Source organism: Lucilia cuprina, chromosome 6 (assembly GCF_022045245.1).
Source record: "Lucilia cuprina isolate Lc7/37 chromosome 6, ASM2204524v1, whole genome shotgun sequence".
NCBI classification, from domain to species: domain Eukaryota; kingdom Metazoa; phylum Arthropoda; class Insecta; order Diptera; family Calliphoridae; genus Lucilia; species Lucilia cuprina.
The window spans coordinates 59,534,204-59,606,292 of NC_060954.1; the positions used below are offsets into that span (position 1 = coordinate 59,534,204).

A 72,089-nucleotide genomic window follows, 5' to 3' on the forward strand; every position below is an offset into this window, starting at 1 on the left:
CTGACTCACTAAACGGCTGAAGTTAAAAAAAAAAATATTTTTAAATTCAAAAATTTAGGGATATAAAAAGGGTGAAACGGATAAATGGCATAATATTTTAAATAGTCTAGTCCATAGTTTAGCCTAGTCTAGTCTACCGTCTAGTCTATAGTCTAGTCAATAGTATGGTCTATATTCTAGTCCATAGTATCATCTAGTATAGTCTATAGTATAGTCTATGGTATAGTCTATAGTATAGTCTATGGTATAGTCTATAGTATAGTCTATGGTATAGTCTATAGTATAGTTTATAGTATAGTCTATAGTATAGTCTATAGTATAGTCTATAGTATAGTCTATAGTATAGTCTATAGTATAGTCTATAGTCTAGTCTATAGTATAGTCTATAGTATAGTCTATAGTCTAGTCTATAGTCTAGTCTATAGTCTAGTCTATAGTCTAGTCTATAGTCTAGTCTATAGTCTAGTCTATAGTCTAGTCTATAGTCTAGTCTATAGTCTAGTCTATAGTCTAGTTAGATTAGACTAGACAGTCTACAGTCTAGTCTATAGTCTAGTCTATAATCTAGTCTATAGTTTAGTATATAGTCTAGTCTATAGTCTAGCATATAATCAAGTCTATAGTCTACATTATATAATGTGCGTGGACATTTCACACTTTTTTCACATTTGACTTTATAACTTTTGGCAATATGAAGCTATTTTATATACGCTTTAGTAAGTAGCCCCTATCAAGGAACCTCGTTTATAGAATATCTCATAGGCGAATATAATTTTATATTTGTTAAAATCAAATTTATCAATGAATTTCTTTCATTAAAGACCTTTTTGCAACCCTCATATGTATGTTAATTAACAAAATTTCCAAATGAACTATCAAGGTCTACAAATAAATACATATGTCTGAAATAAAGAATTGACAGACAATTCTAGTGTAACCTCTTACGAAAAAAAATAGTCATAAAAACAAAAAGATATCATTTAGATAAAGATCATGTGCCATAAAATTAACCGAATTTTCTTCAAAAAATACCAATGATTCATATTAATGTTTCTGCTTTAAGAGCTGTAGATGCTGATGATCTTTAATGACCGTGATTTTATATAGATAAGTATATCATACGTAAACATATACAATGGGGTTTTTTTTTCAATATTTATACTTAAAACTAGAGACTCATAATATATTGGTCTACAAACGTTAATTACAATAACAATCTTTGACAATGAAGTTTTGTGGGTTGTGGTGGTAAATACGTTAAGTTTTTTTTTTCTTTTTTTCTAAACAAAAGAAGATTATTTTTTTTGCTGTTGGTTACTTAATGAACTCGGACAAAAATTGTATGGTTGTAAAAGACATAATTTCAAAGACCTACAATTTTATTTATTTTTTTTTCGAAAATATAAATAAATTTAGTAATTTATTTTTGAATCGGAAATCTTTGATAATTTAATAATAATTTGTTGGTATTATTTTAATATGCCTTCACCAAAAACGTAAGAAAAACGTTATAAAGAAACAGCTACTGGAAAGAAATGTAACTGGTAAATGTAAAAAAAAACAAAAGTAATAAAAACAAACAAGTTGAGATTGCAAATGTTACAAACGATAGTTGGTTTAAAACTATTGATCATTGAATTGTTTCTCGGTTGAATGAGTTGTTGTCGATCAAAAATATTCATCGTCATCCACTTTGTCATTGTACGCAAGTGTTGGTAGCAAAAAGAGCTCTTTGAGATGGTCTGATCGTGATGGTGGTAGTGGTGGTGGTCGATCGATTGAAGCTTGGTTTGTTTTTAGTAAAATATTGGCAGCAAAAATCTTAATTACAACATTTGACCAGAGTGCTGACCGTGGCGACATTATATTCATTTATTATTGTAATTATGTCTTTTAGGGATATTAGGCAACAGATTTTTGTTTTTTGAATTTTGTTTGCGTATATGTGTGTTAGTGTATAGTGTGATTGAGTGAATGATGGTTTATTGGGCTCACTCAACCAATGATATTAAAAAAAATCCAAAAATAATATTTTTATTTTTTATGTCTTTTTTAGTATGTAGTAACAGCAAAAAAATCATAATAACAATAATGTTGCTGATTTTAAAGATAAACAATAATTTTTGCATTTATTTACTTTTTTATTTAGTGTTATTTTCGTTGTAGAGAACTGGAGTGACGGGGTATTGAGCAGCGTTGAGGCTAAACGTTTACTGATGTTGCTGATAATTTAAACTCCCACTATTTGCATTACTTAAACGACGTTTATTAGTTTTACTTTTTTCAATTATATTGAGAAAGAAGCCTTAAAGCTTTACATACAGTGGTGTAGAAGGATTTCTATTTATTTTTTGAGACAAAAAAACAAATCACAAAATTTAACTGTAGTGAATCGCAACAAACGGAAATCGGATTGGCAGTTGAGTCAAATTTGCAAAGTACTTTCTTCAAAAAATTTTGGGTACTTTTCGGTCAGTGATCGTCTCAATCATTTGCGAACGGTTCACCTGTGATGGTAAATTAATTGATTTCGTTACCACTGTGTAGCTGACATTACCTTGTTACCATTGATATTTGACTGTGGTGACACCGATTCAGATATTTGGCTGGGCTTTACAAAAATACTTCATCGCAAGTAGTGATTCCGTACAAAAATCTTCTATACATCCTTCCAGGGGCATTTTATCTTTATGATCTTCAATCGTCGTAATGTTATTGGAAACCCGGGAAAAGAGGTGCTACAAATACCTCTAGTCTGCCAGCTTGGAATGTTTTGGTATCTGGTCAAACCAGAGAGCTACATAATTTGGTACCGAGGGAACCGTTAGATCACAGGTTAGTATTTTGGACTCCCGGGTGTTGAAGAGGTAAATTCTGGGTTTATTTGGTGGTAGTGATTTAAACTAATAATCGCGAGAACAGAGTGTTGTTTAAAATACTGATTCGAGGTAAAATTTATTATTCGGGATAAGTTCGATGTTGTTGCTAAGAACACAGACGAGTGACTGTATAGGGGTTTAATAATAATGGATGTACGATACCTTATACTAGCGATGACATTTCCTTTATGTTCAGCGTTTTCTCCGTTCATGTCAGCTTTGTTATTACGAACAAGTCCTCGAGGCATTCGTGATTCGTTATACCAATTACGCCCCTAGGTGCTGTTGCCGACTTAACATCCCATCTGTGTGGATTCAATTGGTGATAAAGTTTTATGCATCTCGGAAATTAAGCAACGGAGTAGCAACTGTTAAAATGCATGTGCATAGATCCACAGAACTACATACAACTTAACTTGTGGTTTTAAATGTACCAACGTGAAAAAAGTCAAGTTCTTCTATTTATTTCTTCTATAGTGTTTTAGCGCGATTTCAAGATTCTCTACCGGATGTTCTAAATCGTCTTTTAATGTCTGTGGGCTTCAGCTCAATTCGTTCATACAAAGAGACGGTGTTGAATCATCTACTCAGCTTAACTTGTGGTAGTAAAAGTACCGCAGTGAAAAAAATAAAGCTTTTCTACTTATTTCTTCTAAAGCGTTTTAGCGCCAATTCAAAATCCTCTACCGGAAGCTCTTAATCGTCTTTTCAATTCAATTTGTTCTTGCATACTTGGTGGACAGACGCTGTTGCTCGCATACGTTTTAAAATTGCTGCTCAACAAGCTTCTAATGATTTTGAAAGCTCTGATTGATTTTGATACCAAATTTACCCATAATTCTTGATCTTTTAACTTTATTGCTTGGACTGGGAGATATTAAAATATGAATTCTTTTTTAGTGACCGTGTATTATCATTTTTGTTGCAGTTCCATAGAACTATAGAAAGGTTCTCATACCGAAGAGCAATGCGTGGATCAACTAAATCTAATGGAGAAAAATTGCTGATCTGGACCTGTACAATAGGTGTTTATAAACTTTTCGGGTTCAAATTAACTTCAATGAATTGCTAAGACACAAGAAAAATAGACTTAAAGCTTAATTATAATGGACAGATCTCCTAGTCAATTGGAACCCTCAGTTTTATTCTTAGTCCAGATTGTTATCGATAAATGGCGCCGATCATGGAATGGTAGTGTTGTCTTGGGTAGGACAAGACAAGTCTAAATGGTTTGAATAATGAATCCTAGGTCTCATGGGAAAAGGTGTCATGGTTGTGTCTAACTACCCTCTAACTATATAAACTATATATGTAAATTGAGACTACAGACTAAATTTTCAAACTCAATCTGTTATGGCAAACCAAAGGGCTGCGTAAGAGATCCAAATAGGGTCATATTGCTTAGTGATCAGTTAATAAAATCTACTTGTTTTCATTAAATTTCCATATCAAATATATAAGACAAAATGTAACTAATTTTCAAAACAATTAATATAAAATTTTCAAAAGAAAACCTAAATTTAGATAATACTTTCCTAATTAGGTCTAGTATTATTTTAAAATAATATAAAATGTAAATATATTACAAATCTCAGACCACTGTGCACTGTGCTATCAGTATTTTTGTATTTATTTCGTTGTTTTTTTATTTCACTGAAGTCGCTGCCGTTGTTATTGTGATGATATTGCCTCATCATTGTTACGACGATGCCACACAGCTGTTTTTGAACTGTTATGAATACATTACATTTTTGGTAGCATCTACGTTTTGCCCCCTTCTTTCTTCCTTTTTTAATAGCTTTTGTTATGTTTTTGTTGTTTTTAATGAAAATTGTAAAAACACAATAAGCAACCACTAACAAATGATTGTGCTAAAATAAAAATTAACAGACAAACAAACAAAAAACTATAACTATAAACCCGAAAATTAAAACTTACAAATATAAAAAAAGAGCTTTTTTAATATTTTTTTTTTTTTGCAGCAAAACCACAAAGTTGGCAAAGCAGCTGTTGGCCTAAAAATGCTGCAGCAGCGATGAGAGCTTAACCACCACACACTTCACTAACACAATGTATACGACGGTCGACAGCTGTTAAGCGTTAAGCCAAGCAGCCAGCCAGCCAGCCAAACACTCAAACACACAAACTTGCAGCGAGCCAAAAACAGCCAGCAACGGCACAGAGCGTTATGCTCATGCGTTTAGACTTCTTTGAGACTCGACTCAAGAAGGTCGTTTGAATTATTTGAACGGTTGTCATTTGAACGTGCAAAGAAATACAACAAAATAAAAAACCCAACAAAAGCGGTTAAATTTTAAACGTAAATTTATGAAAAACACACACAGAAAAATAATCATAAGTGCGATTAAATTAATAAATAAATTGAAACGTTAGTTTTAAAACAAACTTTAAACACGACTAAACGGTAACGCAAACTACACGTCAATAACGTTAATAACAACAATACAAAAAAGTTTTTTTTTTTTTTTTAACTAACGTGGACATTTTTTTAAAATTATTAAAAATATAAAATAGTGTAAGTGTTATAAATAAAAATAAATAAAATTATTTAAAAAATTAAAAAAAAAACAAACAAAAAATTATTAATAATTATTAGAGAAAATTAAAAACAAAAGTTTTTTTTTTTCTTTTGAATAAAACATAAATAAAAATACGAGTATTTATTTAAAACAAAAACAACAAATTGCAAGAAAAAAACATAAAATGCAATATTTTTTTTGTTGTTAATTTTGTTGTCATTAGTGTTGTTGCATGCATGTTACAAGTTGTTGTTGTTGTTGTCCTCATCGTTGTCTTTAAAAATCCGTTAAACTTTAGAAATTTGAAATTAAACAAAAGCAACAACATTTAAGTGGTTGTTGCTTGATTTTGCTGTAACTTTTTAAGTTGTTGGCGTATGTATAGTATTTAGTTGTTTATATATATGTATATAAAGTTGTTATTATTGCAATTGTTGTAGCTGTTAGATGTTGACAACAATTGCAACATATTAAAATCGAGCGATTATTTGTCTTAAACCACAAAAAAATTAAAAAAAAAAAAACAAAAGAGCATTTGTAAAACAAAGCGAAACAATGCAATTGCAATTGTAGCATTCACTATTTTACTTTTTTTCATCTTAAAGACATTTTCTTTAAGACATTTTTTTTTTAAATCACATTACCATCATCAAATCAACATCATCATCTGCATACATGTTATTTTTTTTTTCTATAAAATTGACCAAATAATTTGCATTATTATCTACTTAAATAATTTTACATCTCAAACTTATTAAACGGCCTTGTATATATGTGTGGGAAACTATAAACAGGATTTAATGGTCATAAGTTTTTATGTATAATTATGTTTAATGTGTGTGTGTTTTTTTTATTAAATTGTAATAACTTACTTTATTACCATGTTGCTTTTATAACAAACATATTAAACAACATTAAATAAAACAAATTAGTTTATTACCTTATGTTTAATAAAGCAATTTGTGTTTTTATTGTATATACTGAAAAGCAAAAGTGACTAAGTCCATTTTTAATAAAAGTTCCGAATTATACTACTGGAATGTGTATATATGTATTTATACTGTTGATGTGTAAAAGGAAACATTTTTTTATAGAAATTCTTTTAACAATTCTTAGTTATTTTTCCATTTTTAAAAAGTGAACTTAGCACTTTTACATTCTAAGTTGCCTTAATGAAGGATATCAAATTTTTGTCTAAAATGACTACGTTTCATTCGAAACGAAAAAGCTTAAATTTCGTGTCTTAATTTATGGCCGATTTTAGTAAAATATGTGAAATATCAAGGGCACTTTTTTAAAAGAATCAAAAATGTAACATACACTAAATTTAGGAGCAATTTTTTTCGGCATAAATAATTCTCTTTCCTAAATTCTTAACAAATTCTCTAATATATTTCTGTTTTTAAATTGTCGCAATGTCCATGGTCATTAGGTAACCCCAAGCCATCTACTATTTAGGTGACTAGCTGCTTTTATATCTGCTTGTCCTACTGGAAGTCAATTCGCACCCCATTGAGGCTTGAGTTTGCTTTTCAAATATCCACTCTCTTATATACGAAGGGGACACTACAGTTACGATTATCTTCATCCTCTATTACAAAGAAATTTTTTAAATTTTCACAATGTCCATGGACATTATGACACTTTTAATAATTGTCATAACATCCATGCATACGATGACACTTTATAATTTGTCATAATGTCCATGAACATTATGTCACTGTACATTCGCAATTTTTGCTTAACCTACCACTAAAGGAAACACCTAACACCGGGTATTTAGGTGACTAGCTGTTTGTCCTATGAGGAACTCAATCGGTACCCCATAAGCCCATGGACAGTGTCACTTATATCACTGTCCATGGACATTATAACACTTTTAAGAATTGTCATAACTATGACACTTTTTGGTTTGTCATAATGCCCATGGACATTATGTCACTGTACATTATAACACCTCACCGTTTTTGCTTACCCAGCAATTCGGTTGGACAGTCCCGAACTACTTATTAAACCTACCATTAAAGGTAACCCCCTAGCCACCGACTCTTTAGGTGACTAGCTGTTTTATCATGAGGAACTCAATCGGCAATTCAAGCGTTAAATCAAAAATAATTAAGAGGTTTCAAATCGGCCAACTAAACATTTTAAAAAATTTTTATTACAAAAAATTTATGGGTGTGGTGCAAAGGGACATCCTGTTTTAACTATATCTGGATCGGATCAATGAGTACCAAATTCTTACACAAAAAAATTGATCGTGGTATTATATGATCTACATTGCTGTAATGAGAGTTTAGGCTATTATTTTAATGGAATTAAGATCTATAAACCTCTCCATATGAACATTTTTTCGAAATGTACTCGAGTCTATAGGAATTGTTTTCAATTTCGTTTATTAACAAAGACATTAAACTAAAACAGAGCCTCATCAGTGAAATATCTACATTGAACTCAATGCGTTCAGAACGGTTAATCGCACCAAATGGTAAATTAGTCTAGATAAAGTGAAATCTCTAGAAATTATTCCAAATTTTGTTAATCATAAAAATACGCCAAAAAAGTGCCTTTTCGATGCACGCAATTTTGTGAAAACACATCAATTCAGATCCAAAGTAAATTTCTTTAAAATAAATTTTTGAAAAATTCTGTGGTGCTCAATGTGTTTTTTTTATTAATTGCCAGAGTATACAGATCATAAGTGTCAAAAAGTGAGAGCATTGTGGCAAATCGTTTGACAGTAATTTGTTATTCTTAATCAGGCTTTAAAACTCAACCTACTGAAGGCTCTTTGTCACATTCCTTCTACTGTTTATTAAGTTAATGTAAAATTTACAATTTAAAATAAAATTGACAACATTTATTTTAAAGGTTAAATTTGTCCTATTTTATAAAGAATACTGCTGTAATAGTCTAAAACTATCGAAGGAGGTAGTAGTGTACCGATTATATTTCCTTTGGATTTCGCTGCTGTGTTCAATAAACCAACATTTTTACTTAAGTTTATGTATGTACTTGCATACTATGTATAGAAATTTCTTATCACCTTGAAAAAAAATATATTTAATACACATTTATATTTACAAGAGTATACATTTACTACAGATATCTCTTGTACCTTTAGCTTACAAAAAAAATGACAAAGTTAAAGTTTAAAAATTTATGGAGCTGTTTTTTCTTTTCGGATTATTCCATTGTATGTTGCAGCAAAGTTTTTATTTTGCTGATTTTTTACGCAAATGTTTATGAACAACAAAAACAAACAAAAAAGACAATATATAACTGAAACTTTATACAACCATTTCATTTCATTCCATAACATTTATTCATTCATCCATCTATTCATTTGTCCATTTTTCCAACTACTTACTGATAAACTGGCAGTAGTAGTGGTGGTAGCGTCGGTGGTGCTGGTGGTGATAGTACCAGTAGAGTAATCTCTACTCTACTACTACCACAACTTGTACTACCATTATCTGGCTATTGCTGACTGCTGTGACTGTTTTGTCAGTTTGCTAGCTAGCTAGCCTGACTGACTGCTTGCCTGCCTAGCTGACTGGCTGCTCACTTTGACTTTGCCTTTCTGCCATCAGTGAAAGTGATTTTATTTTTGTTTCTTTAGCTTTTATTTAACTTTTTACACTACATTTTATACTCGCCATACACAGTGTGTTCAAATAATTATGTACAGCTTTAGATTTAGTTAATATATATAATGAAGAGTTTTATTATTTTTTTAAATGTACGAAGAGCATTTTTAGTGTCTGTGTATGACTGTTTTTCTTCATTACTGTTTAAGTACAATTCATTTAATTTGCTTTTTTTTAAACAATTTTTTATGATTATTATTTCTACAAGTGGTAAGCGTTTAAATGTTTACAAATGACTGTATGTGTTTGTTTTTGAAAGGGGTTTCTTAAACGTTGTTTTTCTTTTTTCTCGAAAATTTTAGATCCGCATTTCCAATTTGGACTATAGACTACAATGTAGTCTAAGTCTTAGCAAACTACAGTTTTTGCTGTAGACTAGGTAGAAGACTGGACTATAGACGTGATTACAGTATTGATTATTGATTAGACTATAGCATAGACTATGGAATGTAGTCTAGACTATGGACTAGATTATAATCCGGGCTATTGACTAGACTACAGACTAGTGTGAAATTTTGATTATAGTCTGAACTAAAGGCAAGACTATAGTCTGAACTATAGGCAAGACTATAGTCTGAACTAAAAACAAGACTATAGTCTGAACTATAGACAAGACCATAGTTTAGACTATAGTCTTGTTTATAGACGAGACTATAGTCTTGACTATAGACGAGACTATAGTCTTGACTATAGACGAAACTATAGTCTTGACTATAGACGGGACTATAGTCTTGACTATAGACGGGACTATAGTCTTGACTATAGACGGGACTATAGTCTTGACTATAGACGGGACTATAGTCTTGACTATTGACGGGACTATAGTCTTGACTATTAGACGGGACTATAGTCTTGACTATTAGACGGGACTATAGTCTTGACTATAGACGAGACCATAGTCCTGACTATAGACGAGACTATAGTCTTGACTATGGACGAGACTATAGTCTTGACTATGGACGAGACTATAGTCTTGACTATAGACGAGACTATAATGTTGACTACACACGGGACTATAGTCTTGACTATTAGACGGGACTATAGTCTTGACTATAGATGGGGCTATATTCTGGACTATAGATGTCAGTGTTCTACTATAGGCTTGATGAAAGATTTGACTAAAGTATGAACTATAGACTTCATTACAGACTGTACAAAAGACTGTCCTTAATTCTTGATTTAAATTCCTCTAAAAATGCCTAATAGTCCTAACAACGCATTACGCCTAAAATCACAACATTTTCGGAATCTCTGCTTATATAGTACACATTCTCTTATTATGTTTCTTTTTAATTTTTTTTTTTTTTTTTTTTTTTTGATATGAATGAACAAAAAAAAAACAACACAGATTTGGATTATAGTTTTTTATTTGTTTGTTACACTTATTGCGCCTCTTAAAAGAGCTAAATGTATACATATATATGTATGCAAGCAAAGCTACATATCTCATGGATATGTGTATGTTTGTATCTGGTATTTTTGTTTTTCAAATACCACAACATTTCTTTCTTGAAACTAGAGGAGATTTTATTTGTAAATGAAATAAATCCAAGAAAAAAACTAAAACTAAAATAAAATGTTACAAAAAACAAGAAAACAACAAACACAATAATACAACATTTGAAACAAGTTTACTTTCATCTATTGAAAGTTTGTTAACTGTTTGTTGTTTTAAATAACAGAAACACTCAAACACAAGCTTAGTTTGAGGATAAGTGATGGCGCTGGGGTTGGGAATGATAATGTAGATATGCCACAATCCTTCCTTCTTGTTGAACTTGGCTTTTATATTAATTGAGTTTGATTGAATAAAAATTGTACAACACACTTACATTATACATGTTTAATTTTTTTTTTTTGCAATGTTTTAAAAAAAAGTGATTCATTTTTGTAATTTTACTATTCGTGTCTGTTTATTAAAGTGTAAGAAAACATAAAATTAATTTGAAAAACGTTAACTGGTTTGATTAGTTGCTTGAATATTGTGAAAAAAACTGAAATCGTTTAACGATTTTTATATAATTAAAACATAAACATATTATAGATGCACGTAAAGCAAATGTGATTTTTGTAAAACATGAGATTTAAGTATGCGGAAATAAATGGCAAGATGAAGATAAATTGGTTAAATTTATACATTTTGGTAAAGAGATTTAAATATATTATAAGCAAAATTAATTGTTAATTGTTAATTAATTTCGACCTTAATTGGACTATAAAGTATAGCCTAAAGTCTGGTCTATAGACTAAACTACAGTGTAGACTGAAGATTAGGTTGTAGTGAGACTATAGGTGAGACTATAGTCTTCATTATAAACTTAACTACAGTCTGGACTATAGACTAGACTATAGTCTAGATTATAGACTAAAGTGTAGTCTGGATTATAGTCTAAACTAAACTAAAGCTTTAACAATACCATATTTTATACGATATAATAGACAATATATAGACTATATATTTGACTACATACTAGACTATATACGAGACTATATCCTAGAATTTATACTAGACTACAGTCTGGATTATAGTCTAAACTATATACTAGAAAACAGTATGAACTATTTACTAAACTAAAGTTTGTACAATAGACTATACTATATTCTAAACGATATACTAGATGATATACTAGACGATACACTAGACGGTATCCTCGACGATATACTTGACTATATTCTAGACTATATACTAGACTTAGTCAGACTTATATACTAGACTATAGATTTAGCTATATGCTTCACTATAAAATCTGCAAAATAGACTACATGATAAACTGGAAGATAGCTTAGACTGTAGGCTTAACTATGGGCTAGATTACAATATAGACTGGACTATAGTCTGAAAAATAAATCACAGTGTAGTGTAGAAGATGGATTGTGGTCTGTGCTATAGACTTGTTTAGTGAAGGATCTGTGGACTATACTACAGTTTGGACTCTAGACTGGACTAGAGACTGTTCTATAAACAATATTATTTTCTACTACACTATAGTGTAGAAGGTAGACTAATCTGTAGTTTATAGTATTGTCTGGACTACGATGTAATCTAAACTATAGACTGACCTGTTGCAGGGACTTTAGGTTATATTATAGTAGGGACTTAAGAGTAGACTGCAATCTGGACTATAATTTGAACTAAAAGCTATAATAGATTAGATTAGACTGAATTCTATTCTGATCCATAGATTATAGACTAAACTATATTTTGATTGTGTGAGTTACTAGAATCTGGGCTGTATACTAGACTATAGACTTAAGTTCGAAATTGCGAATAGCCTCTACATTAGACCATAGTTCGAAGTGTTTAATAGGTTAAAGAATAGAGTATAATCTTTATTATATATCACTCTTTAGACTGAACTATTAACACTTAATCTAAGCAAAAGACTATGTTTTAATTCAAATTTATAAAATTAACAAATTAACAATTAACCTTCATTAACAAAAAAGAAAACTTCTTGGTAATATTTTGACATAATTAGCTCATTGTCTTGAATAAAACACATTTTTGACCATAAAAATCTAATTTGGGCTCTAAGAAGGTCTTTTTGAAATTATGAATTCTTTAAAATAAAAATTAACACACTTTTTCTTACACAATTTTCAAATAAACTATTGTGATACAAAGCCGGTGTTTATTTTGAAAAAAAAAAAAAAAAAAAATTTGGCCAACAAGCCAGAAAACTTAACTATTACAACATTAACAATTTAAAGCCAAAAACCGATTAGTTTTAATAATTCCAAATAGTTCATAATTTGTTTACAACTACTCCTCCACTTTTAGGCAAATTAAAGTCCTAAAAATGGGTTGGGGAAGCCCTGAAGTACATGACCACTTAAAAGTAATTGATGTCACGACATTGACATAATTTACTTTGTTATGCTAATGCTAGAGAGAAAAAACTCTTTTTTTCAAAAATTATAGAAAAAAACTTTTGAACAAAAAATTATAATAAAAAGTGTTAAATAATACGTTATAGTAATATAAACAAACAAAATTTACAAAACTTGAGAAAAAAAAACACAAACGCAAAACTCACACCAAAGCACGTACTAAAAATCACACGCACACAAAATCAAATCAAACAATACCAAGTTATTGTCATTAAAATATTGGTAAGACTGTCTTAATGCCTGACAGACGATTTTAACTGATTATTGGGTAAGGTAAGTGCGTAAAAGTACACAATACTGAAAAAAATTTAAACAACGTTCAAACACCTTTTTTTCTTCAAAACAAAAAAACTTACAGCAGCAGCAACAAAAATTAAACCATAAACAACATTAATATGATGAAAAAAAATTTTAAAAATGCACAACATCATTTAACAACGTAACAACTTAAACCAGCAGTTCCAACCACCGCCACCGCTGCTGCTGCTGCTTAGTGTTTGTAAAACTTAAAGTAAAAGAGTTAAGCAATGTGAATACATACACACACCACAACATATATACAAACATTTATACATTCATAATAAAAGAAATGAAGAAAAAATTGTTAACTAAATATTTAACACAATAGTAACAATAATAATAAAGTTGGCTAAATCAAAAAAAAAAAAAAAATGTTAAAAACAAAAACCCCACCATCACCACCAACAACAACCGCATTAAGAAAATGTTTTGTGTTTCACACACACAGAGAGAGAGAAAGAGAGCGAGAAATAAAAGAAATACTACAACTATATGCTTTTTTTGTTAACCCATTTAAAGCCAACTTAGATGCGCTAACAATTGTAGATAATTGCCTCTATAAATTTAATTTATATTTTGCAATTGTTGCTATTTTATATTTATTTCGTCTGCTATATTTACCACACCCTCTAAATGGTGTTTAATTTAATGCTGAATTAAGATTTTAATCAAATACTTATGATGTGTTCATACTTGTAGTTTTTGAATTATATTTTGGTTAAATTATTATTGCACAAATGGTGGTAGTGAGATTACATATAAATAAACTTTTAAGCAACTTTGTAATTGCTGTTGCAGTAATTTACTTGAGCAGTTATAAATGAGTTTGTCAATTATTTTATAATAACTTTTAAGTAAAAGTTTAGGTTTATAGTTTTTTCAAATGAAATAAGAAAGAAAATTAAACTTCCATTTTTTACAACTTTTTTTGATATTAAAATACATATTTTTTTGATATTAAAACATATTTTGAAAACTTATATTCTGTAGCAAAAAAAAACTTAAATATTCATGACAATTTTAATAAACAAATTTATTCTGACCTAGAGAATGTTTCAAAAGCTTTTGTTTATAAACTACAAAGTATACTAGACCATACTATGGACTATAGATTAGTCTACAAACTTAACTATATTATGGTCTATAGGTAAATCTATATACTGAACGATAGTCTGAAATATCAAATAGACTTTATTGCGGACTATAGTTTACAATGTATGTATGTACTGTAGACTATAGTATATACTATAGACTATTCCATAGACATGCCTCTAGGCTACTATACTACTAAATATAGTATGGACTATAATAAGTTGCATAGTCTGAACTATAGACTATACTACTGACTAGATTATGTGCTCTACTATTGACTGAACTACAATTTACAATGTAGAATAGAATATACCCTAGACCAGTTTAAAGTCGGAGAGACTATTAAATCGCCTGTAGTCTAAACTTGGATATGATCTGAATTAAAGACTAGATTATGGTCTAGAGTTGAAAATATATACTAGACTATAGACCAACTGTAGTTTTAACTATCGCCTTTACTTTACAGAAGACTTTAGTTTGGACTACTGGCGACTATACAATCCACTACATTACAGTCTAGTCTATATAGGATTATACTCTATTTTATAATCCATAGTCCTGACTATAGACTAGACATTGTCTAGATATTAATTAGACTATAGTTTGGACTATGGGCTAGAGTTTGTAATATAAACTTGAGTTTGGATAATAGTTCGGATTTGACTATGGACAATAGACATTGGTCATGGCTATAAACTAGATAGACTAGAATCTGTAGACTGTCTAGAATCTAAAATATAGACCTGAATTTGGACTATAGATTATAGTAGAATATAGACTAAAGTTTGGACTATATATTATACCATAGTTTGATTAAAGGCTGAAGTAAAGACTAGACTATAATCAAGACTATAGTTTGGACTACAGTTTAGACAATAGTCAGCACTAAAGACCGTTGTCATGAGTCAGACTCTAGCCTAGAGTCTTTGCTACCGACTAGAGTATGGACTATAGAATAGAGACTAAAATATAGATCTAAGTCTAGACTATAGACTAGAGTAAAGATTAGACTATAGACTAGACTGTAGTCAGAACTAAAGTCTGGACTATAGATTAGATTATAGTCAGGATTATAGACTTTTGTTATGAGCCAGATGAGCTAGAGTCTCTGCTACAGACTAGATTATGGACTGTAGAATAGGGCTGAAATATGGATCTAAGTCTGGACTATAGACATGAGTCTGGACTGTAAATTATACTCTAGACTATACACTATATCATTGTTTGATTATAGCCTAGACTATAGTCTGGAATATAGACTAGACTAGAGTCTGCACTATAGACTAGAACTAGCTAAGACTAGAACTAAGCTAAACTATAATCGGGAGGTTAAGCTTGACTGTAGTCCGGACTCTAGGCTAGACTAAAGACTAGGACTATAGTTTATACTATAGACCGGATTATAGGCTAGATTATAATCTGGACTATAGGATGGTCCATAATCTAGACTATAAATTAGGCAACAGTTTGCTGCTTTTGCATAAAAAAATAGCTTTTTTTTTTATTTTCGGGAAAGAAGTTATCTAGTCTGTGTAAAATAAATTTCAAACCTACCGAAAGCTTATCATAGAATTTAGATTTTTTTATAAAGTGCTAACTGTTAAGCCATAAAAGAAATTAACACCTTATACTAATTTTAAGCGTGTTGCTGTTCTATTCTATTTTAAGAAAAGATCATTTGATTAAACTACGTAATGTTATAAATTATTTAAATATTAAATAAACGTAAAAAAAAATTCTAACCAAATATTGATTTAAATAAGAATTAATCACACTATATGAGAAACATGAACAAGTTTAACACGTTTAATAAGTCAATAAGCTACACGCTTCAATAATTATATAAAATTTACTAGATTAAGAGCTAAACAATGCCAAAGGCATTTGAAGTTTATAAGCAATTTGTCAATAATAGTTTAGATGAGATAATGCGACTTAAAGGGTTAATTAAACTACTTCTCTTTTATATCATTTAGTTCATCATAATAAAGGAACATCTTTAGTTATGTTAAATGTGCTACTGTCATGCAAATGTTAAGCGCCATTTAAGTTGATCAAATAGTTTAAAATCTTTATTGTATCATTTCTTTATTATCGATGATGATGCAGTCGATTATGTAATTTAAAGTATTTCGAAGTTTAATAATAAAATATATATATGTATGTATATAAAGTGTTTTATGTAATAACAAAAAAATATATATAAAACAAAAATTTATTAAACAAACACTATAATCACTGCTAAAGATGGGTGTTTTTATTGTATACAATTTTGTGTATTTTAAAGAGAGCAAACTTTAGAAAATGTGTTGAAAAAATATATGAACATATGTGTATAAAAAGTTTGTGGTTGGTTGAATAGTTAGTTTAAAGAAATGAAATTGTAAATATTATTAAAAAGATTCAGTTGTTATAACATTAAAAAAATAAATATTTGTTTAAAGTTAAACAAATTGCGTTACGCGAATTTTAAAAGTGAGACAAACAATTTATTAAAATGAATTTAAATCGCAAGTTTATAAAAAAAGACAAAATTAAAAAAAAAAACATATTGTTAAAATTGAAAAATTTTTCTTAAATAACTTGAAAAACAAAAGATTTAAGAAACAAACTCAATAAACTTGAAATTTTGTAAAAAATTTGAAAAGCAATAAAAATAAGAAAATAATATTAAGGGAAATAAAAGACTTAAGAAACAAACTCATTATCCAATATGTCTGCCATTGTTGACTTTTATTCCAAAAGACTTAAGAACCAAACTTAGTAAAGATTTTTCTTCCATTACAAAATTGATATCGAAAGACTTAAGAAACAAACTTGATTTAATAAATGCATTTAAGAAAAACTTTAAACAGAAACCTGATGTAATCGGAATTATTCTCTTAATATCGAAAGATTTAAGAAACAAACTTGATTTAATGAACACATACAAGAAAGACTTAAGACAGAAACCTGAATTAACCGAAATTGTTCTCTCGCTATTAATTGGAAATAAATTAAAAGAATTGGAAACAAAACATGAAGTTATAAAACTTAAGAGACAATCTCAGTAAACTTTAAATGACATTAAATAATTAAAACCTAATAAAATTTTTGTGGCTTAATTAAAAAAATTATAAAATAAATTAAAAAACAAAAAAACCTTAAAAAAGAAACTTATCTTCTAATATGTCTGCTATTGTTTACATTTATTCTATAAGACTTGAAAAACGATCTTTTTCTGATTACAATATTTATATCGAAAGCCTTAAGAAACAAACTTGATTTAATAAATGCACATAAGAAAGACAGAAACCTAAATAAACTGGAATTGTTCTCTTCCTCTAAAATGAAAATAAATTAAAAGTTGGTAGTTGCGAGATCGGGCATTTTAAAGGGTCATCTCTATCGTTTTTAACGTTGCGACATAGTTACAAAAACATGCTTTCTTAGTTTTCAAAAACATGCTCTAGAATCAGTTGATTCAGTGGATTATCCTTGTGATGGTCTGCCAGATTTCAATAGCTCATTGGAACTTCTTGGTGCCACTAAATGTAGAGAATTGCCAAAGGTCTATTTGACTTCAGAGTCATTTCAGCTAGTTGGAGGAGTTTCTTACGCTTTCGTTTATCATATTGAATCCGTTTTTAATATCTAGTAACATTCTCTCAATGTCAATCGTTTCGTTATGTTGTTTACTGGAAGCTAACTGCTTGGGCAGCTTCCAGTTATTCCCAAGTTCTTTATGGGTTTAACAGCAATTTTCATATGATAAAGCCTCTTTAAGCTATACTGGCTGGATTTGGCGATCTTTGCCCTTCGTTGCGAAATCAACACTTCTACGCGTTGAAACCGATGCAACTCATTTACCATTGCGTAGGTTGTTGCTTCGATTTCTTTCCGAAACGTTGGTAAACGTTGGTGTATTTATTAGGATCTGATGCAACATACACTCTGTTTTCAAACTAACTAACCAAAGTTAAACTTTTCGCTTTGTTGACACTAAACATGACATTACGAAAGCAAAAAACCTTGCCGTTGCGCTTAAATTCTAAGTAACTTCTTGAGAATGTATCCTTCGATATAAATGGTTAGGTTGATAGGACGATGTATACTGCATCAAATCCGAAGAAGCCTGATGTACTATCGTTGTCATGAAATAATTGAATTGAATGAATTATTTTTCATTGTTTAGAAACTCAGTTTCCTAAACGTAGTTCCTAAGAATCTTTCAATGAGTGCTAGTCAGGAATGTTATTTCTGAAATAACATCACTTCTACGATACTTGGATCTAACTTCGACGAATGCCTGGGAGTGACAAAGAAAGTGCTCCAGAGTTTCGCTGTCTTCTCCACATATTCTGCAAACGTCTGAATTCTCACATCCAATTTTGCATAAATGTGCTCGTAATCCTGTGTATCCAATCAGAATACGTACTATCATACTAACTTCAGACTTGCTCATTTTGAGGAGATTTTTCGTCTTGCTCTCATTAGGGTCACCCCATAGGATTTTCGTAGTTCTACCCACTGTTTCATTATTCCAAAAGGTTTTATAAATTACTTAAGAAAAAATTGAGTTCAAAGCCACGTCAAAAAAAAATATACCAAAGGTGCACAATTTTGTAAACCTACACATAGTTCTACATACTATTTATAAAGTCTAGCAGTTGCAGATCAACTATACAACAACTCATCTTGTACTGTATGACAATTTCAACAGTCTATGAAAACTACCGGAAAGATGCAAATGCACCCTTAAATGAAAAAGGAATTTCCTAAAAACTGTTAATGTTTGCCTAAAATTATGAAAATCTTCAATACGAAGTAAACACAATTTAAAAATCTCTAACCGAACATGTACTTTCATGAGTATTATTTAAAGAAAACAAATTTGTAGCAATTTCAAAAAAAAGTACAAAAATATGTAAACTTTTTAAAACATGCACTCATCTTAAGTAATAAATTGTAATATATGAGGCATAAAATTTAATATATGCCATAAAATGAACTTTAAAACCCATTTTTAATTACAAAAATTTTATAATTAAAGAAAAATTCTCACCTTAAACAGTAGACTAGTGGCAGACTTGAAATGCTTAGTAATAAAAGAAAATTACAATTAAAAATCACAGATTTCCAACATAAAAGGAAAAAAATAAACAATATATAACAACAAACATATAGCTAATTATTAACTCAAATGGTTATATGTTACAAACCCTAAAAAGTATAACCATAAAACGAAAGACTTAAGCAACGAACTTAATTTATAAAATTTTTTTCTTAACAAAATTTTGTACATTTCTTTTGAAAAGAAAAAAGATTAAGAAAAGAAATGTATAAATTAAGAAATAAAAAAACAACACCAACGCTTTTTATAACTATTTCTTATGGTCTATTAAAACATTAAATTTGACCAGACAGTAGCCTACTTCCGCAACGAAATTACATAAAAAAAAACAACATACATAAAAAATATGTGTATACAAATAAATAAATAAAATAAAACAACCATCATCATCATCAACATCATTTGCATAATCAATTGGGTAAACATTTTAAAATGTTTATGTAACATGTTTAAAAAAACAACAACAAAACTTTATAAAAATGTATACAAACAGTCATACAAGTAGTACTGACACTCACTTCCCAACGCATTTATTTTTTTTACTTTAATTTTATTTCAACTCAAATACCAACAAGTAAAAATCGCATATTTAGCTTTAAAAAGCGAACCAAACCAACTATTTTACATTTAAACAAAGTTTATAAGATATTTTATAGGTATTGGTGTATTTCACATGAAAATATACAAGTGTGTATGTGTGTGTTAAGTAAAATTTAAAAATCCCAAAAAATAACGGTTCAAAAGGCTGTATTTGAGTTGTTTTTTTTTCGTTTTGTTATATCCGTTATTGTTGCTAGTTTTGCTCATGTGTTGCTTAAAATGCTGTGCTCAAAATTTTGTTGTTGATTGCCTGTTTTCTGCTGCTGCTGCATTTGCTATGTCCGTGTAAATGATCAGTTAACAAACGTTACCAATAGCTTTTGGTTTTGTTTTTTTTTCTTCTACTCTTTTTTTTTTTTTTTTTATTTTCCATGGCCATGGCCACAATTTTATAAGAAACTGGTTTCTTACAAAAATAAAATAGTTTGACTACTAATAACAGCTCACACACACACAAATAAAACAAACCAAAAATGTTGTTAATAATAACGTTAAACTTAATCATAATATTTAACAACATCATGATGATGATGACGACGATGACGTTGTTTGATGATAATGGACTTATTACGTGATTTTTTAATATAAGTTATTTACTAAATTCTGCTTGTTGTTATTCATTTTTATCTTCTTTCTTTTCACAACCTCATTTTTTTCTTTTGGTCTAAATTAAAGATGTGCCCTTAAAACGTAAACCAGTTTATTATTACATTAACATTTCTTTCCCGTGTTTATTTATCCATGCACCCAAAAATAAAAATAACCATTTTTAGTATTCATTCCATTTACTCTACATCCTCAGGCAATGATGTGTAAGATGCTGCTCATCACCATTTGCATCATTATTTTAATAAACCGGATTTTTTCTTAATAATTTTTAAGAGTTCTTAAACAGAAATATTGCAATTTTGTTTTGTTAATTTTTTTCTCATTTTTTTGTTTCTGCATTTTTTTTGGCGACATTCACTCACTGCTCATTCAACAGCACTCGAGCAAAAGTCAAATGATTGTCATACACTTCAAACCATAAACTACAGTTAAAAAATATCCAAAATAAAGTTTCTCCACTTATGCAATGTTTGAAGTAAATAAGACAAAAATATACAAAAACTATACTTATATCTACACCCAAACAAAAAGCTGATAAATATAAAAAAATCAACAAAAGTGTATTGAAAAATCAACAGGAAAACAATAAAATCTACAAAAAAAAGTCAAGCTTAATATTTGCAAAATTTTTGTTAAAGTCACGAAAATTGCAAAGAGGAAGAGGTTTTTTTTCTTAAAAAAATGTGACAAAAATATTATTTAATAGTCAGAGTTGTTAAATTTTAGGCAATATGGTTTACAACTGATTTATCATTTTCGAAAAGAAGCTGTATTGAGATAAAAGGAGTAAAGACGATAGTGGATACAAACTAAATAGATCATTTAAATTCTTTGATTTTTATAAAGAAAAGATCATTCGAATCTGATTAATTTATTACAAAAATGATAATTTCATTCTAATGTACAATTCTGGAAATATGATCATTTTAATCTGATTGATTAATAATGAAAAAAATTATTCTACTTTGACGAACTTGTTAATAGATATGATAATTAGAATCTGAAAAATGTTTCTGTAGACTGAATCATTAAAAATTGTGTATATGAAAAGATCATGTAATGATCTGTTCTATAAAAAAAGATAATGAGATATTTTCTTAAAAAAAAATCAATGGATAATGATAATTATTTTTATCAAAAATATCATCAGATGCTGATGATCTAAAAACGATTCTGTTTAATCTTTATATAGAAAATATCATCTAATACTGATGATTTGTCATATAGAAAAGATTATCAGTATACAAAGATTCCATTTAAAAAACATCATCAGTTTTCAAAGAATTTTCCTGTAGAAAAGATGTTGATGAATTTTCCTTTAAAAAATTTAATTAGAAACCCTTTAACTTTTTTATGTAAAAGACCACCTAATACTGATGAATATTTGTATAGAAAAGATCATCAGATCTTGACTAAAGACTAAAGAAAAAAATCATTGTACGCTAATGAATTTTTTTATTAAAAATATCATTAGATGCCGATTAATTTTTCTGCAAATAAGATCAAAAAGGACGAAAAATTTATCTGTAAGAAAGATCATCAGAAAAGAAAAAGAAAAGATTCTGTTGAATCTTTCTATAGAAAATATCTTATGATACTAATGAAAGATCTTCAGAATCCAAAGATTGCATTTAGAAAAGATAATTTCTCCAAAGATCATGAGATGCATATATTTTTCCTATAAAAATAATGAAATTCTATTTAATTTTTCTATAGAAAAAGATCATCAGAATCAGAAAAATTTTCATTTAGAAAATATTATCAGAATACAAATAATATTCCTTTAGTAAAGATCCTCAGATTCTAATGAAATTTTCTTTAGAAATTTTCTTTAGAATTATCCACATTCTAGATCATCAGATGCTCATGATCTAGAAAATATAATGTTACTCTCTTGAATTTTTCTATAGAAAAAATCATCTGATATTTATGAATGATCAGAATCCGAAGAATTTTCCTTTAGAAAATATTACCAGATGCTAATGAATTTTCGTATAGAAAAGATCATCGGTTTTTAGATGAAAATATTATTAGATTTTTGTAAATCTTTCGAATAAAGAAAATTATAGATTTAAAACAATTTTTTATTGAAAAAGTATAGATTCTGACGAATGTTTCTATCAAAAAGATCATCAGATTCTGATGAATGTTCCTATAGAACATAAGAACATTAAATTAAGAAGATTTTTTCTTAATGAAGATCATTAAATTTCGATGAATTTTACTATGGAAAGTTCATCAGATTCCGATGAATTTCCTCACAGAATATATCATAAAATTCTATAAAGTTTTTAATAGAATAGATCAATAGATTGTGAGATTTTAAGTTTAATAATCACTAGATTATGTTAAAGCTTTTTATAAATATATCTTTTGTTCCTAAAGTTAACTTTAGAAAAGATCTTCCGGTTTCTGATGATCATAACTTCTGTTGGTAAAAAAAAAAAATCATAAAATTCTGCTGAATTTTTCTAATAAAAACTGATACTGATAAATCTCCTCTCAAGAAAAGATCAGTAGATTCTGAAGGTTTTAAAATTATTCGAATTTGAATTTTTTTTGGTAATTGTAAAAATCTTCGAAAAATTATTTTAAAAACATATCAATAAAATATGTTAGTTAGTTAGTTTGTTAGTTTGAAAAAAGGATGTACATATATACTTCGTGGCCTTATTCGGGACTGTTGTGCACTCCTTATACAGTACCTCAGGTGGGAATCGAACCCACCATCTCTGGTCTACCAGATTATAACACTAATCTACTGGAGGCCACTCTATAAAATTTAATTTCGAAAAATTTTACAAATTAAAATAATAAGCTGTTTATATTTGTAAAATTAAAAATCTGTTCATTAAGAGTAACTATTGCTGAAGATGACTCCATATTATAATCGTTTAACATGCCTTATATGAAATTAAAAAAAGAAAAAAACTATTTTCCATTTTTTTTTTATATTAAAAACTAATATAAATTAATAAATAAATAAAACTCTAACGAGTCTATTCACATTTTTTAAACGTATGCATTGATTTAATATTGTTGCTAAATAACACAACAATACAAAGACCGATGGACTGACGGACTGTCTAAAATGTTGTTGTATAAACAGTTTAATTAAAAGAAATATGTTTTTTTACAAAAAAAAATGTTAATTTGCTTTCGTTTATTGCAAAATATTAAAAAAATATAACAAATATTACATTAAATAACTCAAAATAGACAGACGGACAGACAGACATTTCAATATATTTTTGGTGCTTTCTTTAAAAAATGGGAACAACTAAACAAGTGAAATATGTTTTTACTAAACATGCCATGTTGTTTGTGATTTTGTAATACTTACGCTACATTATTATTTTTTATTAAAATCGTATTAGGAATAATAAATGTTTAATAAACGATTAAGGCAAAATATTGAGCGCAATCATTAAAGTGTGAAATTAATGTTGGCCAAGCTGACTTAAAACTTCTGTTATTATAATTTAATTATAAAATTATAAAAATATTTTATGACAATAAATTAAATCACTTTATTTCTATACAGATTTATAACTTTAAAAAATGTTTAAGACAATTTGATTAATTGTTGCTTGTTTATGGTTTATCTTTGTTAAACAATCATCAACAAATTTATTTTGTGAATTTTGTCATTAAAAATTTTAACAATTGCATTGTTTAGATATTATTATGTTGCATTGAAAAGTTTTTTGTTTTTTTGTTAGTTTTTTGTTTTGCAGCTTGTTGCACATTGACATTGTCAGTCAGTGTGAGTATGAGTAGGTATGTGATCTTGCAAAAAATAAGAAAAATTACTACAAAAAAGTACGTGTACTTTTTGTATACCACCTTCAGAGTTGTATTTATACCCTTTTATATTTCACAGAGTCACGCAAGTACAACAATATGCGTTTTATGTCAGAGTGAAAGTTTATTTGTTTGTTTTGTTATTGTAATTTAAATTTTATCTGTAGAGTTATGTTATCATTGCGAATCTATGCAACAAAGAAGCAAAGAGCATAACAATTTTAAAAAACCAAAAAAAAATCATAATTCACTATTCTATAAATACAATTATTGAAATTAAGACATAAAAATTATAAATGAATTTTTAATAAACAAAAATGTATTGTTTGTGTAAAAAAATAGTTTGTTAAAAAAAAAACTTAAAAATTCAACATTTTGAAAATCATAATCCTGCTTCGGACTTAAGTTGTTATAAAGTACAATCTTACTTTATAACATACATGGGCACACTGCAGTAAAAAGTTTTATAAAGTTTATAGCAACTATCTGTTTCATATAAATTCACTGTTTTCAGAAACCACTGTTTGAGAAACCTTATGACGGATCTAAATTCTGGTTAACTCTATTTTAAACCCTTAAAGAACCCAATGGTACACTATAAAATACAGGCTGTACTATAGTCTGCTTTATAGTCAAGTCTATAATCTGGTCTATTGTCTAGCCCATAGTCTAATATGTTGTCCAGCTTATAGTCTGATCTATTGTCTATTCTATTTTCTAGTCTATAATCTATTGTCAAGTCTTCAGTCTAGTCCATTGTCTAGCCTATAGTCTAATATATTGTCTAGTCTATAGTGTAGTCTATAGTCCATTGTCAAGACAATAGTATAGTTTATTGTTTAGCCTATAGTCTGGTATATTGTCTATTCTATTGTCTATGTTTATGTCTGAACTGTAGTCTAGTCTCAACACTAGCCTATAGTCTAGTTTATAGTTTAGCCTATAGACTAGTCTATAAACTAGCCAACAATATAACCTATAGTATACCCTGGAGTCTGTTCTAAAGTCTAGCCTTTTGTCTGGTCTATACTCTAGCCTATAATGTGATCTACTCTCTAGCTTATAGTCTGGTCTATAGTATAGCATAAGTGAAGCCTATCTACTTTGTTGTTGTTGTAGCAGCGACACGTGTAAAGTCAGTGTGGCCGAGTTGACAATCCTTAGTAGTTGTTCGTTGAACTCCGAGTCGTTCCGGTGCGAAGAACCGATTGTCGTGGAAATGATCTACTCTGATCTGCGGTTAAATCTATAGTGTGGTCTGTTGTGTAGTCTATAGTCCTGTTTATAGTTAAGCATACAATGTAACCTAAAGAATGGTCTATATTCTAGCCTAGAGACTGATAACTATTCTAGCCTAGAGACTGGTCTATAGTTTATTCCATTGTCTGCTCTATGATCTAGCATATAATCTGTACATATTATAAACTGTTGTATATAATCTAGCCTATAGACTATAGTCCGGTCTGTAATCTAGCCTATTGTTTGGTTCATACTCTATCCTATATTCTGATCTATAGTTTAGCTTATAGTCTGGTCTATAGTCTGATCTATTGTCAGGTCTATAGTCTGGTCTATATTCTGGTCTATAGTCTAGCCTATAGTATGGTTTATAGTCTAGCCTATACTTTGGTTTATAATCTTATCTATGGTCTGGTCTAGCTTATAGTCTGGTTTATTGTCTAGCTGATAGTCTGGACGTTGACTATCGTCTGGACTATAGTCTGGACTTTTGCCTGGACTATAGTATATGTAGTTTGGATTTCTTCTATAGAAAACAGTCTGGAATATGGTATAGTCTATAGTATAATCTGAACTGTTTTGTAATCTAGTTCTAGGTCTGGACTTAATTTTCATGTATAATTTGTACCTTTTTCTTGTAACTCTTCGGGCCTATATTGATGTAATCTATAAACTCAACAATAATGTATATTTTAAACTGAGCCTAGTGGTTGATTAGACTGCTTGCTAGTCCAGTTTGTGTTAAAGTATAGTTCAGACTATTTTCCTAATAATCTAAATTTAAAAAAAAAAAGTACTAGAAGTCAATGATTTTTTTTAAGTTAATTTTTTTCATTGAAATCTGAGTTTATCTTTATTATATGATTTTGTTAATAAACATTATTTTCACAAAAAAACTATTATTTTTAATTTCAATTTATAATTTTTGTTAAAAATTTAATTTTTCACTTAAAATAATATTGTTTACTTAAAATCAAATTTAGCACCAAAAATTCACATTTTCATTAAAAATTCATAATTTTATTAAAACATGATTTTGCACAAATTTTTTTTATCAATAATTTAATTTTTTTAACTAAAAAATTCGATGTTTAAAAAAATCGAATAATTTGATCATTCAAAACTTTATATTTAAACAAAAAAATCTTTTTTATATATATGTATATCGGGTTCATAGGTTAGGACAGACTTTGCTCCATCATATTGATCCCATTTAATATTTTTTCTGTCCTTCTGTTTGTTAAAGCTCTTTAATGGCACTTTTAAAGTTATAGGGAGAATTTGTTACTATGATATTCCACAAAATGTTTCTTTTGATTAAAAATATATAATACCGATGCAACCGAACAACAATTCAGAATAAATAAGCGATCGTTCATCATTCAGGATGAACTGAAACAGCTTAAGAAGAGTAGTGTGTATAAGTATAAGTATAGGGTAAAAAATTATTATATTTCAATTTTACTCCATTGCATAGTATTGAAAAAAATCCTTTTTGAAGTAAAATTTATAATTATGTTAATGCCAAAGGAAATTTTCTATCAACATAATTATAAAATTTTAATATAGATTAATAAAATTAAACCAGTTCCCTGTCCACTTGCATTATGTAAACCAGAAATAATTGCCAAGTTTGTTATGTAAAATAATTAAAAATATTATTTCCTTAGTATATGCAAACCAGTGTCCTGTGTTATTTAACTAACAAACAAATCAAAATTTTTGTTTAATTTATTAAAAAAATTGTTTTGCAAAAAAAATAGAGAGGTTTTCTAAAATTACTTATTTATATAAACAGCTTGAAAATTCACTTTTATTACTTTATTTTCTTGTTTTTTGTTTATTTTATTTTCCTTAAACACTCTCAAGGTCAGTTTTATTATTGTTGTTAAACATTTTACTTTAACTTCCGGTTTTCTCCTCACACATACTACGAAAGCGAAAAAAATTACAAATTGCATAGCTGGTGAGTAGATGTTTGGAAAGTTTTACTCTGCACGCCTGTTTTTGTGTGTGTATGTGTATTTTTTCCCCAACACATACGATCATATTGTTTAAATGAAAATGCAGTTTAGTGGAAAATCAAGTTTAAAAACTTAACTTAACGCTAAAATGATCATTCACATATTTTTTTTTGTTGTTTTGTGGACTTGACTCCCGCATAGAGGAAATGTTTTACAACATGAAATTATTTTCCATTTATTTCACGTGGTCGAGAAGATGGGTTTTTCTTTTTGTTGCTTTTATAGTTTAAAAAATGTTAAAGTACTTTTGCTGTTGTTGTTTAGTAAGTGTGATTTGTTTGCGGTTAAATGATTTTTATTACAACATCCTCTTAAAGTGTGCTGAACTCATTATGAAAGTGAAAATCGTACAAAAAGATGATGATGAAGTGATATGTATGTGTATTTGTCAATGACAAAAGGTAGTAAAAATTATACATTAAAACTTTGTAATAATGGTTGTGAGAAGTAAAGATTTAATGATAGTTTTCAACCTTAAAGTTTTTTGCGACTGAAAAAAGGGAAAGGAAATTGTCCATATATTTTCGAAAATTATATGAATTATAAACATACATTCGAATTAAAAATTCTACAAAATTAAAACGAAAGTCTGGATGAAACTTTAAAGTTTAATTTACCTCAAACAGTGATCATTTTTAACATTAGAAATCAATTACTTTGTCTATTGAAAGCAAACACAACTTATTTGATGCACTATTTGCACATTATTTGCAAAACGTATGACTTTAGGAATACAATTCATGTTGGAAACATTGTCACCATGCAAATTCATGTTAATTTACACGGTGACGATCAGGAACCCGATTACGATCGGGCTCTCTTAAACCTTTAAAAGCAACGCCCAAGTTGAGTTTGTATCACACACCTATACATTGGAAGCAAGTACTTATCACAAACACTTACAAGTAATGAGTGAAATCAGTAATGCTTATAATACACTGTAGTTAACTAGTGAAATTATTTATATAACACATTATAAATAAGACGTTACTAGACTACTTCTGCGTAATTAGTATGAAATGTAGTAGTGATAGAAATATTTGTTAATACGTAAGTGGTTACAATTGAAAGTCATTACCAAGTATTTGCAGGACTACCTATATATGATAGACTATTTTCAAATTAATGACTTTAGGAAAATCTCTATGATTTTCTTTCCGCAGTTACACTTTAAGTCCTCGAATCTCATTAATTCCCAAAAAAAAATCGTGATGATAACCACAATCTTTAATAAGACCTAACTATGAGTGTAACACGTCACTTACTTTTTTCCAGTTTAAACTCCAATCATGATCAATTTATTTTTTGGTATACAGAAATCATTTTGTGAAATATCTCTAGCCATACAATCGTATAAATATTCCCATCACAGATGTATCCTTTAAAACTTGATACTATTATCAACTCATTAAATAACTCATGCCTTTCGCTTGATAGTTATGTTAAGTAATCCTTCCGCTTAATTTTTTACTGCAAATTTACTGACAACCATTAATTCGGTCACTTGCATGACCGTACAACAACAATGTCACCACAAATCAGGCAGTTATACAGGAATGTCCACACCTCAATAACGACAGCAGCAGCAACAGCAGCAACAGCAACAACAACAACACTAAACCATGCAACATGGTTATAATACGTTTGATTATTATCTGTTTGTTCACCTCTCAGAAAAACGCGTTACAAAAACACAAAATTTCCTGATTACTAAATAATAAACTAACAAAAAAAAAAGCTACAAAATAAAAAATTATGATCACTAATTTATTTTCTTCTTCTTTTTTTTCTATAAATTTTTCTTGCAGGGGCCACTCAAGTGATATTGACTGCAGGCATTAAGGAAGTCAATTATCGATACATGTGTGTGCTGCATTTTTTGTTTTGTAGATATTTTTTGTGAAAAAAAACAACTAAACACAATTTGATGAGATGTGCCGTCTCTATTAACACACGACTGTTTACATGTTCACGTAATAGCAAAAGTAACAACAACAACAACAATTGCAGCAACATAAACTAAACGTAGCAAATAGCATAAACACAACAAACTCCCAACTAATAATTGCAATTTGCAACAGCAACTGAAGCAGTAGCACAAGTTTATTATAAAGCAGCTACAGCAACACAACACAAAAACAAAGACCAATAACCGCAGTCAGCTCTAGAAAATGTTTAAACGCTTAAAATTTAACATAAACAACAACTAAAAACGTAATAATTGTAATAATAATAAAAACATCAACAACTAGTGTAATATTTATATAAAGCTCATCCCGTGATCACGGGAGTGTTTTTTACAATAGTATATGTGTGAGTGTATGTATGTGAATGCAGTTCCTTAAACAAGATAAAAAACAAAAACAAAATAAAATATTGTTGCACATGTTAGCAGCAGCAACAATATTATAGCGAAAAAACCCCAGCAACTAATATTGCCACTGTAACAACTAATCCAAGAGCAAAGCCAACAGAGGCACGAGATATCCGTGGCAGGTACACATAATAAACTGATCTTTGCAACAGTGCAACAACTACAATAATAGCAAATAAACTGTTGCACAGGAAAACAACATTTATCGATTAAAATCAAACAGCTATAAGCAAGCGAACAAACAAACCAACCAAACAAATAGTTCAATGAACGGAACTCTTTTAAATATAAACGACAGCAAAATAACAATCTACATTCAAAACGAATAACTTACAACAACCAACACCAACACCACCACCACCTTCACTTCTTTTTTACTCTCTTCTTCTTTACTTCTTTTTACTACAAACCTCTCGACCAACACTTGGTAAAAATTTCTTATAAATCCTGTGACTCCAATAATCACAAATCATCCAGCTTAGTAAAACAACAACAAGTAATTCCTTAAAGCTCCATGTAAAATGCAAGCAACCAAACAATGCAGTCTTTGGTCTCTCATAACAGGTCTCAGCAGTCTGCTGGTCTTAACACAAGCCCAGCTTAGCGATAATAATGCTTTGTACCTACACACGCACACACCTGCTTTGGCTAGCACGTTACAGCATGCAGCCACGCCTACTACACCTCTGCAGCAAACATCTACACAGCCCTATGGCAGTTCGGTGAATCAACCACCCTGGTTGGAACAGGCTTCTACGAGTACAAGAGGAGGCCAGTCAAATTCGGCACGTAATTTATATGCTCCCTACCAAAGTTTTTCCAAAACTGATGTGGCCAATTTTCCCAATTTACTAATACGTCCCGATGGTTCAGCAGTTCAAACTTTTGGCTCTTATCGTGAGGGTAGATCCCTAGTACCAAATCGTTCAGTTCCTGTGCAGGCTAATAGGCGTGCCGACTCGGCCGAAGTTGAAATAATAGCGGCTCCTGCTGTTGAATTACCCGCCTCACCCCTTATTACCGTGCCCAAACAAGTAGTACCCTCCCAGGCTGTTAATATCAGTCGAGTGGGTCGTAAACGTAATTACATGTATATTCCTCTGCAACAGGATAACGCTAATAATTATCTTTTACAATTGAAACCCAAAAACAATGGCTCTTTAAGTGGCCTTAAGCCTCCCGGCAGTGAAGTTGGACCTGTTTTACCCGAAATTGCCGAAGATATGACCAACTATTCCGATAAAACTGAACGCAGTGATATAGCAGCACCTAGTCCTCTAACATCCACTGATCGTTATGATCATGGTGAGGAGAATAGCAGTCGACGTGTGGGTTTTTCCTTTCCCAGTTACAGTTTAAGTCCCTCAAATCCCTTCCAGCCCCAAGCCTATCGTGAAGACAATCCCATATTTACTGAATCCACCGGTTTTGAAAGACCCTTTAGTGATGATGATAAAGATAAACGTCTAACACGTCAATTGGTGTTTGAACAAGATGCTTCACCCACTTCCTATTCATATGATTTTTCCAGTTTAGGCGGCTCTAGCTCTATACCGCATACTCTTAACTCAGCCATAGCTCAGGGTAAACAATATCGTGATGAGGTAACTAAGTTTGGCGATATTAATGGACCCATTACAGCTATACCACAAAGACCTCAAAGAGGCCTGTTTTTTGGTGACACTGAATTTAGAACTGGCACTTTGTCTCGTCCCTATACCCAGCAGCAGAAAAATTTCAATGAATATATAGGTCCCGTAGATCCTACAAGTTCACGTAAAAGTCGCTACTTCCCCTACAAATCCTCCCGAAGTCCCAGAGTGGTATTTCCGGTCAACGATAATGTAGGAGCCACTGGACCCAGTAGCACCGGCACTGGAGTTTACTTCAACGACAATGTCGTATTTCGCGATCAAAACTTTGGCATTAATGAATTGGCCGCTGTTCAAGATGTACGTAATGAATTTAGTTTACAGGATTTAGACAGTTCATCGGACAGTAGCACTCCAACGGTAGCACAATCGGCCAGTACTTTTAAGGAGAAAGGTATGTACGAAAAACAAAAAAAAAACTAAAAGAGTTTTGTTATGAGTATTGTATAGAGACAGTAATCATGAAAACTAATCTTAATTCCTGCTTATTAAACACTCACGGATATAAGAAAATTACTACATTATAGATTGTAAGATTGAAAAAATAGTGCGTTTAATTTTATTTCTATATAGAACAGGTTAATTTGAGATTTATAAACAAATAACAAAAATGGGATTCACTGAAAGATTGTAATGAAGAAAAGAAGGGATATATAGATATTTATATGCTTTTATCTAAACCCATATAATAATATTCCCATAGTGATTATTTCACTAATAAGTAATCTATGTAATAGTTAGCTTGAAAGGAGGACTTTTGTTATAACAAATATGAAGAAATGTACCTAGAATACTACCGGGTCTATTGTGCTCCCCTTTACCAGAGTCTATGGTACCCATAACCTTTATACTGACAGTCTAGAATACTGCAATATGATTAATCGCATGCATTACATACTACCATGTAGTCCCATAATAAGGAAGTCTTGGTCTGATGTAATGCATATTTGGATTAGATCAGTCAATTGATTTCTCCACCTTTAGTCGACTTCGATTTCGAATTTACAACAAAAAGCCGTTACTTTTAAATCCAAGTTATAGGTATTACTTGGATATAAATATCGGTATTTGTATAAAATTCGATATATATGTATATACTCTTCATCAAAGTCATTTCCAAAATCTTAATAAACATCTGTGGAGAACGCTCTGAGCTCTCCGTTGGTGAATATTAGATATCCTTACATGCCCCCAAAAAAACACTTATATAGAAAAGCAATAAGTTAAAACCCCATATAGAACTACTTATGTGTTAGCATTTCAATTCATTAGTTTAGTACTCTTGCTTATAGTTAAATAAGTCGTTATAACACTCTCTTACCAATTGTCAGTTGAGTTTTTGTTTTTGTTTTTGAGCGAAAGCATAAAAAAAAAGTTCTAATGAGTACTTATATGTAAGTCATTACCAAACTACTAAATAGTATGAATGTCGAGAGTTTTACGTGAGTACCTGGCCATCCACTGGGTAGACTAGAGAACGGTCTACCCTTTATCCTTCAATGAAGTACTCAGGTGGCAGTACTCGAGCTATCTAATCTCTGACCATTGGATGGCCTCTGTTGATTCGGCAACAGCACCTAGAGACGTAACCGGCGTACCGAAGTACGAATCCATCAAATATGCCGAAGACATTGTTCTTACTCACAGGGACACTCTGCGGTAATTCTGATATCAACAGTGTATACTCTGAACATATCTGGACAAGGAAAGAAAATTCAATGGTATCATTTGGATATGATACCTTTCATCCATCATCATACAATCCAGCACACATCTCATTCATACGACACATTGAAATATTGACTTTACCTTACATCAATCTTTCAACCGCAAATAACTCCTCCCGCTAATGTGTTTAAACCACAACCAGCAAGGACATAGTCCTGCGGGCAACTGGCCACCCGTAGTACCAGATTTCAATCTTTGCAAGGAGTAAGACCATTTTTAGTCCCGGCCAGACTAGAGGTATTGGCCACCTCTTCATATCCCGGTATTGCAATAACACCAAGGTGGAGGCTTCACCAAGGTAACATACCCCGGGGGACTAAATAGTATATAAAATATACTTCCATACATAGTCATTGAAAAGTAAGTTCTTAGTAAGTAATTAGTTAGTTTGTTTAACATCTGCCACCAGTGAACCTGTTGCGCGTTTCCTTACCAGAGCCTTAGATTGGTATCGAATCCACAACTTCTGGTCTAACAGAGCAGAATAATAATCCCTGGCCTTAGTTGAGTATATACAAGCCATTGCCAAGCTTTTGCTGGACAGGTCTTGTATATATGTCTTAAATTTTTTAAATTAAATTTAAATTTTTATAAAAAACATCAAGATATTTTAAAATTTTGACATTTTAATAAAACGTTTTTAATAAAACTTCGAAAAAATTAGTTTTTAAGAAAAATCCTTAAATATCCTTTAAATTACATTACAATCTCAGTGAAAATCCAATCCAAAAAGAAACTTTCATATCACAAGACATTGGGTCCGTTTTATATACAAAACATATGTATTTAAAAATACTGAACCATTCATCAACATAGAGCACATTCCGCTTGCTTGCTTTCTTCATCTTGGTATCTATGTATGCTTCCACTTCCACTCTCTTTCCTTTCTCTTTTCACATTCAGCTGACATCACAAGCGAACTGGAATGCCAGCATCGCGGTGGCACTTGTGAATTTTTTGTAGGCTGCTGGATGACTGGCGGTCTTCTGCAGGGTACTTGTAATGGATTGTTGCGTGGCTGCTGTCATCGGACAGCTAAATCGGCCAATTTGCGTACCTCTGACTATGTGGGTCACACAATCGATTTGACTGATCTTCCGCAAAAGAACTATGGACCGGTGAAAAATGATCCCAGTGAGTGTTAGAAAACCAACAAACAGCAGTTTCGTTAAGAAACGGCCACTAAACAAATTACAAAAAATAAAAATATAATAAAAAGAAATTTCTTAACCAACCAAAGACTTATGTACTGCACGAACAAACAAAATCCAAATTTACAATTTTTTTTTTTTTTTGAAAATGCGGTATAAAAGGTGTAAATATATTTCAAAACTATTTATGTGTTCGAAGCACTGGCAGCAATCCTAACCTGGCTAATCCCAAATGACCAAAACTATTATGATGTTGAAATGGTATTTCTCTAAGTGGTGTGTAGAAGTGTGTGGTACGCTGTTAATAAACAAATAAATGAATTGCATGTTTCATAACTTTTTTTTTAAATTTCTTGGCATTCCATACTAAATTTAAACGAACAATAAATATGTAGTAATATTTTAGTATTTTGCACGCTGTAGTTTTTCTTACTATTTTTAGCAAATTTTTATTGCATGTTGCCTATTGCATGATGTACTTGCCACAACTGCTTAAAGAAATTTTGTAATTTTATTAAATTTACTCATATTAATAGTTAAATACTTCCTTTTTTCTCTTGGTTTATGAGTGTAGTTTCCAGACAAATCATCTTCACATTTTTGTAAATTATAAATTATTTTTTTTATATGGTTCCGGTTAAAAAGGGGTTGTAGAAAAGGTTTAGTGGTTTTAGATTTGTTAAGGTTTTTAAAATTTTAATGCAAAAAACTAAACTGCATGTTTTAAACCGTTAACGAAGTGACCTTGATTAGAACAAAAATTAAAGAGAATTACCTAACTGTTGTTGTTGTTCCTGCGGAAGATCAGCCTCAAATCGTTTAAAAATTTTTTATTTTAATTACATATACACATACATATATATGCATACATACATACATATTCTGCTTGTATATATTACATATTTGGGTAGTAACAAAACACTTTGCTACTGTACTTACTCGTAAGCTTGTTTTATTTACATAATTTACACATATACAAACATATTTTGGCTTATCTTATTATTTACTTACTAGTTATAGAAAGCTTTTATTTTTGCACTTTAAAGTTTGTTTGTAAGATTAATATCAGCAAAATGAGTAATTTGAATGTTGATCGTTTTTTGTTCGATAAACTTGATTAATTTGGTGTGTTGAAACATGGGCAAAAATTATGATTTATAGGTTGCGGCATATCACTGGCAAAACAAACGGCTCAGAGGCGTATAGTGGGAGGAGATGATGCTGGCTTTGGTTCTTTCCCCTGGCAGGCTTATATACGTATTGGTTCCTCCAGGTAAGCTAATTAATGAATCTGTTTTTTTTTTGTTCATCAACACATTAATAATCATGTAATTTTTAGATGTGGTGGGTCTTTGATTTCACGACGCCATGTAGTCACTGCTGGTCATTGTGTTGCCAGAGCCACTCCCAGACAGGTACATGTTACCTTGGGTGATTATGTTATCAATTCAGCTGTAGAACCTCTGCCAGCCTATACATTTGGTGTAAGACGTATTGATGTTCATCCCTATTTCAAATTTACTCCTCAAGCAGATCGTTTTGATGTCTCGGTATTGACCTTGGAAAGAACGGTACATTTTATGCCTCATATAGGTAAGTGCTGGAGATTGTAGTATTTTTGACACAATTTTAATGTGTTTGTATTCTTTTATCTTAGCTCCAATTTGTTTGCCCGAAAAGAATGAAGATTTCTTGGGTAAATTTGGTTGGGCTGCGGGTTGGGGTGCTCTAAATCCTGGATCTAGATTACGACCCAAGACCTTACAGGCTGTAGATGTTCCAGTTATTGAAAATAGGTAAGAAGAAGTGATATATAAAATGGAACCTTTTTAGAGATATTGGAAAGAAAGCTACGAAGCGGTGCTAGTGATTGTTTACGCTCCTGTACAAGAAGGACTACAAACTAGAGTATAAGCTAGACTAGACTATAGACTAGACTATCGACTTGACTATAGACTAGACTATAGACTAGACTATAGACTAGACTATAGACTAGACTATAGACTAGACTATAGACTAGACTATAGACTAGACTATAGACTAGACTATAGACTAGAATATAGACTAGACTATAGACTAGAATATAGACTAGACTATAGACTAATGCAATTGTTTGTGTCTTGCAGTAAAAAAACTCTTAAATGAAGTCTACAGAATTTTAAAGTTTCTTTTCTTTAGAAGTAGCCAAAGGCGGTTAATTTAGAAGGGTGTTGAAATTTTAACTATAATAAAACAAAAACAAACCAATGAATTGTAGCTGTAGAAATCTACATTAAATTTTTAACAATTTCAAAGAAAGTTCTGCTCTGTGTAACGCTTAAATCAAAAATGTAGAGTAATATAAACTTTTACCGTACTTTTTTTGTTTCAGGCATTACAATCTCCTTTGACCCCGTAAGGGTTAATAAGAAAGATACAATTTAGTCTAAGGTTAAAGAAAAAACACAACTCTTATGTTAAAGGTATACATTAAGAGTATTCCCTGCAGTTTGTGAAGACTAAAACGAATTAGTTATTTCAGCGATCGCCTTATACAAGGCAAGCTCTAAAAGAAGCGAATAGATCTTATAAAAGAAAGTTTACAAACAGATAAAGCTAACTTATTATGCGTTAAAAAACTCTTTCTTGAATGAAAGTGGTTAATAAGAGTCTCCTGCATAGTTTACTTGGACACACTAAAGTAATGACATACATTTCTTTTGCAATACAAAGAGTACAAACATCACGACAATATCAATAGATAATTGGACAGCTAAACATTTTGTGGAGAAGACTCCCTAGAAAACTGCTGGGTCGATATAATTAAGACAACATGCAACGCACAAAAAACCAAAACTACAACATTTAATCTTTTTCTAAAAAAAACTAGTATTTTATTATGTTCAACAACGACAATAAAATAAGAAAATCTTCAAAACCCATATAAAAAGCGATTATATTCTTAACTACCAATTTTTTCTATATTCTTTTTATGAAAACTAAGAAATGGTAAAAACAAAAAACACAAGATGTAAAGTTAACACAAAACTTCTTGGAACCTGTTGTAGTTTTTCCTACATCTACAATGTTCTCATTTGTCAATGCGACGACCAACTGTTGATGATTACTTTTACTCTTCTAAGCATCAGTTAGATTTTGTTGGCCAACGCATATGGACGTTAAATTTAAAAAAAAAAATAGAAAAATAAAAAAAACGTTAAAATTATAGAAATTATAGTCAGAAACTTTTAAAAGGAAACGGTTAAACGGATTTATGTCGAAATAAATATAAAAAGTAATAATTTACAAAATGTGTTTTAAGTAAAACTTCAATAAAAAAAAACTAAACAATTAAGAAAACATTAAAGTTAAAGTTTCCTTTTTTATTAAAAAATTTTTAATGATGTTTTGAATTTTATTTCACATAGCGTGAGAAACTCCGGTTTTAAAAATATTATTTACACAGAAGAACAGTGATTAAAGAAAACATATATTTTAAAACAAACATAATCAATAATATCATGACAGCCAAATGACAGTTGTAGACATGTGATATGAAAATTGAATTGCAATGATTGCTATTGATATATATCATCATTAATTCTATCTTCAAATCTAAAGTTCTAAGACAAATCAACAGCAAAACTATAAAAAAATAAACTTAACAGTATTCAAAGAAGAAACAATCATAGATCTTAATTCTCAACATTTCTCAATTAACTGAAAATATAAATTTTATTATATTGCTATGTTCACACGGCACCAACAAATATTAATTGTTATAATAATTTTAATTTCTTGGGCATTACGTATTAAATTATACTCTCAAACAATTAGTAACAATTACTCAATTTGCTTTTCTGCAGCATTAGTAAGTCAGTTAGTTTGAAAGGAGGATGTATGTACATCAAATCTGAAGAAATACACCTAGTCCTTTATCGGACCTGTTGTGCGCTCCTTAACCAGTGCCTTAAGTGGGAATCGAACCCACCACCTTCGGTCTACCAGACTAGAACACTAACCACTAACCTACCGGAGGCCACAGCATTAATTACAAATACTCTGTTCACACGACATACTTTAAATTTCATTTAAAATAATTCAAACTAAATTTGACATAAATACGGGAATTAACATTTTAAATTTTGTTTTTCATAATTCGGTTCATGTTTTCAAATTTAAATTATAAATAAAAGAGTTTAATTTAAATAATGGTGTCGTTGGAACATAGTATATATAAACCTTTTTTCAAAAATAATCTACGTTTTCAAAATAGTTTTTACTTTGAAATCTAAAGATTTCCAAACATATTTGGTTAATAATCATAAAAAATTATATTTCTGTTTAACTGTGTAATTAAAAGAAAAGTAATGATGATGTAAAATAGAGTAGCACACACAGCTTGTACACCACTACTCACACCACTCTTTTAATACTAGTAATTTTAAAAAATTTTTTCCAATATTTTCTTTAATATGACAGACAGTATCATCAATTTCTATTAAAACTGAGCTCTATTGAAGGCCACACAAACATATGTAGAGAGAAGATACTTTTTTTTTATTATTTACAAACACTCACGCAGTTGCTCTTCGGATAATGTGCGAAAAGTAGATCATTTATTGTCAATAAAATGTGTTAGAAGAAATTCCAGTCAATGGTGTCATTGTCAATGAACAGTGGTGTCAATCATAAAATAGAATTGAATTAGGGTTTAACTTATTTAATTTTAAAAAAGAATTTACAGTTAAAAAAATATCTTTAAAGATCTCATTAAATGAGATTTCTAGATTTTTATAATTTCTCTTTTTTTTCTCTTCTTATGAAGAATTTTCGATAAATGCTCTTTTTGCAGAGAGTTTCTCTTTTAAACTAAAATTTTCGTAAATTATCGATCTATATTCTCTTTTTATAGAGAATTTTCAATCAACCCTTTTTTTAACGAATTTTTTTAACCAATACATTTTTATAGAGGATTTTTGATAAATTCTCTTTTTATAGAATCCTCTTTTTATACAGAATTTTCGATAAATTCTCTTTTTTAGGGAATTTGCAATAAATTCTTTTTTTATAGAGAATTTTTAATAATTTCTCTTTTTTTAGTTTTAGATAAATTCTCTTTTTATATAAAATTTGCGATAAATTTTCTTTTTTAGAGAATTTTTTATAAATTCTCTTTTTATAGAGAATTTTTGATAAATTCTTTTTTATAGAGAATTTTTGATAAATTGTTTTTTTTATAGAGAATTTTTGATAAATTCTTTTTTATAGAGAATTTTTGATAAATTCACTTTTTTTTAGAGAATTTTTGATAAATTCTCTTTTTATAGAGAAATTTCGATAAATTTTCGATAAATTCTCATTTTATAGATAATTTTCGAGATATTCTCTTTTAATAGAGAATTTTCGAGATATTCTCTTTTAATAGAGAATTTTCGATAAATTCTTTTTTTATAGAGAATTTCGATAAATTCTCTTTTTATAGAGAATTTTCGATAAATTCTCTTTTTATAGAGAATTTTCGATAAATTCTCTTTTTATAGAGAATTTTCGATAAATTCTCTTTTTATAGAGAATTTTCGACAAATTCTCTTTTTATAGAGAATTTTCGACAAATTATCATTTTATAGAGAATTTTCGACAAATTCTCTTTTTATAGAGAATTTTCGACAAATTCCCTTTTTATAGAGAATTTTTGACAAATTCTCTTTTTGAAGTGAATTATCGATAAATTCTCTTTTTAATGTGAATTATCAATAAATTCTTAAAAAAATTGATAATATCCCTTTTTGTAGAGAGTATTCGATAAATCGCGTTAAGTTTTGGTCATAAATTCAAAACCACAGTGCAGTCGGCAGTAGACAGTTTTCAAAATCCAAGAAAGCATGTTTAATAAATCTTTAAACATATTGAGGAAGGTAAATCGTTCAAAATTCATAAACCTTTTTTTTCTATTCTAATTAGATAAAACAACTTAAAAATTTACTCACATTGACTCGAAAAAAATCCACAAAATATTGTCTCCTATATAAGGGAGCAATAATTTTTATAAGAAATGCTGCAGCAACGATAACCCCAATTGGTATAGAAACAACGATGTACTTATGGAATTCTGTGACACTCATTTTTGGACTACTATATCTAACGATCATAGCACTGGCCACACAAACAGTCAAGGGCAGTAAGTATTATAACAGGTATTTATTGTATCAATGTTTTGGAACCACATTCTATTATAGATATTTTAAATACCTTACTGGGTGTACCCTCGGAGTGTGTACATCAAGGTGGTGTATGGCCTTGTAAATTATCCTTTTCTTGTTGGCTACAAGGTGGCAAACATGCCAGAGGTTGTGGCACTAATAAATGGTTATTTTCCTGTTGCATTGCCGCAGAGGGAGATGTTTCGCCGGTAGCCAATCTAGTTGATACAGCTTTGGTGGAATATAATAAAAAAGTAACATCACTGCCAAAAAGAGTATTTCTAAGGAGAAGAGATGATAATGAACTATTGTTAAAGGTAGGAACTTGTATCACAAATTAATTGTTTACAAAACTTTTTATAGTTTGCTGATGTTTGTATATTATAGCCTGAATGTGGCTTGGCACGCAGCTTCCAACAGACCTTACAAAAGCGCATCATAGGCGGCAGACCAGCTCATTTTGCTGAATATCCTTGGCAGGCTCATATACGTATAGCGGAGTATCAATGTGGTGGTGTTTTGGTTTCTAAAAATATGGTTGCCACTGCTGCCCATTGTGTTCAGCAGGCTCGTCTTCAGGATATTTCTGTTTATTTGGGTGAATTGGACACCCAGAATTTGGGTCAGACTCAAGAACCTTTACCTGTGGAGAAACATAATGTCATACAAAAGATTATACATCCTTTGTTTGAGTTTCGTATGACCCAACCGGATCGTTATGATTTGGCTTTGTTGAAATTGGCTAAACCGACTGGATTTAGGTGGGGCACCATTGGTGGGCCTTTTGTACTTTATTGTTAAAATGAAATTTTAATGAGATTGATTTTTTTATTTTATTTATTATAGCGAACACATTCTACCCATTTGTCTGCCTGTATATCCCATACGTTTGATTGGTCGCAAGGGAGTAGTAGCAGGTTGGGGTAAAACTGAGGCTAGTTTGGGTCAAGCTGGCACAAATATGTTACAGGTTGCAAGTGTGCCAATAATAAGTAAGTAATATAGTTTTCCGTAAAGCTCTCGATTTAAAGAATAGAAATTCAATTTTTAGAGAATTTTTGATAAATTGTCTTTTTTTAAAGGATTTGTGAAAAATTCTCTTTTTTAGAGAATTTTTGATAAATTCATTTTTATAGAAAGTTTTCGATAAATTCTCTTTTTATTGAAAATTTTCGATAAATTCTCTTTTTATTGAAAATTTTCGATAAATTCTTTTTTTATTGAGAATTTTAGATAAATCCTCTGTTTTATAACGAATTTAAAATAAATGAAAAATTCTCTTTTTTAGAGAATTTTTGATAAATTCATTTTTATAGAAAGTTTTCGATAAATTCTCTTTTTATTGAAAATTTTCGATAAATTCTCTTTTTATTGAAAATTTTCGATAAATTCTCTTTTTATTGAAAATTTTCGATAAATTCTTTTTTTATTGAGAATTTTAGATAAATCCTCTGTTTTATAACGAATTTAAAATAAATTCTCTTTTTATAGAGAATTTTCGACAAATTCTCCTTTTATAGGGAACTTTCGATAAATTCACTCGTTATGAGTAACTTTCGATAAATTCTTTTTTTATAGGATTTTCGATAATTGTCTTTCTATAGACAAGTTTTGATAAAAACTCTTTTTGTAGAGAATTTTCGATTATTTCTCTTTTTATATAGAATTTTTGATGAATTATTTTATAGAGAATTTTCGATAAATTCTCTTTTTATAGAGAATTTTCGATAAATTCACTTTTTATAGAGAATTTTCAATAAATTCTCTTTTTATGGAGAATTTTTAATAAATTCTCTTTTTATGGAAAATCTTTGATAAATTCTCTTTTTCTATAGAACTTTCGATAAATTCTCTTTTCTATACAATTTTTCGATAATTTTTTTCTAGAGAATATTCTATAAATTTTCTTTTTCTAGAGAATTTTCAATAAATTTTCATTTTCTAGAGAATTTTCAATAAATTCTCTTTTTCTAGAGAATTTTCGAAAAATTTTCTTTCTATAGAGAATTTTCGATAATTTTTTTTTATATAGATAATTTTCAATTAATTCTCTTTTTATAGAGAATTTTCAATAAATTCGATAAATGATCTTGTTATAGAAAATTTTCTATAAATTCTCTTTTTACGGAGAATTTTGGATAAATTATCTCATTAAAGAGAATTATCGATAAATTATCTCTTTAAAGATATTTTTTGATAAATTCTCTCTTTATAAAGAATTTTTAAAAAATTGTAAAGAGAATTTTCGTAAAAATTTTAGATTTTAAGGAGAATTTTTGATAAATTCACTTCTTTAGGAAAATTTTTGGATAGCTTCTCTTTTTATAGAGAATTTTTGATAATTTCGGTTTTTATGGATAATTTTTGATAGATTTACTTAGAAATTTTGATTGACAAAAATCTCTTTAACTTTCCAGCTTCTTTGGAATGTTTACGCTGGCACGAAAGCAAACAAATCCAAGTTGAACTGTTCAATGAAATGTTTTGTGCCGGTCACTCAGATGGTCATCAAGATGCTTGCTTGGGTATGTGGTTAAATCGTTAAATTTATGAAATATTAAAAAGTATACTTTAAGGCTGTAGATTAAACAAAAATATTGCAATTTATTTCATTTGTAACAGGTGATTCGGGAGGACCATTGATTATAAAAGAACGCGGTAAGTGGTACATTGCAAACTTAATTATCATTTATTCCCATTTTGATATTTTGTTTCGTGACACATGCTCTCCCCACTACAGGACGTTTTGTTTTGGTAGGCATAACCAGTGCCGGTTTTGGTTGTGGCGTTGATCATCAGCCGGGTATTTATCACAATGTTCAGAAGACTAGCAAATGGATACAAGAGGTTTTAGTGCGTAATACAATTTAGAACTCTGCTTAGAAAAAGAATCCAAATTAATACTTCTCCCCCAGTTAGTTATTAAGTTAATGGTAGTATTAAAGGAAATTGTGCAAATGTTAATAGATTATTGGATGTAGTTAAATCTATATTACAAATAAATTATAAATATTTAAAAAATTATTATTTACATTGTTTTATTTATAAGAAAAATATTAAGCAATTATTAACAAACAACAATTTTGTGTACAAAACTTGGCCACTTAAATGCTCGAGCCTTAGTGTTACTAATGACCCAATTGAAGTTCTCTGTTAATTATTAAATAAATAACCTTGAAAATCATTATTACACTAACTACGCTAAGCAAATATTGCTAACATTAAATAATTTAACACTTTTGTAATTTAAACATTTGTAGCTCTTTTCTTTTTCTCTTGCGCTGGCAATTATCTACAATTAGTTTCGTAAATATTATAACAATTTGTTTAATAAAATATAATTGTCAAAGTGAAAGAAAACTAAAAGTGTTAACTGTTTTTTTGAAAAAAGGCCTACTACCAGTTTAAAAGTGAATAATGTACGTGTCCAAAACAAACAAACGAACGAACGATCAAGAAGTAAGGGAAAATAATTAACCAAACAATAAACAAAACTTATGTCATTTGGCCTTAAAAGTCTGCCAATTTTAGAAGTTAAAATTAGGAAACTGGCACAATCACCTGGCCGCTTAAAATTAATGAATACGTTTAGTTTGTTGTTACGTATTGTTTTTGTAGTTTAATTTTATCACTCAATCTTTTGCTGCTCTTTTTCGTGTTGTTTTAAATTTCTCTTATTAGCCGTTATGTGTTAAAATAAATAAAAATTTACAGTTTATTAACCCCCTAAAGGGTTAAAAGGGGTCTTAGATAATATTAAAGAGAGGGAGAGAGAGAGAGAGAGAATTTATTAAAAGTAGAATACAACTCTGCATCTTCAAAAAATTTTAAAAATTTTAGAAATTTCTTTAAAAGATCATTCTCTACTTTTAAAAAATTCGCGATAAATTCAAATAAACTCTTTTGAAAAGTTTTGAATTATTTAAATATTTTAAATAGATTCTTTAGTTCTACTTACACAAAATTCAAGATAAATTATATTTCATACAAAACTCACGATAAATGCTTGGTTTATGGAAAACACATGATAAATTCATTACTTAAAGTTAATCTTCCATAGGCCTCTGGTAGGTTAGTGTTCTAGTCTGGTAGACCGGAGATGGTGGGTTCGATTCCCACCCGTGGCACTAGATAAGTAGCGCACAACAGGCCCGATAGAGGCCTAAGTGTATTTCTTCGGATTTGATGTGTATACATCCTCCTTTCAAACTAACTAAAATCTTAATTTTGAAAACATGTTTGTAAATAAATTCTCTGTTTTTAGAAAATTTTCTATTTAAAAATCACAATAAATTTTATATTTTCAAAAAAAGATTTTTAAAATGCTTTATGTGATATTGAAGATAAATTCTCTTATCCCAATTTATATTTTTTTAAAAAGTTCTATTTTCGTAGAATATTCGCAATGAATTCCTTATTTAAAGAAAGTTCTAAATAAATTCAATAATCATAGATTAATTCTGTGTTTAAAGAAATTCTTGAAAAATTCTCTAATTAGAGTAAATTTACGATAAATTCAGCTTTTTAATAAAACTTTCACAAGGTTTATTTTTTCATAAATTATTTGCGAATGAAATGATTTATTTATTTAAAATAAATTTTGCAATCGTAGAAAATTCTCGATAAATTCTGTATTTAAAGAAAATTCGAGAAAACTATCGAAAACTTCTCTATTTTCAGACAATTTTTCTAGACTTTTAAAGAATTCTCTTTTTAAAGAATATTCGCGATAAATTCCAAATTAAAAGGAAAATTCTAAATAAATTGCACAATCATAGAAAATTCTTTAAGAATTCTGTATTTAAAGAAAATTCATGAAAAATTCTTTATTTAGAGAAAATTTCGTTAAATTCTCTATTACAAAAAAATTATACTTTCTATTTTTATTTTTCATTGAATATTCGCGATGAATTCTTTATTAAAAAGAAATTTTAAAATAGATAATTCTCCATAATTTCTGTGTTTAAGAAAGATTCTCCAAAAAATTCTCTATTAAGAGAAAATTCCCGATAAATTCTTTGTTTAAAGAAAATCACGATTTAATATTCATAAATAGAAAGAAAATTTTCTATAAATTCTCTGAACAAAGACATTTTATTATAAATTGTATAATTTAAGAAAGTTTTCTATTAATAGTCTATAGAAAATTCTCCAAAAACTTTTTGTCCTTTTAAAGTTCAAGATACATTTTCTATTAGAAGAAAGATCTATAGTTTGAGGAAAAGATCGTTCTTTGTTTAAAGGAAATTCGCAAAATATATAGTTTTATGAAAAATTCGTTAAGAATATTATATTTATAAAATATATTATATTTATAAAATATATTCGATTAGTTGTTAACTTCATGATAAATTTTTAGTCTAGAAAAAAATTCTCTGTTAATAAAAGGTTTAAGATAAAAAGTATTTAGTATATTCAAAGATAATTCGCGATAAACTCGCTATTTATTTCAGATTTGCTTTATACAAGAAAATTCCATATTTAATGAAAATTCTTTATAAATTCAGATATAAATTCGAGAATAAATTCGATATTTTTTCTGTAAGAAAAAAAATATTATTTAATAAATATTCTCATAGAATATTTGCAAAAATTTCTCTATTTATAGAAAATTCTGAAAAATTTGTCTATTTATAGAAAAATTTCTATTAAACGAAAATTTGCCATCCATTCTCTACTTTTTGTAAAAATATAATTAATTTTCTCTAAAAACTCCCAATAAGTTCGTCATTATCAAAAAATACTTCAAAACTTTTTAATTACTATACAATTTTCGACATATTCTCTATTTAAATAAACTATTTTTAAAAAATTTTCAATAAATTTTCTAATTCCATACAATTTTTTAAAGATTCTTTATTTATAAAAATTCCCGATTAATTATCTAAAGAAAATTTGAATAAATTGTCTATATATAAAAAATTCAAGATTATGTTGTTAAAAAATCTACAGTTTAATAGAAATTCTGAATTAATTCTCACATTATAAAATATTCGCGAAAAATTCTCTATATAAAGAAAATTTAAAAAAAATGGTCTTGTAAAGGAAAATTCTAAAAAAAAAATGGAAAAAGAAAAAAATTTTTTGGAAATTATTATACTCATAAAACTACCCTCTTAATTATACCCTACACCACTTTAGTGGGAAGGGTATATTGGGTTTGTGCTGATGTTTGTAACGCACAATAATATTGGACCTATACCACTCCTTAAAGTATACTAATAGGCTCAGAATCATTTTCCGATTTCTTAAGATCGGTCCATTATTTTACCTAGCCCCCATACAACTGTACCCCTGAATAGGGCTTGTAAACATTGTAATCAAACTACAGGTCGCAATTTTGAAGATAATTCAATGAAATTTGGCACATGATCTTTTATGGTATCGTAGACGAAGCCTATTGAAAATAGTTAACATCGGTCCATTATTTCACCTAGGCCCCATAGAACTGAACCCGCCAAATAGGGCTTTTAAGTTCATAATTATGTTTAATATACTCGTATCTCGACAAAAAGCTGCAAACCAAGTTTTACTTAAATATCCACAGTTTTATTAAATTGTAAATGGCTTTTATTCGTATACAGGTGTAGGGTATAATATGGTCGGCCTCGTCCGACTATAACTTCTTACTTGTTTTTTATTTTGAATTCATGACAAATTTCTTATTCAAAGAAAATTTGCGATAGATTCTTACAAAAAAAAATAAGAAAAAAGTTACGATACGATAAACTTGTTATAAAAAGTTGTAAAACTCGCTTTGAAAGGGTTAAACATAACAGCCCAAATATATATTTAACTGCAATTGATTTAACATAAAACTACAACAAAAAATATAAACATTTCATTGTATTTTTTTTTTGCTTAAAACGTACAACAATTTAGCACTGTAACGCAATAATAAAATATTAAGTGAGTAGATAAGTGACTAAGTAGTAAGACGACAAACGCACACACGTGAAATTATAATATTTACAAGTAATAAGAAAAATAATAATAATAAAAAAAACTATAATTTATTTATGTTTATTTTGTATTACTTTTGCACATAAACTTATATTAAAACAGTTACAATGCGTTGCCAGCCACAGCAACTTATTTAAAGTTATGCAATTTTACAACAATTTACAAAATACAACAAGTATTTGTTGACTAAACTAACTTACAACGACACTTTTTTTTAAACAATTTTGAGTATAACTGTCAAAAATGACAAGTGATGGATGGGTATAGAATGCAAAAACGTAATATAGGACGTGACATAAAATGAAATTCTTGTTAATGAATGAAATGTGTTATTTAAAAGATAAGAAATATAAATATTTCATAATTGTATAATTAACTAGTTGTTATTACAATATGAAAAAATATGTTGTCTCAAAAATGCACTCTAAACATTAAAGCTACTTCAAAATTTAACCTTGACTTAATTATCACCGACACTAAACTAGTTAATGATGATCAAGAGAAATACAAAAACCATAAAAAATCAATTCTTTTTCTTTTTTTATAAAAAATTCAGATTAGTCATTGACATTTACACATGAAAAAAAATTGAACACTAATTTTAACTTTGAAGATACCTTACGGCATTAATGATGAATATACAATCGGTTAGTATCTAATTATGCAATACTTGGTTGTTTGCTTATGCCTTTATTGTTTTTTTTGTGGTCATTTGTGGCTTTTTTTATTTAAAAAAGTTTTTGTCACTTTAAAGATTATTCACACTTTGTTAAAACGGTGAATAAACACTTTATGATGAGTGATAACTCTTTAACAATTGCTGTTGTTGTTTGCAGTTGATTATAATGCAATCAAATTAAGTGGTCGATGATGACCATTACAAGGCCAAATAAGAAACGAGTTTCTAAGTCTAATTTGTTTCGGTTTTTAGATTTGTTGATATTAATATTGTATTGTGAAAATGCAGTTTTGTTAGGGAAACTGTGTTTTGAAGTGTGTGAACTCATTGTGACTTTAAGCAATTGTAGAATTATTGGAAAATATATGAATTTGTAAGGATTTACTAGTGTTGAAGTAGTGCTCGAGTTTGAAAGTGTAGGTAGTGGTTCTATTCTCTCCGAAGAAAGTAGTATACGACAGACAACAAAACAAACAAGCAAACTAACTAACTAACTACCTAACAAACTAACAAACTAACTAAATAACTAAATAACTAACTAACTAACAAACTAACAAACTAACAAACTTACAAACTAACAAACTAACAAACTAACAAACTAACAAACTATCAAACTAACAAACTAACAAACTAACAAACTAACAAACTAACAAACTAACAAACTAACAAACTAACAAACTAACAAACTAACAAACTAACAAACTAACAAACTAACAAACTAACAAACTAACAAACTAACAAACTAACAAACTAACAAACTAACAAACTAACAAACTAACAAACTAACAAACTAACAAACCAACAAACTAACAAACTAACAAACTAATAAACTAATAAACTAACAAACTAACTAACAAACTAACAAACTAACAAACTAACAAACTAACAAACTAACAAACTAACAAACTAACAAACTAACAAACTAACAAACTAACAAACTAACAAACTAACAAACTAACAAACTAACAAACTAACTAACAAACTAACTAACTAACTAACTAACTAACTAACTAACTAACTAACTAACTAACTAACTAACTAACTAACTAACTAACTAACTAACTAATTAACTAACTAACTAACTAACTAACTAACTAACTAAATAAATAACTAACTAACTAACTAACTAACTAACTAACTAACTAACTAACTAACTAACTAACTCTCATATATGGTCCGGAGCTTCGAAGTCTATTTTGGACCTACTCGACCGCGTACAGGTAATTATCGGTGACTTTCTGCAAAGGTATTCCCTGCCACTTTCGATATAGGATGATTTAAATCAAATGTCCACAAACACTACTCTCTCTATCCTCCTTCCCACAACCTAGTTCCAGCACAATGCTTCGCATAAGTCCTGAGTGCTGGCCCAATTTAAAAAAAAAAAAAATATTTCTGAGTTCTTTAGTTAAAACGATAAGTCGACTTTTTGCATTTAGTTCAAAAGTCGACTTTTCGACTTTTTGCATTTTATGTAAAGTCGATTTTTCGACTTTTTTAATTTAGTTAAAAGTCAAATTTTAGACTTTTCGACTTTAAGTATTCTATAAATAGTTGATTTTTCGACTTTTTTCGACTTTTTTCGACTATTTTTTACTTTTTTCAAGTTTTTCCGACCATTCTTCTGGTAAATGAGTTTTAATCCAGCTCGATTTTGCTCGGGGAGGGAACTTTTATTTTTTCATTTATTTTTTCCTTTTCCTACATTTTTATATTTTGTATGAAAAATTTTCAGTTTTGTAGGGAGGTGAATTTCCCACAGTGGAACCCCACATGGTTTAATCTGATAAGTTTTTATTGTATCATTTCATGAAACTATAACTAACAGATTACAAAGTAGTGGATCTTTTGGTGGCTTATCTTTTCTACAATTAAATAACAAGTCAGCTACTAATCATGTTATTAGTGATGACTAGTTGTTAGGGGGATAATGAGTTTTAAGAAATATATTTACAATTTAGAAATAGGTTTTGGGGAAAAGAAGGAAAAAATTTGCTTATGAGGTCCGAGTATATCCTGCGTCTGAAAAATGTATGAGCAAAGCAAAAACCACAACCAAAATTGTTCAGATGGTGGAACGTTTTTTTATACTGTTTACCTCTACTGAAGTTCTTCAACTATTATTAAAAACTGGGTGTTAATTATAATAATAACCAAATAAATTATTAATTTTTTTAATACATTTGTCAATACAATTAACTGTAAATAAACAAATAAAACCTTGTAAATTTCGTTTACAATTCATGCGACCTTCATTTAATTATGGAATTCCCCCAATATGTATGTATTTGCATCAAACACAAAAATCTATTACCACCAATGACAATATAACTCAAATAGGAAGTAACCATAAAAGAGAGTTTGCTAACGAAATTATTAAAAAAAAAAATAATAATTACAAAATTTTGTGAGAAGAAAAAATATAAGTCTCTTCTTACAGTTTACCAATAGAGAAATATAACATGAATGCCTGTTATAGCATAAACTGTCAGCTATCTAACGTTACTGTAGATATTGAAAATTTTGAGTTTTAGTTAAAGATTAATACAAATATCTAAGTATGAATGTTTTAATATGTTTTAAACGAGGCAAGTTTGAAAATATTGTAACATTTCATTATTTACAAAACAAAAAAGTTAAATTTAAAAACTTTACCAACAATTTTTTAAACCACCCTCGCATTTTTACTTCATTTTAATGAGAGCCACTATATACACAACTTATTACGACAATGATGATCGTTTTAACTTCAATGCAACCAGCAATAAATTTACTCAATTTTTATTTAACGATTGAGTTTGTGTATCTGTTTTTTTTTTTTTTTGTTTATTTTTTTATTGTTATTATTCACTTTCGATTTCATTTGACTTGATCTGCTGTTGTTTATACACAAATATGAAAACACACCACAAACAAAAAGAAAGACAGACATACAGACAGACGGTTGAACTGACATACGCGTATAAATATTACCGCATATATGCATACAATCACATAAACATACATGTAGTAATACTTTTTTTTCATAAGATTGGTAATATATTAATAGCCAAGCTTTAAACCAAAAACAAACCAAATTTTATACGAATGATTCGTATAGAGAAGAGACATACAGACAGACGGATAGATGGATGGATGGATGGACGGACGGACAGACAGTCGTTTTGTATGAAATTGATGTCGAAGCTCTGTAAAGAGTCCATGATTTTGAATGGCTGTTATAGTGTTATTAGGTATTTTGACGCAAAAACACATACGGATCAATTAAACGGAGTAGTGCACCAGCAAAACGATCACCACACTTAATGTGACAAAAATAAAATTTTACGAAAACTTACGACAATCTATTAAAATTTATTTTGTTGTTGTTGGTGTTGTGCTCGAACTCTTAACATTTACGCGAAAATTGTTAATGTCATTGTTGCTGTTGTTGGTGAATAATAATAGTTTTATTTATTGAAAATAAATTTATTAAAAATTTAAAAAAAAATTGTCCACATTTTGTGTATTCAAAGTGTTTAGTGGTTTAATAAAATAAATTTTTTAAATAAAACAAAAAAAGCTTTTTACACAAAAAAAAAGAAATAAATAAAATACAAAGCAAAAATTACCGGCCAAAAACAAAAACAACAAATTAGGTTGAAATTAATCAAAAATTTAACAAACAAATTCACTTAATAAAAAAAATCAAACGCATAACAAATTATTAAGGTTTAAAACACAAACAAAAATATGTTTCAATTGTTATTAAAATAAAAATAATAAATTAAAAAAAATCCTCCCAAAAAAAAAGTGTTTTAAGTGTATTTTATGTTGCAACTATTAACCATTATGTTTAGAACTTATTGTGGATTACTTTCTCAGAATAGAAATTTCTTTACATTATGGTTGTTGTCTGTGCTAACGCTTACCCTAGCAGTTAATGCTTCAGTTAATTATAATACAGTGTATAATGAGGCCATTGATCCCAAACTAAAGGAGGCCATACAAAAGGATTTACCCAAAGAAGCGAAATTTTTCGATGAATTAGATTGTAAGTAGAAATGGTGTTATATTTAAATGAATATGTATCTTATTAATTTTCTAGGAATTTAAGTGTAAAGTTTTATTTTGAAGATATCTATCAATATCAAAGGTCAACAAAATTTAAACCAGACATCAATGTATACTTTTCTAAAAGATTAAGCCCCATTGAAACCGAATTTCTTTTTCACATCTAGTCTTTAAGATATCGTGTTTTAAAGTTTAAATAAAACGTAATTGTTGTCCTATTTTAAGACGTTATATCTACTCGAAGACAACTTTATTCATAAAATGTTGTACATCATCTGAAAGTCCATTTTGTCAGTTTTAAAATAAAATCTTAACACCTTAAAACACTGAGATTAAATTTCTTAAGGATTAAGTCGCGTTTAAGACGTTATAAAGTTGCCTTCGAGCACTTTATGCTTTAAAATGAAGGATTATATTTTGCATCATAAAGTTGTCTTCGAACGGTTATAACTTCTTAAACGGTACTCAATCCTTAAGAAACTTGATCTCGGAGTTTCGACTTTATTCAAATTCTGTCAGCCTGTGTGTGATAACATAATTTATACCCTACACCACTATAGTGGGGAGGGTATTAAGCGCTCTTGCCGATGTTTGTAATAGCAAAAATATTGGTTCTACATCAATATCATCTTAAAGTATACCAATCGGCTCAGAATCACTTTCTGAATCGTTTAGCTTTAGCCGTCTCTATATCCGTCCGTATGTCTGTGAACCCATGTATAGCTTGAAATATTCAACATAATTTGATACAATTTAGTACATACGAAAGCTATTGAAAATGGTTAAAATCGTTCCATTATTTTGCCTAGTCTCCATACAACTGTACCAACTGAATAGGGTTTCTGAGCTCATAATTATGTACATTTAAAAGAGAAAATTATTTTGTGAAAAAGTAAAAAAAAGCTTTCAAAAATTTATTCTTTATTGAAGAAGACATTAGTTCTCTTTTTTCGAATCCAATTTAATTATTTTCATTTAAAAAAAATGCTTTAGTTTTATTTGTAAATTTCATAAAAAAGAAAAATGTTTATTCATTAAAAAAGTTATTTTGTGAAAAATACTTTAAAGCTTCAAAAGCTTTAATCTTTAGTAAAGCAGAGATTAGTTGATAGACGTAAAAAATCTTTTTCGAAGTCATTATAATTATCTTATTTATTTGTAAATTTCCTTAAAAAAACATCACTCATAAAGAAAGTTATTTTGTGAGAAAAGCTTAAAGCTCCAAAAGCTTCATATATTAGAAAAAGGAACTATATTTTGCAAATTTTTAATATGCTTTTCTTTCAAGTTATGTAAACACAATGTTTTCTCTTTCCTTATATTTCCGTACTCAACTCCCTACTCAACTCCCTACGCAACTCAAGAGTATTATGTAAATTTTTTACAAAGATCGGATTAGAACTTTAGAAAAAAATGATTTTATTTAAATGTGTTTTACTAAAGTTTTGTATTGGAATTTAAAACCTTTAAACGTTATCTTTAAAAATACATAAAAACAACTTATGTACTTTTGTATTGTTACCACAGATTTTATGTATGATGGCAACTACTTACCACAATCGCTGACAAGTAATAATAAAAGTCAGTGAATCTTAATCTTGTGAAGAAACGTTCTATATATTTTCAGGCGAAGGTTATATCCATTGAAAAGTACATTAATAGAAAAGTAGCTACATTTGCAAGTCAACAGCTTAGTATGAACGAAAATTTTTAAAAAACTCTAAAAGAAATTAAAATTTTCCACACTTTCCTTCTGAAGTTTTTTAAAAAACTGCGGCAATCTTTTTTTCAAAATTTTTGTCAGTCAGTTGTTTTTATACTTTAGTGGAAATAGTATATTGGGTTTGTAAGGAAATCGCCCTGGAAAATGCTGTCCGTCCGTCTGTCCATGCCTCTCATTTAATGAAATTTGTTGTATGATCTTCAAATGTTTGAACGACAAAGTCTATTAAAAATAGATAAACTCCATTATTTCACCTATCACCCAAACAATTGTTTTATATTGATTACTAAAAAGGTCTATTCATTCTAGTGCTTATATTCAAATATTTGTAAATTGGAATTTATGCATTTCAAAAGAAATTTTTCAAAAAAAAACATTACATTTCCTTAATCAATTAAAAGTAAATTTTTTTGACAACAACACAAAAACTATTTTATTATATGTTTCCATTAAGCATATTGTAAAAAAAAATTACATTAATATCAAAAAATTACATTAATATTAAAGCCTTAGCTTATGACACCTCCACCATCAGCAAACTCAACTCAATTCCAAACATTATGGTTGTGATCATCACCATGTTGGTTGTGTTAAACAATTAAGATGATTGTTAAATGTGTTTTTTGTTTTTTTTTTTTTTTGGGAAGACGGAAGAAAAACCACAAATTCCAAGTGAAAGTATTTTATAGTTATTCATTACTCATATTAAAGTAATTCTTTGGTTATTTGTGTTTATACTTTTTATAAAAAAAAAATATTTTCAATGTTTTTTTTTACATTTTATTTGGCGGATATTTATAATGTTCTTCTACATATGTACCGCCATTTAAGCAAATGTACAACTTTTCTCCCAAAAAAAGCAAAATATATAAACAACAATTAACTTATGTTGTTTGTAGCTAGATAATGTTGATTAAAATCATTTAATTGATTAAAAAGAAACAAAAGAAAAAAAATAAACAAATATTTTGTTTAAACAATTAAGTTGATTAAAGTATTATACATAAGTTATAAAATATAAAGATTTTTGACGAGTTTAACCGATTTGCAGTATGTGTCTTAAGTCTTTTGTTTTCTTTTCCTCTGGGTTCGCGATTTTTTTTTAGAAATTTTGTTTTAAAGAAAATATTTTATATAAATTTATAACTTTTAAATAAAATTTAAAGATAAAGAAATGTTTTCTAAAAATTTATAATTTTAAAATAAAATGCAATGTTTTTTGAAAAATTTATAGAAGTTTTTTATAATCTTAAGTATGTGTCTTAAGTCTTTTGTTTTTTGCTCTATTTCTTTTCAGTTTTTTTTAGAAATTTTGTGTAAAAGTAAATGATTTATACAAATTTATGTATTTTAAATAAAATTAAAAGATTTTTGGCATTTTTGTAGATTTTTTAAACCAATCTTAAGTATGTGTCTTAAGTCTTTCGTTTTTTCTCTATTTTATTGCATTTTTTGGAAATTTTTTCTAAAAGAAAATGTTTTCTAAAAATTTATAATTTCAAATAAAATTTAAAGATTTTTGCAAATTTTATAGGGTTTTTTTATAATCTTAAGTATGTGTCTTAAGTCTTTTGTTTTTTGCTCTATTTCTTTGAAGTTTTTTTTTTAAATATTTTTTAAAAGTAAATGTTTTATACAAATTTATAAATTTTAAATAAAATTTAAAGATTTTTAAAATGCAATCTTATACATGTGTCTTAAGTCTTTTGTTTTGTCCTCAAACACTTTGCAAATTTTAAAAAATTTAGATCAAAACGAAATATTTTTATACAAATTTATAAATTTTAAATAAAACACAAAGATTTTTGGAAGTTTTATACATTTTTTAAAGCCATCTTAAGTATGTGTCTTAAGTATTTTGTTTTGTCCTCAATCTTTTTGTAAATTTTTAAAAATTTTGTTTAAAAAGAAATGTTTTTTAAAAATTTCTACATTTTTAATAAAATTCAAAGATTTTTGAAAGTTTTATAGAATTAAGGCAATCTTATGTATGTATCTTAAGTCTTTTATTTTGTCTTCAAACTCTTTGCAACTTTTTATAAACTTTGTTTCAAAGAAAATGTTTCATACAAATTTATAAATTTTAAATAGAACTAAAAGATTTTTAGAAGTTTTATAGATTTTAGATTATCTGTCTTAAGTCTTATGTTTTTTCCTCAATCTCTTTGTAAAATTTTATAAATTTAGTTTAAACGGAAATGTTTTTTAGAAATTTAGAAATTTTTAATAGTTATTTGATTGTAAAGGAAATGTTTTTATACAAATTTAGAAATTTTAAGATTTTTACAAGTTTTATAGTTTAACGCAATCCTCAAAATATTTGCAATTTTTTAGAAATTTTATTGAAAAGGAAAGGTTTTGTACAAATTTATAAATTAACAATTAAATTAAAAAAATTTTTTAAGTTTTTTTAGGTTTTTGTCTTAAGTCTTTTGTTTTCTGCTTCTTTTTTCAGTCTTATAAACAAAATTAAGTACTTTCCAGCAAAAACTTATTATTTTATTGCAATTGCAACCACTCAGCTTTCAACATACTTTTCAATGATTTCTTCGTATTTTTGTGATTACATAGAAGTACTTAAATAATGTATTATATAAATACTTTAATATTAACATTCTGTGATTTTCTAATTACTTGTAAGCGATTGTAGATTGTAGACTTGAATCCAATGACATTACTTAAAAAATTACATCCAATGACTTAAAAAGCTATTGTGAAGCATTTTAACCTCTAACATGGTAATGAAAGCTTTTGTTAAGCGTGTCCTTTGTTTTCTTTTCGACTGATATCTTATTTTAAAGGAAATCATTTAAACACATTTAAAGCTTTCTCTAAATATATGTTTATAGATTTTTATATAAAATATCAACCGATTTATTTAAAATTTTTTGTCAATGCCCCTAAGGTTGTCCACTTCAAATATTTAATAAATAATTGATTTGAATTCAATATCATATAAATAAAACAAAACCAAAAAAACAACAAAAAATCATTAAAATGTAATTTCCCCCCAAAAGCATGTTTGAGAAAAACTAAAACCAGATCGTGTAGTTTTTATCTCGGTTTATTATTATTTGTTGTTGTTATCGTTGTTGCCGCATTTCTTTGGTAGACAACAAGTTCAATGGCATGAAAATTTAGAGCTTAATAAAGTATACATATAATAACACAACATATTAATTGTTAGGTGTCCATAAAAAATCCAGGAAAACAGCTTTTCCAGCAACAGCCATACACCACACAACAGCTATAAATTACAAATACTTGAAAAAATTCAAATACAAAATAGAAGAAGAAAAAAACACTCAACAACTTGTTGAAATATCAAAAAACTGAAAAAAACACACCAATAAAATAAAGGAAAATCAACAAATACTAGATAAATGGAAATAATAGCAACAAAAATCAAATTACATAGATGTAAAAACATTTTAATCAATTTAGAAGAGTAGAGTTTGCACCAGGGTTAAGAGAGAAAATTTACAAAAAAAATAAAAGTAAAAAAACATATGCAGAAAAATAAAAGAAGAAACTTAAATTTTTGTTACAATTTGAGAGCAAAAAGAGTTTATTTAATTGTTTAAAATTGCACTGTGGCTTAGTAAGTTAAGAAATGTGTTTAAAAGTCTAAAGTTAAACGTTTGAATAAGTGCGCCTTTTTCATATCATTAACAAAGTTAATACTAAAAGCTTTCTGGAATTTAATTTGTTGCTAAAAACATTGACATTTTCTTATAATAATGAAAAGCTTTTTTGTAATAAAAGCTTTTTGTTAGTTAAAAAAGCTTTTGGAAAATATAAATATTTGAAAAAGAAACAAAGATTTTCAAGCTTTCTTTAAAATTTAGCTTTAAAAAAACTTAGTTGGGAAATAATATTATTTTTACTTAACATGTATTTTACCAACGACAATTACTTTTAAAAAAAGTGAAGATTTTTATTAAAATAAAAGCTTTTTGTAAAAAAACAATTTATAAAAAACGCTCATTAAGAAATATTAAGTTTTTTTAGGGAATCTTTAAAAAAGAACTTTCAAAATGCTTTCCCTAAAGGTAAGTTTTTTTTGTTAAAAAGCTTTTTTTGTAAAAGTTATTTTTAAAATTTATATAAAAAATATTTATATATAAAATAGAAAAAATATTCTGTTTACAAAAACTGCATTTTTAAAGAAAATTAAAAAAAAATACTTTTTGACAAAAGTTAACAAAGAACTTTTTAAGGAAATTTACAAAAGATCCTTTTTGGCAAAAATTTAAAAAATAGCTTTTCTATTGAAATTAATTTTCGTTAATTTTTAAGAAAGTTAAATAAAAAAAGCTTTTTTAACGAAAGTTAAAAAGTAGATTTTCTCATTTAAGTAAAATAGAGCTTTTTCCTGAAAGTTTAAAAAAGCTTTTTTGGCAAAATTAAAAAAAAGCTTTTTTCTTTTCATTTATAAAAGTGTAAAATATATCTTTTTGCTTTGTAAAAAAGGCTTTTTTGACGATAAAGATCTTTGTTGGACAAAGTATGGTGTAGGTTTGAAAAAGCTCTTTTTTGATAAACATATAAAAAGAGCTTTTATAACTATAGATTTAAGAAGTTTAAAAAAGTTTTTTTAGAGCGAAAGAGCCTTTTGGTGAATGTTTAAATATTAACCTTTTTAACGAATATTTAAAAAAAGGTCTGGTACAAGCATTTTTGACAAAATGAGCTTTTTAATAAGAGCTTAAAAAGGAATTTAAATTTGTTTAGAAAAAAAATATGTTTATCTTTAAAAAACTTTAAGAGTACAAATTTTCACAACAAATTAATTAAACAAGTCGTTAACGAATGCATGACCCACAGTGCAAATAATATTGAAAACAATTTATATATTTGCGCATGCGCAACTGATGTTTACACTTGTCTTTTCAAATGGTTTATGTGTGGATAGATGGATGGATGGTTGTTTTCAGAAGACAACAGCAACAACAACAAAACCAACGATTAAATTAATTAAATTTAAGTTTTTGTTTTTAATCAAAAGAAAATAATAAAAAATAGAAAAATAAAGAAAAGAAAAACAACAACGAAAAATTATTTTAAAACAATAAAATGAAAGGTTGAGTAAATTTTTTTGGTTGTTGTTTCTGTACTTTATTTAGTTTAAAAAGTGAAAAGCACAAGTATGAATGTAAGATAGCAAAGACCAGAGCTGCTGCTGCCATGGAAGTATGCTCTAGTACTTCACTTTAGTTTCTTTCTCATTATTAACATCATTATCATCATCATCGTCATATCATTACTGTTATTCCATGATATTTCTTTTATTTTTATATATAATTTTTCTTTTTTTTTAATTTTTCTTAAACAACTGCTCAATTTAAAGACTTTGCCAGCTAAAGCTTTGTTTGCTGTCTGATTATGCGTTTAGTTCTGATTTGGATTTTACAACGTGCGGTTCGTGGAAAAACTTAACTTCTTCTCTTTAAGCGTGTTTATATAAAAAAAACGCATTTTATCTTTTGGAAAACAAAAGCTTTCTTTTCTTTAATAATAATTTCGTTTTCATTATTATTTTTGGTGGCTTTTAATAGAAAGAAAGAAAAAAACGCAAAAATTATAAAATAATTTTCCTTTCGCTGGCAAGCATGCGTGAAAATTAGTGTCAAACTAAGATTATTTAAAAAATAATGCATAAAAAAGAAAATAAATTATAATTAAAAGAAAATCATGAAAACAGTTTAAATAATTATAAAGAAAATTTTAAAATTAATTTAAATTAAAAATAAAAATATTAAAATTTTAAAAAAATGTTTAACATTTAAGTTAAAAAATTACAATTTTATAGCAAAAAAATATATAGAAATTTTAGTGAAATTTTTTTTAAAAACAAAAAAAATTGTTTAATTATTTAAAACAAAAAAGAAATGACTACCATAAGAAAACAACAACATTGGTACAAAAAAGACAATTGGCTAAGATGGACATTTGAAATATTAAGTATTTTAGTGCATTCCAGTCATTGTTCACAGATCTTAGCCTATCCCACGGCCCAACAGGAGCATGATCTTATAATATTAGATGCTCTATCGCGTAGAAGTGGAACGGGTTATTATGGTGAAAATTCTGTTATGGAAATGCTAGCAAGAAGTATTTTGAATTTATAAACAAATATTCACAATTTAAAGAAATCAAAAAAAAAAAAAAATAAAAAATTAATGAACTTTTTTTTGTCTATTTCTAGTGATTCCTCAAACCTGTCGTTATCGTGGTCAAAAATTCGAATGTGGTCTTTCAATATCCTGTGTCTTGGGTGGTGGCAAACCAGTGGATTTATGTTCGGGTGGCATGATTTGGTCTTGTTGTGTTGACAAAGAATCCAATGATGAAGAGGCAAATGCTAATGCTGCCCCCGTTAATAATACCAGTGAGTAAAGTTTAACATACTAACCGATTTTCTAGGAAAATTATTTGAAAATTATCCATTACAATTACTTTGTTTTATGCGTCAATTTTTTTTTATTTATTTATTTTTTGATTACTTTGAAACGCTTGGCTTCAACAATAGTTATGCAATTTTTTGCTTCATACTACCAATGCAAACAATTTGCAACAATATTTATTGTACGAAAAAAAAAATAAATAAATAAATTGAAAAATAACAGTTTTGTAGAGCATTTCGTAAAATTAGCTAAATTCTATAAGCATTAGGCGAAATAAAAAACTATGTACTTGTTTATGTACAAAAAAAAAATTACCCAGCAAAAACTCATTTATTGCTATTACTTAACACCTTGACGGCTGACTTGACTACCGTCTGTATTACTTTTAAGTACTGTTATAATGCCTTACATATAATCAGATACGTAGTTAGTTAGATTGAAAGGAGGATGTACATATATACATCAAATCCGAAGAAATACACCTAGGCCTCTATCAGGCCTGTTGTGCGCTCCTTAACCAGTGGCTCAGGTGGGAATCGTACCCACCACCTGCGATCTACAAGACTAGAAAACTAACCACTAACCTACCGGAGGCCACAATCAGATACCTAAGTACATTATTTTGAGTTTTTTACTCCTTGTTTTGCAAGTACTTATTTAAGTAGTTATTTATAAGCTAACGTAGTAAGTACTTGTCACCAATAACATCACCGTGTTAAAATAATGCATAGATAATGCTTATGAACTCTCTATTTTTCATTAGAAGTTTTTGCTGGGATTTTTTTTTAAGTTAAGAAGACATACAGCAAATAAATAAATTAAATTGTAAATAAATTGCCGCTTTTAACAAAAGTTGAATGCTTATGAAAAAAAGCAGAGGTGCTCAAATGAACTGCTCAAATTTTGAGAGCAATAACTAATTATGTCAAAGTTTGGAGATAACCTGTTCTGAAATGAAACGCATTCAAGAAAAAGCGCACGGCAAATAGTTGATCGAGACAAGATCAGGACTTTAGGTCTTGTGAGACAAAACTTCATAAACAATACTTTCCAAATAGCTTCGACATAGATCGAAACAAAAAGTAGTTGAGCGGGATAAGGTCTCGACTCTAGGTCATCTGAGACTTATCTTTATAACTACTACTTCTTAAATAGCTTTAACATCATCGAGACAAGATCTGGACTCTAGGTCATGTGAGACAAAACTTGATAAACATTACTTTTCAAATAGCTTTAACAATGATCAAAACAAGGCCTCTAGGACATCTGAGGCTTAAATTTATAACCACTACTTCCTAAATAGCTTTAAAACGTTCCCTCCCGATCGTTGAAATATTACGCTTTCATCTCGTTTCAAAACAATTAATCAATCAGTTTTAATCGGTACAGGTTGTTTTTAATCTATACCTAGTATTTGTTTTTCCCCTCAAATACTAGGCCAACTCTTTGAAATTATAACTTTGAACTTCTCTGTTTACTGGATAATCCTTCTGCTCACAAAATTTAGAAATTGATGCTTCAGTAGGGCATCGTTACGTTTCTTTGAAACGTAACGATGGCCTGGGGGCACGATGCCTCGACTCTAGGTCGTCTTCATCTAAATAGCTTTAACTAGTATTTCAACATGAGTTTTGGCATATTTGCCTAATGTTCACTTCATAAGGTACAAATTACATGACAATTAATGACCTGTTGGTCTCTTCAATTACAAGGGCAAATAGTCCTCTAAATGTTCTCGGCTTTAATTTTAATGGAGCCTAATTTTTCTGCTTTCTAAACAGTTTTCTGATCGCAAAATTATACAAATGTCTGCTTGAGTAGCTGCAAATGGGTTTGCAAGTTTTTCTATGTATGTGTGTCCATGCAAACTTTACACATACATATGCTACAGGTCGTCCTTTTAAGATTTTTTGATTCTATTTGGCACTTGGTCTACTTTTGGCACAAGCACGAAGGTTATTGCAAATGATTGATATTGATTCATTACTTCAATTTTGTTGCTTGATATTTTTAAGGATGTCCGTCCGTATCGATTTTTCGTCGACCGCATTAAAAATATATTCTTGAACTTTAAGAAAAAAGGAAAGTTTTTGAAGAGCATATCTCTCTCTCCTTGATTTATGGGCACAATTGTCATTACTAATCATGAAATATCGAAAACCAATTTCTAAAAATTTTTATACAAAACTCAAGTATTAGGGGTTATTTTGTAAATCCTCTCCCCTCACTTCACTTCATATTTCATATAAATTGTTTTTGTATTTTAAAAAAATTATATGAAAATATTTTCATAAAAATTTTTGAAAATTTTGTTATTAGAAATGAAAATTTATTTTTGTTATTAGAAATCAAAAAATAAATTTCGAAGCCACATTCAATTTAAATAAACTATATGCACCTTCAACTTCTAATCCAATTCAAAAATTTTTTTATTAATTTATATTAATCCAAAAACTATTTCAAACAAAACCCCTCAGACATATAGCGTTTTGCTCTAATAACCTTTTTGCATGTCTGGATGAGTGAATAAATTAAAAGTGTTCATAAACTTTTGACTTAATATTTAACGATAAATATGAGAAAAAAAGACTAAAAACGCATCAGACAAAAACTTACACACACACACACACACAAATGTTAATCATTTCACTTTCTTTCATAAAAATCTAAAGAAACATCAGTCAAGTCTGGATAAATCTTCATTAAAGTTTTAATAGTTAAAAAAAATGCAAACATAAAAATTAAATAAATTATTACTAAAAACAAAAATAAAAATGAAAACTAAAGTTAAAGTCATATTGTTGAAATATTTAAAGAAATACTTTTATTGAAACTTAAAAAAATGTAAATTTGAAAATCTTATAAACTTCTGTGGCAAAGTAAGTTTGTCAATTAATATGTTAATTTATTCAATTAAATATTTAATTGGATTTTTGAATTAAATTGCAATTATTGCATTTAATTAAATCAATTAATTTGTTAATTTGTCTATAGATTCCATCAGAGGTTTTTCTAATATTCTATTCGATCTAAATCTCCTATCTAGGATATACGTCACAAAGTTAAAAATTTTTGTTTCAGATATCCGTCCAATATGTTCAGTATACATATAGTGATGATGTTTTTGGCAATCACCTTTCGTGTAGAAGCCCAGAGAGCCGCTTGGTTAGAACCTTCTAAAGTGTTTTCTAAAGTCTAGTCAGCAGTCATGATTTTAATATGCGCTATTTTGTTGTCCTTAAACATGACTGAAGCTTTGTCTGAAGCCTTGGTTATAAACTTGTCTTCAATCTGCTTCGTATTCTCTCGCTAAACTCTTATACTTTTCCTATTAGTGAGACAGTGCAAGAAGGATCTGTCAAGGCAGGGTCGCCTGGTTGACCTGTTTGGGTCCCTTGCGCATGGAGACTACTTTGGTAATTAACAGGCAGATGAGCTTAGCAAAACGTGATTAGGTCATGACATTTCCAATGCCGTTTCAGTGAGAACTCCATTAAGTTTTATTAGATTCTGAAAGTAGGTGGAATATCTTAAACACATGTAAAGTTATTGTGGCCCTCCTTATTAAATGAAGTAGGCGGGGCATATCGTGGCTAATATCAGTATCAACTGGATATTGGGTAATAGGCAGACATTCAAGTTTGTTTGGGCTCTCACTCAACGATCACTCTCGCAGTTGTAAATACAGAAAAAAGGAAAAAAAGGTCTTTTCTGTGAATGCACTGGCCTTGGCAGTTACATCATATCTTACCTTGGCGAGATATCAAGGTGTAAGCTTAATAACATTCTCAGATTCCTCACAGCTACAGGCTGGATCTAACGTTAAAAATACTACATCCGACGAGTGGTGTGATTCGGTCAAAATAGAGTTTTTTAAACTCTACTTGATAGTTTGCGTGTATAGAACTACTACGTTAACCAACCAACCAAAGTCTTGACTTAAGACTGCTATAATTGTGGTCTGATCATTAGTCTTGTTCTATGTCTGATTCAAACCCTTTATGAAATTCTATTCCGTTCCTAATTCTTTCTTAAATCGGAACAAAATATAGCAAAATTTCTGAGAGAATGATAAACAAAAATAGTTATCTCCAATGTTCATTATTGTTTATCATTAATGGATAAATTTTCAACACCGTTTTTTATTGGCTTTATATACATATGTATTATAAATGTATATCTCAAAAAAAATGGAGTTAGCTAATTTTGTTTCTAAGCCACTGTTTGTTTAAAATATTAAATTAATTTTAAAATTTTGTTTTTAACAAACTCTAAGTGATTTTATTTATCTCTAAAGAAATTTTTGAGTAATTTTTTTTGTGAATTGTTTAAAACTAAAATCTCCCAAGACAAGCTGGATTTAAAAATTTTTCCATAATTATTGTTTAGTTCGCTGGATAAACGCGTTTATTACTCGTAATGTTGAAAAATAAAAAGTGAAACTTTTTTTTTCATTTTTTATTTTCCACTAAGGTCGGTCGGTTGGTTGGTTGGTGGATTTGATGATTTAAGACTTGATGTTTGTAGAGATTTTTTTTCTTCTTTCTTTTGCATTATTGTAAGATTTATGTGTATTTTCTTTTGCTGGTTTGTTAATAATGATTACTTTTTTATTTTTTTTTAACTGAAAATGAATTCGCATTTTTTTTCGTTATTTTCTTTATTTATTGTTTCTTTAAAGGGGATTTTCTCACTTTTGGTAACAAAACTATAACAAGTAAAATAAATAAATAAAATAAAACCCATTTAAATAGGAACTAAAGTTAGTGGAGGGTAACGTTTTTAAGTTACAAAGCAAAAGCTTTTCACAGATCAAACCTGTACAATGTTTTTGTTTTAAAAGACAGTAGTAGCATGCATTATCACTGCCAGTGCTGTAATAAACAGTTAGTTCAGTTTTGAGGAATTGTTATAACATCGTTTTTTTTTTCATTGAAAATGTCTGTCCACTCGACCATTCAACGCTTAAGTGTTAATTAAAGGTTTGACATTCCATTCATTCCTTTTGCTCCACAAAACTGCTTTCATTTCATTCAGTTTTACTTTCAACATTTGACATCGTCATCAGTTCATGTCTGTGATTATTGTATAATAATAATTTGTGTATCATTTATTTTCTTTTGTTTTTTTTTTGCGTAGTTATGTGTGAATTAAGGTTATCTCATCATTTAGTTGTAATAAATGTGGCCGGTAGTTGTTTTTTTTTTATTTTTTATTTTATTTTAATTGTGTGTAAATTAAATAATTCCATAAGTTGGTCACTACTTGTTTTTTATTTATGATGAAGAGCAAGATTATATAATAGCAATTATATGATTGTTATAAAATAATTAAATATTTTTATCTTAATTTGATTAACATAAATTGTTAAGAAAGTTTTAAGGAGGAAGACATTGTTTTTTAGCAGTAATCTGATCAAGCTTTTTTACATTTAACCCATTTTGATTTTTTTTTTCAAATGAAATAAATAATTTGAAAATATTTAAAAACCTAATAGTGTAAAGTATTTTATAAAAAATTTTTAACTTTAAAAAATTTAATCATGCGTACAACTGAAATCCTTCAGAGCAAAAAGATTTTAGGTATATGTAAACCTATAGTTTTGACTATAATCTTTTGAATAGTCTAGTCTGTAGTCTCTACTATAGACTACTATAGTTTTGTCTATATATTGTTCTAAAGTTTTGACTACAATTTGGTCTAAAACCTTGGTTATATTCTTCTCTATATTCATATCATTATTCCGGCCTATAGACCAAACTGTAGCTTATATTCTTGCAAATAATACGGCCCTAGACTTTTCTGAAGTATTGTCTTAATTATAGACCTAGCTTTATTCTGATCGTTAGCTTTGTTTATAGTGTGGTCTATATCTGATCTTGGCTTTAGTCCTGAATATACTCTGATATGTAGGCCTTACTATAGAACCATCTTTTCGCCTAGTCAGTAGTTCGGATTCTAGTCTATCCTATAGTTTGTACAATTATCAAGTCTATAGTTTGGAATATAGTCTTGACGATGGTCAGATCTGTAGTCTGGACTATAGTCAGGTCTTGACGATAGCCAGGTCTGTAGTCTTTCTAGTCTGAACTAAAGTCCGGTCTGTAGTCTTTACGATAGTCTGGTCTGCAGTCTATCTAGTCCAGACCATAGTCAGGTCTATAGTCTTGACGAGAGTCAGGTCTGTACACTATCCAGTCTGGACAATAGTTAAGTTTATGATCCTGACGATTGTCAGATCTGCAGACTTTTTAGTCTGTATTAGTCTTGGCTATTCTTTGGTCTGTAGCTTGATTTCAGTCCAATTTATAATCTTAACAGTTGTTTGATCTATAGTTTGGGCCATGGTGTACCCTACAGTCTGACTAATAGTTTGGTCTGTTGTTCAATCTATAGTTTTGACTTTACTCTAGTCTATAATTTGGATTATAATCTGGACTATAGTCTGAACTAAAGTCTGGACTATATTTTAGTCTATAGTATAGACAACAGTTTAGTTTTTAGTCTGGATTATATAATAAATTATTTTCTAATAAATAGTCTTGCCTAAACAAAAAACTGATCTCTAGCTTGGCTGAAGTCTTTAATACATTTCTCCAGTGTAGACAATAGTCTGTTTGTATATTTAACTATCTTCTGGTCTATACTCATGTCAGGACTATATTCTTGTCAATAGTCTTGCGATGATGTTCCATAGTTTAGACTATAATGTTGCGTTTAGTATTGACCATAATCTAAGATATAATGTGATCAATACCTTAGTCTACAACAAAAGTCATGAATGATAACTATAAACTAGTCCATTGTCTAAATTATCTGGTCTATAGTCGGTTATGGTACATTTGGTCTTGTTCACAGTCTAGAGTCTGTTCTATAGTCTCAACTATACAGTAGTTTATAGTAATGACTTTAGTCTGGAGTATGTTCCTGATTCTGAGCCATAGTCTTGACTTTAACCTGATACATTTTATCATTTAAATATATACTTAAAAGGATGTAAACATATTATAAATCTGTATATAGTTTAAGTCATACAACAACAACAAAATAAAAAAAAAACAAAATTGTAAAAAAACCAACATGCACCTTAAAAATTTTACTTTCTTTAGGTGACATCATTCACTTATATGACATTTATCCAGATCTGGCCAATCATAATAAACATCATAGCAGTGCCAACTATATACAACCATTAAATCGTCCGCTACATAGCAACGCATTGGGTTCACATGCCACCTCAACCAGTCATTATCCCGGTCATTTAAGTAATCATCAATATCAAATATCTTCATCTGCCTCAACACACTATACCACCAATCGTCCACATTCTCAGGCACCACTTATCAATTATAAACCTCATACCACTAGACCGGGTAGTGGTAATGGTTTTTCTAATGGACCCGGTCCTTGGGATCATGAAACTAATCATTTAGGTGGAGCAGCAACACATACGGGCATAACTAATCATTTGGATAATTTCTTTGATGTACCACCCGAACCGCAGGTACAAAGACCGATAGGATTAGATGGAAGTGCTCATAGTTTAGCGGTCAATGATGCAGCCTATGCGGTGGGCAATGTTTTGGATTTAAATAATGGTGAAATTGATGGTGATTATGGAACAGGCACTACCAAGTATCCTGATAGTACATATCGTCCAGTACCGGGTATTAAATTTTAACTACGTTTCTTTCTAAGTTGTTGTAGATGGTTGATTTCTTTTACTTTCTTTTCGTATGACTATGTTAATGTATTCTTATAGCATCTCTTAGTAGTTTTTCTATACTTGGTTTTTTTGGCAAACACTATTTCCAAAAAGCACTTTCTAGCTTTACTAGCTTTGCACGGCATTTACACTGTTTCTTTAGAAAATTTTCTTGTGTTTAAAATCTGTTTGAAATTGTTTTTATAAAAATTTTTCACATAAATTTCTTTTTAGGTTGTGGTGAAATCTTTACACGTTCCAATCGCATTGTGGGTGGTCATTCTACTGGATTTGGTTCTCATCCTTGGCAGGTGGCCCTAATTAAAAGTGGTTTTCTATCGCGCAAATTAAGTTGTGGTGGTGCTCTTATCTCCAACAGATGGGTGGTAACTGCTGCTCATTGTGTGGCCACGTAAGTAAATAATTTATCATTTAAAGGACTTTAATATAAAACTTTGATTTGCCTTTTTGTTATTAAGCACTCCGAATTCCAATATGAAGATACGTCTGGGTGAATGGGATGTCAGAGGTCAAGAGGAACGTTTAAATCATGAGGAATTTGGTATAGAACGTAAAGAAGTTCATCCGCATTATAATCCGGCTGATTTTAAAAATGATTTGGCTTTAATACGTTTAGATCGTAATGTCGTCTATAAGCAGCATATAATACCGGTATGTTTGCCTCCAGCGGCCACAAAACTAGTGGGTAAAATGGCTACAGTGGCGGGTTGGGGTAGAACGAGACATGGTCAAAGTACAGTACCCTCTGTTTTACAGGTTGGTTGTAATAAATCAGAGGAAACTTAACAATATACATATATAAATTATCTTTTTATTTAACTTCCAGGAAGTTGATGTTGAGGTCTTATCCAATGATCGCTGTCAACGCTGGTTCCGTGCTGCTGGCAGACGAGAAACCATACACGATGTTTTCCTTTGCGCCGGCTACAAAGAAGGTGGTCGTGATTCTTGTCAAGGTGATTCTGGTGGCCCTTTAACACTTTCTCTAGATGGTCGTAAAACTCTTATTGGTCTTGTTTCCTGGGGTATTGGTTGTGGTCGTGAACATTTACCGGGTGTCTATACAAACATACAAAAATTTGTTCCTTGGATTAATAAAGTCATCTACAATGAAAGCACGTAGTAATAGTAGTATTTGCTATTAAACCATTTAAAGTGCTACCACTTGACTTTTGCCGTTTATATATTCCAACTGAAGTGATTAATTTTATCAACAACTCGGGGTTGTTAGTACTTAAGTCACAAATTCCATTTAGAGTAAAAATTAACATTTTTTTAATTTTCTTTGAGATTTGAGTCCTTTATTTAAAAAAAAAGTATTTATTTGTGTTTTTATAGTTTCATTTTTTATTCATTTATAATTTATTTTTGTAAATTTGTTTTAAAAAACCATTTTCATTTGTACTGATTTGTATTATTTGTAGGATTTTAATTGTAAGATTTTAGCTTAACAAATTATTTATTTTTTTGTCATTTATTCTAATAATTTTATATATTTTATAAAAAAAAACAATAATTTAAAAAAAATTATTGAATTTTGTTATTTTTTTCTGGAAAGCCTATTAAAGGCTTCGTTATAGTGCAAACTATACAACCCAATAAAATATTTTAAAATTTTGGTAATGAGTATTGTAGGAAAGTTACTTCATACATTACTTGGTAATAAGTTGTCGTTTGTTTGTTGTCAATTGTTGTCTAATAAGTCGATTTTGGATTTTTTTAAATGGTTTATTGAGTGAGAGATTTGGCTATAAAATATAAAAAATAACTGTAAAACCAGTTTTAAATCCTGAAAAGTCGGGTAAACAGATTTGTAACCAATTATTTTTTGGTCATCGTCGAACCCAAAAAGTAACAACTTACACTTTTCTCCAATATTACTTGCCTACTTGCCAGAATTTGCTAGGAATATTTAAAACTTTAGTCATAAACAGGGTTTCAACTACAGTTATGCTCTTAAGCTATAGCCAATACTATATTCTCAGCTACAGTGGAGACTATAACTACGGATACAGTCTAAACTATGAAAGAGATCATAGCCAAGAGAATAGAACAAACTACAGTCAATATCACTTACCTACCAGAGGCCACTATTTAAGCTATAGTCTATTTAAACTTTAGTTTAATTAAACTATAGTCTATTCAAACTTTGATCTACAGATTTTTTTTAAGTCTAAAGTGTACTCAAGCCAAAACTATAGTCTATTGTCTACTCCACAGTCTAAACTTTGTAATCTAAACTAAAGTCAACAAAATTTGTTATGGACTAAAGTGTAGGCAAGTCTGTAATTTAATCTATAGTTAAAACTATAAGCCAAACTATAGTATGTATTCTAGGCTAAACTATGTACAGTATATGTTATAGTCTAAACAATAGTTAAAAATTTAGTCAAGATAATGATAGTCTATTGACTACTTTATTGTCTAAAATAAATAAAAGTTTATAGTCTAATAATAGTCAATACTATAGGGTAAACTGCAGACATAATTGTAGTTTAAGCCACAATTTAAAGACTTGAATTGACAAATCTATAGTCTATGTTATAAACAAGACTTCATCCAATTTGTAGGTTGAGTTAGAAACAAGTAAAAGTGCTATATTCAGCAATGCCAAATCTTATACACCGTATCAATATTCCAGATATTTGATATTTGATATTTTATTTGTAGCCAGTAATTAGCGTTAATAGATCAGTAACGAGCGATAAAGCAATTTAATGAAGTTTTAAGTGAGTATTTTAAACATAAATGACATTATCTGAAGAGCACCATATATGGTAGGTAGAGTCTACTTAAAGTGCATTGCTCCCTAGCTCTTTTTCTCTATAGTGCTTTCAACAGACGGACGGACGGAAGAACGAAAGAACATGGCTAGACCGCCTTTGAATTTTATAGGTAACCAGAATGTGTTACAAATGAAATGAAGAAATCAATATACCCCCATCTGTTTTCGATGGTCGGTATAAAAACATCCCATAGCCGCTATTGATCTTGACCTGTATCCCTTAAAAAGAAAAAAATTAATAGAAAATCCTAAATGTAAATACATATATTTCTAATGTTAGGAATAGCTAGAGTTGTGATTAGGTAGAAGGTAGTTTTCTCTTTTTATGGGTTCAAAATGTAGTCTAAACTAGTGTACAGAAAAATCTTAACTACACATTCACATTCCAATTTATTGGAGATCACAAATTTTATAATTTTATTGGATTTTTCTTTGAAGTTTTAATCTAAATTTTAAATTAAACTTAATATCTAAATTTTTACTGTTTCTTTTTTTATAAGTAGTCAAGTCAAATCTGTAATTTAGTATTCCTAAATTATCAATCAATTCCGTGATCTTACTGAAGAAAAATATGTATTCAAAATTGTCAAATATTGGGATTTTTTTAAATAAATTTAGTGAATTTTCAAACCTATTAAGGGAAATTTTGTTTAGTTGTCAAGTATATATTGCCTACTTTTAGCTGTTGATAGAAAAATGAAACGTTAGCAGGTTCAACAACCAACTCACTGCACGATCTTTAAATAATTAATAAAATAATATATATTTTTTAAATTTCATTATTAATTAATGTACTTTGAAATATGTAAAACTAAGACAATTTTAAAATTCTAGAGATTTAGATTTAAAATTATAGAGACTATTCGTTTATATCATTTAAAAAAGTTAGTTAGCACTCAGCTGAAATCAGGGATATCATGAAACC

The 72,089-nt window shown here is 28.8% G+C and overlaps 3 protein-coding genes across 8 annotated transcripts; all 3 read left to right on the top strand.

Moving 5' to 3' along the window:
- Window positions 1–2,466: 2,466 nt before the first annotated feature.
- Window positions 2,467–36,462, top strand: LOC111691254. Of its 3 annotated transcripts, XM_046954776.1 has the most exons (8): window positions 2,467–2,835; window positions 4,862–5,415; window positions 29,550–31,699; window positions 31,757–32,161; window positions 34,399–34,629; window positions 35,808–35,919; window positions 35,986–36,239; window positions 36,304–36,462. In XM_046954776.1, exons 3-8 carry the CDS (start codon window positions 30,637–30,639, stop codon window positions 36,444–36,446), a joined length of 2,208 nt encoding a protein of 735 aa, XP_046810732.1. In that variant the 5' UTR covers window positions 2,467–2,835; window positions 4,862–5,415; window positions 29,550–30,636; the 3' UTR covers window positions 36,447–36,462. The 3 variants fall into 3 exon arrangements, with proteins under 3 accessions (XP_046810732.1, XP_046810731.1, XP_046810733.1); XM_046954775.1 differs by having other exon boundaries at window positions 2,473–2,835; window positions 29,550–32,161; XM_046954777.1 differs by lacking the exon at window positions 34,399–34,629 and having other exon boundaries at window positions 2,498–2,835; window positions 29,550–32,161.
- Window positions 36,463–37,766: 1,304 nt separating this feature from the next.
- Window positions 37,767–43,852, top strand: LOC111691251 (serine proteinase stubble). The gene is made up of 8 exons (XM_023453910.2): window positions 37,767–37,920; window positions 40,590–40,806; window positions 40,865–41,145; window positions 41,216–41,589; window positions 41,675–41,820; window positions 43,246–43,353; window positions 43,451–43,486; window positions 43,569–43,852. Exons 2-8 carry the CDS (start codon window positions 40,722–40,724, stop codon window positions 43,697–43,699), a joined length of 1,161 nt encoding a protein of 386 aa, XP_023309678.2. The 5' UTR covers window positions 37,767–37,920; window positions 40,590–40,721; the 3' UTR covers window positions 43,700–43,852.
- An 8,292-nt stretch (window positions 43,853–52,144) lies between these two features.
- On the top strand, window positions 52,145–69,920 carry LOC111691250 (serine proteinase stubble). Of its 4 annotated transcripts, none has more exons than XM_046954779.1 (6): window positions 52,145–52,503; window positions 60,455–60,637; window positions 67,763–68,320; window positions 68,593–68,770; window positions 68,838–69,135; window positions 69,206–69,920. In XM_046954779.1, exons 1-6 carry the CDS (start codon window positions 52,281–52,283, stop codon window positions 69,500–69,502), a joined length of 1,737 nt encoding a protein of 578 aa, XP_046810735.1. In that variant the 5' UTR covers window positions 52,145–52,280; the 3' UTR covers window positions 69,503–69,920. The 4 variants fall into 4 exon arrangements, with proteins under 4 accessions (XP_046810735.1, XP_046810737.1, XP_046810734.1 ...); XM_046954778.1 differs by lacking the exon at window positions 52,145–52,503 and adding an exon at window positions 60,078–60,360; XM_046954781.1 differs by lacking the exon at window positions 67,763–68,320 and having other exon boundaries at window positions 52,146–52,503; window positions 69,206–69,918.
- Window positions 69,921–72,089: the final 2,169 nt, after the last annotated feature.

Excerpts from the sequence above, each read along its gene's own strand:
- LOC111691254 (XM_046954775.1), top strand. The coding sequence starts at position 30,637 with ATGCAAGCAACCAAACAATGCAGTCTTTGGTCTCTCATAACAGGTCTC. Across the intron at positions 34,630-35,807 it reads ACCGGTGAAAAATGATCCCA|GTTGCGGCATATCACTGGCA; the intron begins GTGAGTGTTAGA and ends TATGATTTATAG. Across the intron at positions 35,920-35,985 it reads ATACGTATTGGTTCCTCCAG|ATGTGGTGGGTCTTTGATTT; the intron begins GTAAGCTAATTA and ends TGTAATTTTTAG.
- LOC111691250 (XM_046954779.1), top strand. The coding sequence starts at position 52,281 with ATGTTGCAACTATTAACCATTATGTTTAGAACTTATTGTGGATTACTT. Across the intron at positions 68,321-68,592 it reads TACATATCGTCCAGTACCGG|GTTGTGGTGAAATCTTTACA; the intron begins GTATTAAATTTT and ends ATTTCTTTTTAG. Across the intron at positions 68,771-68,837 it reads GCTGCTCATTGTGTGGCCAC|CACTCCGAATTCCAATATGA; the intron begins GTAAGTAAATAA and ends TTTGTTATTAAG.
- LOC111691251 (XM_023453910.2), top strand. The coding sequence starts at position 40,722 with ATGTACTTATGGAATTCTGTGACACTCATTTTTGGACTACTATATCTA. Across the intron at positions 41,821-43,245 it reads TGCAAGTGTGCCAATAATAA|CTTCTTTGGAATGTTTACGC; the intron begins GTAAGTAATATA and ends TTAACTTTCCAG. Across the intron at positions 43,487-43,568 it reads ATTGATTATAAAAGAACGCG|GACGTTTTGTTTTGGTAGGC; the intron begins GTAAGTGGTACA and ends TCCCCACTACAG.